This window comes from Halichoerus grypus, chromosome 10, assembly GCF_964656455.1.
Source record: "Halichoerus grypus chromosome 10, mHalGry1.hap1.1, whole genome shotgun sequence".
NCBI classification, from domain to species: Eukaryota; Metazoa; Chordata; class Mammalia; order Carnivora; family Phocidae; genus Halichoerus; species Halichoerus grypus.
This window is the reverse complement of record NC_135721.1, coordinates 111,449,601-111,515,072: the sequence shown is the minus strand read 5'-3', so window position 1 is coordinate 111,515,072 and position 65,472 is coordinate 111,449,601. Positions and strand designations below refer to the sequence as shown.

Below are 65,472 nucleotides of genomic sequence, written 5' to 3'. Positions count from 1 at the left end.
CACTCTCTGTAAAATGAACCCAGGGATGGCTGCTTAACTGAGGTAATTCTCCCAAAACGTTTAGAAGATTAGCCTGACACATAGAAAGTCTTCAATCAGTGGCTAGCTGCTATTAACATAGGTATGATGCATTCAGCAGATTTCTTGTTGCACGCGTACTGTGCCAGGCCAGGGGGATAGAGAAGTGAACAACGCAGGCCCAGTGTCCCTCCTTAGGAGAGCTTATATCAGAGCAGAGCAGTAAGGACTCAAATTTGGGCTTGCATCAGCATCTTCTGGAGGGCTTGGTGTAAGGCAGATGGCTGGGCCCCACCCCCAGAGTATCTGATCCAGAAGGGTCTAGGGTACAGCCTGAGAATTTGCATTTCCAACAAGCTCTTAGGGACCACACTTTGAGAACCTCTGGAGTGGAGTAAACTGACCCCCAGAAGTGCAAGGACTGTGATAGTGGGAGGGAGGGTGGTGCTCAGGTCCATGAAGGGAGTTTATTAGGAGGGTGATGATCACTTTAACCTGAAACACTTTAACCCCTATGCTGTGTTTTCCCAAATACCTCTCACAGCCCGGGGTAACTATTACCCTGATCCCCACTGAACAGATGAGAAAACTGAGAAGTGCTCCCTGGAATCTAGGACGTGATCCCCAAGCCCAAGAGCTTCTTCACCTACCCCCCCCCCCCCCCCCGCCCTCAGCCTTGAGGGTAGGGAGGGGATGCATAGAAACATGGGGTGGGGGACTATGGAAAGGATTGGCTGGCTTTCCCTACCAGGCTTTCTTCTCTACCCTTCACTAAAAATCCCTCTGGAAGGATATGAACAAAATGTCTTTGACCTAGAGGCCAAGTGCCTTCCCTTTAGTGATTATTTCATTCATGCACTCATTCAACAGGTAATAAATCAAGTGTCTACTGGAGAGTGGATACCATGACAGGTGCTAGGACACCACAGTGACAGCCGGATGCAGTGCCTGGCCCTGGAGAAGTCGGGGTTTAGTCAGGATAGCAGACACACACACACGTGTGAAATTCACACGTGTGTGTGTGAAATTATTAACTGATGCCGAGAAGTACAAAGTGCTTTGAAAATGTATGCAGGGCACTTCTCCAAGTCCAAGGTACCCGGAAGAGAGTAAACCTTCAAGTTTACTGACAGTGACTGAACTCAGGCCCACTGACTCACCATCCAGGAATTTTTAATTTAAAATATTTTCAACCTTTTAAAAAAGATCTCTGCTGGGGCATTATATTTATTTATATCTTTAAGTGTTAAATCAACTTTGTTGAGGTATAACTTATATACAATGAGATGCACTCCTTTTAAGTGTGTTTCTTTAATTTATTTTTTTATTAACATATAATGTATTATTTATTTCAGGGGCACAGGTCTGTGATTCATCAGTCTTACACAATTCACAGCACTCACTAGAGCACATACCCTCCCCAATGTCCATCACCCAGCCACCCCATCCCTCCCACCCCCCTCCACTCCAGCCACCCTCAGTTTGTTCCCTGAGATTAAGAGTCTCTTATGGTTTGTCACTCTCCCTGGTTTAGTCTTGTTTCATTTTTCCCTCCCTTCCCCTATGATCCTCTGCCTTGTTTCTCAAATTCCTCATATCAGTGAAATCATATGATACTTGTCTTTCTCTGATTCAGTTATTTCGCTTAGCATAATACCCTATAGTTCCATCCACGTCGTTGCAAATGGCAAGATTTCATTTTTTGATGGCTGCCTAATATTCCATTGTATATATATACACCACATTTTCTTTATCCATTCATCTGTTGATGGACATCTAGGCTCTTTCCATAGTTTGGCTATTGTGGACATTGCTGCTATAAACATCGGGGTGCAGGTGCCCATTTGGATCACTACATTTGTATCTTTGGGGTAAATACCCAGTAGTGCAATTGCTGGGTCGTAGGGTAGGTCTATTTTCAACTTTTTGAGGAACCTCCATACTGTTTTCCAGAGTGGCTGCACCAGCTTGCATTCCCACCAACAGTGTAGGAGGGTTCCCCTTTCTCCGCATCCTCGCCAACATCTGTCGTTTCCTGACTTGTTAATTTTAGCCATTCTGACTGGTGTGAGGTGGTATCTCATTGAGGTTTTGATGTGTTTCTTTAAATCATTTTTTTTAAGATTTTATTTAAAAAAAAAATTCCTTGAGGAAAGCAGTGGATTTCCTTCATTTCTGCTCCCACAGTGACTGGTGCTGAAGCACATAATAAATATTTGTGGAATTAATTAGTCCATGTGACAGAAAAGAGAGAAAGAGAAAGAAATTCACTGGAAGCTGCTGTCCAACACCGTAGTAACACAGTGACTATCTTGCCTTCTAGTTTTCTTCCATGTCACAGGTCCTTGGGGTTTCTGTGATTTGTTTTGTTTTTACATATTCAGGGCTTTCCTCCTTCCCCAACCTATTTAATCTCTGATAGACAGAGTGTGGTCCTTGAAGGACACGGACACCATCTGGGAATTTGTTAGAAATGCAGACTTGTAGCACCCACCCACCCAGACCTGTTGATTCAGGATCTGCATTTTAACAAGATCTCCAGGTGATTCCTGGGCACATTCAAGTTTGAAGTATAAATAATAACAACAATTTTTAGATGCTCACCGTGTGCCAGGCTTTATTTGAAGACCCGAATAGACAGCATGTGTAATGATAATACTTTGCACCATCTACCTATTGTTGCTCATATTATTTCTATTTTAATGTTTATCACATTGTGTTATTGCTGTCATTTGCCCATCTGTCTCCCTCACTTACTAATAATGTTGTCGGGCAAATTACTAAGCTTTTTGTGCCTCCATTTCTTTTTTCATTTGTAAAAATTGAGACAATAATAGAACCTACTTGAAAGGACGATATGAGACAATGCTCGTAAAACACTTAGTCCAGCAACTGGCGCATGGTAAGTGCTCAATAAATGCTTGCTATTATTATTCCAGTTTTTCAATCTTATAGAAAGAATATAGCAATAAGCATCCCTGTACACATTTTTCCCCACATCTGATTATTTCTTTTTGAGAAATTCCTGGAAGTGTCAAGGAATGTTATGTTCAGACTATTTGGGTTCTAAATAGCAAGAGAATGGCCAACTTTCCTAGGTAGGGACCATGACTGATCTCTCAGAGAACAACCAGAAATTAGCATTTCACCCTGAATAGGGGTCTGGTGGCAGGTTCACTTCCCTGGATGAGGCACTTAAGAGCAACTCACTCTCCTTCCCACCCAGCACTCCTCAACCTTGAGGGTAATCCCAAGTCCTCTAAAAGAAACCTCAAAATCTCAGACAACTCCAGTCTTGGCTTCAACTATAAACGCTATGCAAACATGATCATAAGAGCCTGCATACTATTCTACTGAGCCAGAATATAATGCCCATAACTAATCCCCATGGTTGCCTATTTAGGTCTTTACAGTTTTTCAGTTTTATTAAGAACTTGTCAGTTAACGAAAACAATAGGTAAAAAGGTCTTTCCAATGTTTTCCTTCACAGTCCATTCTAGGATGAAGGAAGGAGTGGTGATTATTGTTAATGCGATAACTTTGTCGCAGGAAATGCAGACCTGGGGCCAGGCCTCCTTTCTAGAGAACCCCCGCCCCCAGCAGCTCCCATTTCAGCCTTAATGAGGGACCTTGCTCCCTTCATTCACTTTAAAATGTCCCTGTGGAGGGCAAAAGAGGGCCCCCTCCCCCTCCCCTGCAAGTGAAAGGAGCTCATTAAGAAGTCTTTTCTCAGGCACAAGGATTCCCGCTGGGAATTTCACCAAGGGGCCAAGTTCTTCCCCAGAGAAAGGTTGACTCTTCATGCTCTGAAATGCCAAAAGCATTTTAAAAAATTAAATTTTTGATTTTGAGATAATTGTAGATTCATGTACAGTAGTAAGAAATAATACAGAGAGATCCCTCAATATACAGATCTTATCTTGCAAAGTGAGATACTGACATTGATGAGATACTGAGATTGATGTGAGATGCAGAACGTTTCTATCACCCCTGAGGATCTGGTATGTTGCCCAAGGGCATTATAACAGAAGGGATAGATTCCAGATCCTCCTCCTACCCAACACTGGGAGGGAATATACTATGGACATTTTCGTGTTTCCATTTATTATTATCCTCATCATACCTTCAATACTAGCTCCTTTATGATAAAAGCACATAGACAAATGCAAAATTACAGTTGGCCTACACTTTTCAAAAACACCTATGTTATGGAAGTCATCAACAAAGGAAGGCTGGGGAATTGCTCCAGATTAAAAGAAATTAAAATAGACAAGATAACTAAATGTAATGTGTGGTCTTGGATGGAGGTAAACAATTACCATAAAATATATTATTGGCACAACAACGTGAATATGCTTAACACTACTGAACTGGGGCGCCTGGGTGGCTCAGTCGTTAAGCATCTGCCTTCAGCTCAGGTCATGATCCCAGGGTCCTGGGATCGAGTCCCACATCGGGCTCCCTGCGCGGCGGGAAGCCTGCTTCTCCCTCTCCCACTCCCCCTGCTTGTGTTCCCTCTCTCTCTCTCTGTCAAATAAATAAATAAAATCTTTAAAAAAATAAAAAATAAATAAAAAACTACTGAACTGTATGCTTGGAAAATGGTTAAGACGGTAAATATTATGTGGGTCTTATTTTTTTTTAACCACAATTTTAAAAAAGGACATTATTGGAACAATTTTTTTTTTTCAAAGATTTTATTTATTTATTTGAGACAGAGAGAGAGAGCACATGAGATGGGGGAGGGTCAGAGGGAGAAGCAGGCTCCCTGCCGAGCAGGGAGCCCGATGCGGGACTCGATCCAGGGACTCCAGGATCATGACCTGAGCCGAAGGCAGTCGCTTAACCAACTGAGCCACCCAGGCGCCCTTATTGGAACAATTTTTTTAAAGACTTTAGAGAGAGGGGGCGCCAGGGTGGCTCAGTCGTTAAGTGTCTGACTTCGGCTCTGGTCATGATCCCAGGGTCCTGGGATCCGGCCCCGCATGGGGCTCCCTGCTCAGCAGGAAGCCTGCTTCTCCTTCACCCTCTCCCCCTGCTTGTGTTCCCTCTCTCGCTGTCTCTCTCTCTGTCAAATAAATAAATAAAATCTTAAAAAAAAAAAAAGAAAGAAAAAAGACTTTAGAGAGAGAAGACTCCCCTGACAAGCAGGGAGTCCCCACGCAGGGCTTGATCCCAGGAACCCGGGATCATGGCCTGAGCCAAAGGCAGACGCTCAACCGCCTGAACCACCCAGGCACCCCATTATTGGGACAACTGATGAAATCTGAACATGACTGTAAACTAGATAATGATATTGTATCAGTGTTCACTTTCCTGAATTGGATCATTGTACTTTGCTTATGTAGGAGAATGTCTTTGTTCTTCAGAATTACATGCTGAAAGTATTTAAGGTAAAGGGGGATAAAATGGTTGAAGAAATAAAAATTGAAGAGGAGATAAATAGCACAAACACAGCAAAGGTTAACAATTATTGACTCTGGGTAGAGTATAACGGGTATTCTTGCAACTCTTTCGTAAATTTGAGTTTACTTACAGAATAAATTTTAAAGGGGTCAAAAGAAGTTAAATGATCTTTGTTCCCATCCTGTCACAAGGGAAATAAATTTCTATTTTAATATATCTTTCAGTACTAACTGTAGAAGTGCTGGGCATTTACATGCATTTTCTTCCTTAATCCTCTCAGTAAGCCCCCCAGGAGGTCTTAACTCTTATCCTTGTTTTTTTGTGGGAGGGGGGATGGGGCTGATAGAGGAAAGGTGCTATTCAAGGTCCCAGGACTGAGTGAGATCGGAACTTCCCATATGTGCTCTCAGGATCATTCTGGAATGGCCTACACTTATTTTCTCTGTTATTTTTGCTTCGAACCATGGACTCATATATATATATATACATATATATATATATATATATATATATATATACACTCTTACACTATTTAGCATCTTGCCTTTTCACATACACAGGTATCCATGTATATAGGTATCTTAAGAATGGCATTACTGGATCTTAGAATGGAATTGCTGGGTTGCCACCTTTCGTTTGGGTAGGAGTTGCCAAATTGGCCAAGATTTTAAGTCAACCCTGTGGATATATTTGTCCATTCATGCAACATGTCTTTAGTGAGCATCATGCTGGGTGCTGGGACAGAGCAGTGAACCAGACAAAAACTCCCCTGTTGGAAGACTGTTACTGGCTGAAGAAATGAGCCACTTAAAGTAGGAGGATTAAAAAAAAAAAAAAAAAAAAGGTAAATCAGGACCAGGTAGGGCGCAAACTCACCAACATATGGAGCAGTGGAGAGATTATTGGTTGGTTTTCAAATTGGCTCTGAGCTTGCTGGAAGCCATGGGGAGAGGAGTCAATTCCTCTTTCAGTTTTCTATCCTTGTATCTGCACATTAATGTAAACAGCCCTCTATTGTTGGACTCCTAGGACAATTTCAGTTCTCTTGACTTTTGCATGGGAGGTGGTGAAGAACTTGCTTACCCGTTCAAAAGTCTCCCTTAATCTCAAGATTTTTCTTTGACATAAATTCTACAAGTGGAATTCCTGGGGTAAAGGTTACACCTTTTTAAGATCCTTGGCCTAAGCTTCAATGGACTTTTAAACTGCCTCCCCTAGAAATTTGTTTTTTAAAGGGCCCTTTGGGCAGTTCCTAGTTTTGAGGGTGGGGGTGATAATGCCTCCACCTTTGGGGAATCTCTCGCCCCTTATTTCAAATTCAAGGTAGGAATCTCTTTGCCTGAGAAAATGAGGCCTCGGATCTCTATTGTCTGTTTTGTTTTTCTCCTCAGGACAATTATAAAATGAATGCCTGGCCTAGCCCTGCTTTAGGACTGCAATGCAAATCGCTGCAGGGTGCTGAGAAGAGACCTGGGTGTAACCTGGGAGGGGCTGCCAGGGGAACTTTCTCTTCTAGACCACTTTTATTATCTGAAAGATGGGAAAGTCCCTTTGGTCCTCCGGGCAGCAGATATTTATTGACCACCTTCTGTATGCCAGGCCCTGTGCTAGGTGCTGGGGCCACGCGGTGATCTAGACAGATTACTGCTCTGCCCCCATGCAGCTCACAATCTAACGGGGGAGACACACTGGATTTGAAGAGTCGCTGAAGGGCAGTATGAAGCTAGGAAGGAGGGGCGGTTGGTGAGCAGGTTCGGTGGGGGGGGGGGGCATCTGGTGGGGGTAAGCCAGCTGTGGGTAGACCTGAAAGGTGAATGGAAGTTAAGCAGACTAAGTCGTCCACCTCTGACTGGCCCTGGACATGGGCATCAACATAACAATCAAGGGGAAGCCTGGGGGTCTTGGGCTTGTCACCCTACCTTCTCTCACTACTCCCCAGGTCAGCATGACTCAGTAATCACTTTCCGAAGGCCAGCCTGCCGGCAGGGTTATCTACAAGCTGTGTATAAGGACTTCCTGAAGCTTGGTGGGAGAGGGCCTGCCCAGAGGAGATAAGGACAGGTCTGGACAGGTCTGTTTATCCCAAAACAAAAGAGGAGGCAGAGTCCAGATCCAGAGCAAATCCAAGAAGTAGAATCCTTCTTTTCCAGTCCCTCAACAACGGTTACTATTACTGTATCAGACACTGTGTGAAGCACGTTCCATGGGGCTTTTGTATAACCTTAAGGAAACTTCTGACGCAGGTACTAGAAGGGCCAGGGAACCTCGTGGCAGGTCACTCAGGTGTCAGAAGCCGTGCCCTAAGCCACAGGGCTTCTGTACTGTCAGCCAGGCAACTCTGTAACATGTGTTTCCTGTACCATTTAACTTTTCACAACAATACAATGAGGAAAAGATTGGGAGCTTTTTTTAAGGGAGGAATCCAAGCCTTAGATAGAAAAGATCATCGCTAGAGCTAAGTCCCAAGCCCATGTTCCCTGACTCACCAACAAATATTTACTGAGCACCTATTATGAGCTAGGCCCTAATGTAGGTGCACAGTGAACAAAATATAGCTGCAGTCAAAACAGGTAGATGAGCTGTCCCTCGTGGAACTTACATTCTAGTCAGGTAGACAGGCGGCAATAAGTAAGTAAATACATAGCACATTGGATGATCGTGAGGATGGGGAGTGCTGGGGGAGGAGGGTGGGGGCTTGCTCTTTAATAGGCAGGCTAGGGAAGGCATCTTTAATAAAGTGTTATCTGAGGAAAGACCTGAAGGAAGTGAAGAAATGAGCCATGAAAATGTCTGGGGGGAAGAATTCCAGGTAGAGGGGTAACTGCAGAGGCCCTGAGGTCAGAGTGTGTGTGGTGTGTTCAAGGAAAAGCAGAGGTCACGGGTGAGAACTGAAGACAGTAGAAGGTGGGATTGGGTCGAGGTCATAGGGGCCCTTGTGGGCCATTGGAAAGACTTAGGCTTTTGCCCTGAGTGAGATGGGGAGTCGTGGGAGATCTTTGAACAAAGACCAGTCTGCTCAGGAAGAGGAGACAGGAGTGGGCAAGGTTGGAAGCAGAGAGCCCAGTAAGAGGGGTTGATGCAAGATTCTAGTGGAGTAAGGATGGTAGCTTGTACAAGGCGCTGGCAATAAGGTGGTGAGGGTCAGATTGGGAATCAGAGTTGAAGGAAAACCTTTCAGATGTGCTGACAGATCCTGCGTGAGAGAAGGGAGTGAAAAATGACACCAAGGTTTTTGGCCCCATTCCCACACTGTACCATCTTCCTCACTTGACAGTGTGGGAAGCCAGTGCCCAGACTGGGGAAAATATTTGCACAGGGTCACTCAGTGGGTTGATGGAAGAATGAGATCAGGCTGCTGATCTTCCCTTTACCATCCTACCTCCCTGAGCAGTCAAACCTAAGCTTCCAAAAATAAAGGAAGGCCCACCAGTACTTTATGGTTTGTCTGAAAGTGAGAGAAAGATAGATAATAAGCAAGGGTTTCAAGGGAAGAAACGTTTATTGAGCACTTACTGTGGGGATAAATGTAGTCCCTGCATTCAGGTAGCTCAGAGCCTAAATACATGTGTCCCAGGGAATGAGAAGTTAATTGCTTATTGGAACTCAAAGGAGGAATAGAACTTATCTGGTCAGAAAGAAATACATTCCTTTAGTCACTGGAGAGGAGGTGAGATTTTTGTTTTCCTCCCATTAAAATAAAAGAAGGCAGAAAAAATGTGTACATGGGGAGTGTCCCCCATCCCCCCCCCATTAAAAAATATAAAGATCTAGAACAGGCAGTCAGTGGTGGAAAAAATTAGAACACTAATTATCTTTGTAGTAGTTGGGGCAGAGATTGCCTGGAAGGAACAATAGAACTTTCCAGGGTGATGATGATGTTCTATATCTTGATAGGGGTTTGGGTACACGGGGAGCACACACAGTGTGTGTATGCGTGTATGAATGTTCAGTAAATGTACACTTAAGATTTGTGTCTTTTATGTAAATTTTACACTGAAGACAAAAAAGTATAAACAAATATTAAACTCTAGTTAATGAAATGCATGTTGAAATGTTCAGAAGGAAGTGTACTGATGTCTGCAATTTCCTTTGAAATGCTTCAAAAGATAAGATGGATAGATGGATGGATGGATGGATGGATAAATGGATGGATGGAGAGATGTATAAAATGTCAACGGCAAAATCTGGGTAGGAGGTCTAAGGGGGTTCCCCATAAATTCTTTCAACTTGGCTGAATCTTAGAATATTTTCCATAATAAAATGTTGGAAAATTATACAAGTAATTAATAAATTGTTATATAGTCATCTTGGACAATTGAATGGTAACTGTAAAAACCGGAAATGTACATACATATGAGGAGGAATGTAGAGGAATGCTCTTGGTAACCAGGATTGTAATGGGAAAAACCTGTAAGCCAATGAATTGTCCACTAACAGGATCAACTGTGCAATAAATTGCAGCCCGTTCATACCGTGGGATTCTGTGAAGCAGTTACAAAGAATGGCAGAGTCATACAGGTTGACATGGACATTTTGTTCACGTGGGTCGACCAAGCAAAGGACTAAATGTTACACATATGAACATAACGTGGCCTTAACGTACTCCCCACGTACCTCCAGGGCTTTGGGTTTGGCACTGAGAGTGACCTGTGTGGAGGTTTCAAGCAGAGGGTGGTACTGGAGTAGGGGGACTATGCCTCTATCATCTAAGATCCTTTAGGCATCTGCCTGGGTGTAGCAGACAAGAACTTCGGGTGGGCACCCTAGAACTTGGGAGGTGGGCAAGAGGTTTCCTGGAGGCCCCGAGGATGGGACCAGAATGGGCGCTGGGGCCTAGACATTTAAAAGGTAAACACGGCCTAGTTGCTTGTTGCTGTTGCCATCACTACCACCATCCCAGGTGATGTTTCTTCAGGGAGATCTCTAGACTCAAGTTCGTGCCAGTGTGCATGAGGACAAACATGAGGGTATGCGTCATCCCTTTGGACACTCATCAGACCACATCTGGACAGGCGAGGCTGTTCTACCAGATAGCAAGTGGCTGAAGCAAGACTTATTCAAAGAACTTCCAAAAAGTAGAAACCTATCAAGTATGGATGAATACCTCATTGCATGATCACCACAAAATATGGAGGAGGGGCACCTGGCTGGCTCACTGTCAGAAGAGTGTGTGACTCTTGACCTCAGGTTTAGAGACTACTTAAATAAATAAAAAACTTAAATACATATGGAGGGACATTCAAGAGTAAGGCATGCTGTCTGTTTAAGGCTCAGGATGAGGAAAGCAATCAATAGTTTAGACCTGGGACCCAAGTCAAAAGCCAAAGACAGATCACAGACTATTTTGCAGTGGAGGCTCTTCTCACAAGGGCCACTGTGAGGGCGGGGGACAGTAGTGCTGTGTTCTTTCCTTTCCTTTTTTTTTTTAAAGTTTGTTTATGTAATCTCCACACCCAATGTGGAACTCAAAGTCAAAACTGGAGATCAAGGGGCGTCTGGGTGGCTCAGTTGGTTAAGCCGCTGCCTTCGGCTCAGGTCATGATCCCAGGGTCCTGGGATCGAGCCCCGCATCGGGCTACCTGCTCAGCAAGGAGTCTGCTTCTCCCTCTCCCTCTGCCTGCCACTCTCCTTGCTTGTGCTCTCTCTGTGTCAAATACATAAATAAAATCTTTAAAAAAAAAAAAAAAAGTGGAGATCAAGAGTCCTGTGTTCTTCTGACTGAGCTACCCAGGCGCCCCAGGGCTGTGTTTTCTTTTTTTTTTTTAAGATTTTATTTATTTATTTGACCCAGAGAGACACAGCGAGAGAGGGAACACAAGCAAGGGGAGTGGGAGAGGGAGAAGCAGGATTCCCGCGGAGCAGGGAGCCCGATGGGGGCTCGATCTCAGGACCCTGGGATTACGAACTGAGCCGAAGGCAGACGCTTAATGACTGAGCCACCCAGGCGCCCAGGGCTGTGTTTTCTTAACCATGTCTTTCACCTTTTAAAAATGATCTCCAGGGCACCTGGGTGGCTCAGTTGGTTAAGCCTCTGACTCTTAATTTCAGCTAGGTCATGATCTCAGGATCCTGAGATCTAGCCCTGTGTCTAGCCCTGTGTCTGATCTAGCCCTGAGGGAGCCTGCTTCTCCCTCTCCCCTGCCCCTCCCCGTGCCCATGCATGTACTCTCTCAAATAAATAAATAAATAAATAAATAAATAAATAAATAAATAAATCTTTAAAAAAAATTATCTCCTTAGGCAATTCAGGGGAAGCAAATTAGGAGTACTATTATCACTATGAATAATGATAATAAATAACTTGAGCATTCATTCACTTGATGTCTGGAGAGATTGGGATAAAATGTTATCTATAGATACAGAGACTATCCTAAATGAAGGGAGGGCTTTTTTGCCTTCTACCAGCTACCATTGTGCGAGACACTATGCAAAATGCTTTATTTACATCTGATCACATTAATAACCTGTCTTCTGAAAAGCCTCCAATGACTTCATTTCTTTTTTTTTTTTAAGATTTTATTTATTTATTTGAAAGAGAGAGAATGAGAGAGAGCGCATGAGAGGGGGGAGGGTCAGAGGGAGAAGCAGACTCCCTGCGGAGCAGGGAGCCCGATGCGGGACTCAATCCAGGGACTCCAGGATCATGACCTGAGCCGAAGGCAGTTGCTTAACCAACTGAGCCACCCAGGCGCCCTAATGACTTCATTTCTTAAGGTTTCATGATCTGGCCCCTGCCTTCTTCACCAGATTCTCTCTCTCCCCCTGCATGCTCCAGCCACACGGGCCTCCCCTCAGTTCCCTGTGTTCCAGGACCTTAGCAAGTGCTATTCCCACTGCCTAGAACACATTTCCCTCCACCCTGTAGCCTGCATTCCCTTAGAGCTCTTTCTCAGAGAATATTTCTCAGCCGCACTTCCTCTTACTTACCCTGTGCTTGTCTTCTTAGCATTTAACACAATTGTAATCTCATAATTGTTCATGAGATCAATTCAGTTAATTCGTGTCTGTTTCCCTACTCAGTTGTAAGCTCCAGGAGGGCAGCCCCAGGACTAAGTCCCTTTTTGTTGTCTGCTTTATCCCCAGTCCTTACCATAGCACCTGGCAGGTAGTTCCATAAATTAAATAAATATCCACACCCTCCTCCACCAAGGCATCCTCTTCAGTGACAGCAGCAAGGAAAGAACTGCTTCTGTAGGGGATGGAGAGAGAGGTGCAGGACAAGGAGAAGGGCAGCCCACTTCCTATCCTAACTTCCATGCCCACCCCAGGGCATTTCCCTATTTTGAAGGAGAGAAAGGAGTAGATAGAAGGTGTGAGGAGCAACGCCTCAGGATAGAGTTTCCCTGGCTCAGAGGGTAGGGGGCAGACTCACATTCCCAGGCAAAGGAAGGTCAGTGGGTCTGTGCAGCCAGCAAAGGGCTCTTAGGGAGAAGTAGGATCCATTCCCCTGTTCATCAGTGCCACCTCCTAGGAACCATGCTAAACCTTTTATAGGGTAGCAAGGTGGTTAAGACCAGCTTAGAATTTAATCCCAGCTCTCAGCACACTTCCTGGCAGTATGACTTCGAATAATTACTCTGCCTCTGTGGGCCTCAGTTTCCCCCTGTGTAAAATGGAGATAACACTCCTTTCTACTTCATGAAGCTGCCCCAAGAATCAGTGCGTAATACGTGCAAAACACTCAGCCAAGTGTCTGGCACATCTCTTGATGGCTGCTACTAACATACTTATTTAATAATAACAAATAATACCTGGCCAGACTGTGTACTTGTCTAGGTAGGTATATTTAAAGCAGATCTTTCAATGGCCCATTTTTAGGTTCAAAAAAGGCATAAAAGAAAAAAAAAAGACATAAAAGAATTCTGTGGGTGGACTGGGGTAGAGAGGTCTGGGTGTTTCTGTTGAAAACGAAAGGTGAGGAACCCACTTTGCACATGAACGTGGCCTCAGATGACACTGCAGTTAAGACCAAGTACTTTACAATAGGGCTCTTTCACATACACGGGCTCTGCGGATCCCTGCAGTCACTCCCGGAAGTAGGCATTACTATTATTATTATTCCAATCAGACTGGGAGTTGACTGAGGCTCAAACTCCTTAGCATAGCACACACAGAATGGGGGTGGGGTGGGGGTCCGTGCAGAGTGGGGGTCGAACTGGGAGTCTAGTTGCAGCTCTGCCACCAACCAGTTATGGCTTTCAGGCAAACTGCCTTACCTTGCACAGCCTCAGTTTCCTTGACTGTGAAATGGGGCTCATCACACTAGATGTTGGTTGCAGATCCAGAGGTGAACTGGGCTTGCCTTAAGCAGCAGGGAGCCCAAGGGACAGGGTTCTGTGATGCTGAGGGGGCAGCGGGAGTGTTCCTCTCCGCACCTGCTAAGGGCTGAGACAGCCAGGGGAGCAGGGGAGCATGAATTCACTATTAATAACAATATATTTTTTTAAAAATTTTTATTTAAGTAATCACTATGCCCAACGTGGGGCTCGAACTCAGGACCCCAAGATCAAGAGTCACGACACTGAGATCAAGAGTTGCAGGTTCTTCCAACTGAGCCAGCCAGGCGCCCCAATAACAATGTATTTTTTTTTTTTAATTTAACAAGCACCTTTATGGTTGTTATGGTTCAAAAAGCCCGATATGTATTAACTCATATGATTCTCACAACAATTCTACGAAGTAAGGATTCTTATTACCTCCATTTTATGGATGATGAAATCGAGACAGAGAGATGAAGTCACCTGTTCATAAAAATACCTACCGCATCTGAGGTACTTATTATGCAACAAGCACAGTGCTTAGCTTTTTGCATGTTATTAAAACCTGTAGCTGCTGTGAGAGCTGAAAAAATGGTGGTAGAATTCAACACAAATATAATATTTAACCATGACATGGGTGTAAGTCCATCAATGTGTTGATTAGCACAAAGGCATGAAGGATATATATATTTATGTGTGCTTTTTTTAAAAATTAAGTAATCTCTACACCCTACATGGAGCTTGAACTCATGACCCCGAAAACAAGAGTTGCATGCTCTTCTGATTCAGCCAGCATGGCACCCCACATGTGTGGGGTTTTTGTTTTTTGTTTAAAGAATTTTTTTTCAAGGTTTTATTTTTAAGTAATCTCTACATCCAATATCGGACTCGAACTCACAACTCCGACATCAAGAGTCACATGCTCTACTGAGCCAGGCGGCCCTTGTTTTTTTAGTATTTTAATTAATTAACTAATTAATGGAGCGCAACGCGGGGCTTGAACTCAGGACCCTGAGATGAAGACCTGAGCTAAAATCAAAAGTCGGACACTTAACCAACTGAGCCACCCAGGTGCACCTAAAATTTTATTTTAAGTAGGCTCCATGTCCATGCCCAATGTGGGGCTCGAACTCACAACCCTGAAATTAAGAGGTGCGTGCTCTACCAACTAAGCCCCCCAGGTACCCCTGTGTGGTTTATTTTTTTAACATTAATTTTCAGGGGGCATCTTTTTATTTGATATAATCCCTCATTTAATTTATAGAAGAGTTGTAGGACTAGTAGTAGGAACTCATGAATGAATGTCTTTTTAACCAGATTTTCCTTTTGTTTACATTTTCCTCCATTTGCTTTACATTCTCCCTCTCCCATACATATGCATATTGTTGTTTCTGAACCATTTAAGGGCAAATTGGTGCCAGTGTGCCCCTTTACCTCTAAATACTTTATAGTGTTTATTTCCTAAGAGCAAGGACATTCCCTTATCTATGTTTTTTTTTTTCAGATGACGAAACAAATGACCTTTAATCACAGAATTTTTGTTGTCTTCTTAATAAACATTGATTACCATCATGAGTATAATGATTGTGATCTGTTATGATAAATTTTTTTTACTTACTGTTTATTTTAAATATTTTGTTTTTATTTTATTTTATTATTATTACTATGGCTTTTATTTTTAAATAATCTCTATGCCCAATGTGGGGCTCGAACTCACAACCTGGAGATCAGGAGTCCACCGCTCCACTGACTGAGCCAGACAGGCGCCCCTGTTAAAATAAATTAAAAAAAAAAATTTTTTTTAATTTATTTGACAGAGAGATAGTGAGAGAGAGACTACAAGCAGGCGGAGCGGGAGAGGGAGAAGCAGGCTTCCCGCGGAGCAGGGAGCCCAACGCGGACTGGATCCCAGGACCCTGGGATCATGACCTGGGCTGAAGGCAGACGCTTAACTGACTGAGCCACCCAGGCGCCCCTGAAATAAATTTTTAAAGAAACACCGTTGCACTGGTGTCCAACATGGGAAGACCTGAAATCAATCTGGAAACACAGATTCTCTTTCTAACCTGTGTTCTCCACTGCCTGTGTGTGTGTCTATGTGTGTAGTAACAGCTATATGAATTTTATTTATTTTTTATTTTTATTAAGTAATCTCTAGGCCCATCAACGTGGGGCTTGAACTCAAGACCCCAAGAACAAGAGTTGCACTCTCCACCGACTGAGCCAGAAAGACTCCCTAACTATATGGTTTTTAAAATTTTTTATTATTTATTTATTTTTTAGATTTATTTACTTATTTGACAGAGAGAGACACAGTGGGAGAGGGAACACAAGCAGGGGGAGTGGGAGAGGGAGAAGCAGGCTCCCCGCGGAGCAGGGAGCCCGATGTGGGCTCGATCCCAGGACCCTGGGATCATGACCTGAGCCGAAGGCAGAGGCTTAAGGACTGAGCCGTCCAGGCACCCCTATATGGTTTTTTTAAACATCAAAAAGCAAAATCTTGGGGAGTATGGGGGGAAAAAAGGCAAAATCTTTCATAAAAATTTTTCTTTGGGGGCTGGAGCCTTGTCTGCCCAACTGGGTAATCCAACACCAATGTTTTCATTTAATGGTTCATTCATTGGTCCCAGTGGCAATGAAGTATTCTCTCTCTTTGGCTGAGGAAACTGAGGCTCAAAGAGACCAGGCGATTTATCAGATTCATGCAACCTTAGAGGTAGAATTCAAACCACCATGTCTGATGAAAATCCCCCTTCTAGGACATGGGGTCCGCCCCTCTGAGAATGAGTGCTGGAGGAGGGGGTGTGGTGTGGGAGATATATATGGCATGCCCTACCACCTCGACAGTGAAAGGAGCATTGGACAGAGTCAGGGCACGTGGGTAGCAGCCCAGGTCACAGTGTGAATCCATATTCACGTGGCCATGGCAGACCTGCTGAGCTCCCCTCCAAATCCACATTATGTAAACCTTCCTCATTTAAGTAAATGAACTACCCTTCACCCAGATGCTTAGGCTAAAATTCTAGGGGCCATCCTTGATGCCATCCCTCCCTTTCCCCCTGGGGCCATCAGCACTACTTGGCCCAATCTCCACAATCTATCCCAAATTCAGTCACTTTTCTCCACCTCCTCTGCTCCCACCATGATCCAGGCTACGAACCTCAGTTTTCCAGATCAGGTCTCCTCCCCATCCACCTCGCCACTTGGATCTGATTTAAACATCTAAGTCAGATCACGGCTTAAATGGTGACATTCAAAATCCCTGCCATGGCTTATTGGTCCCACAAGACCTGGCCCCCTATTATTTCTCCCCTCCTCACTCCCTCTGCTCTGGCTACACTGGTGTCTTGGCTTTCCCTACCACATGCCATCCACAAGCTGAATCCTGACCTAGGTCTTGCCCTGGCTGCATCAATCCTGTCTCCATTTTCTCTTCTTCCCAGATTGATCCACACCGGATAGTCTCTTATTTGCTTATTTATGTTCATTTTCTGACACTCCCTACCCAACAGGTAAGCTATGGGCTTTCCTGTCTGAATTCCTAGCCAGCTGCCTGCTATATAGCAGGTGCTCAGTCAAGGTCAGGCTGTCTGGCTGACTCACTTTGCACAAGTCCCTCTCTTCTCTGGGCCTCAGTCCCCTCATCTGAAAAGGCGCCCTGATTCTCCTTGCCCTGACTCCTCGTGGAGCGGCTCTGAGGCTCAAATGAGGTGGTGAATATAACGAATGAACTTTGCAAACTATAAAGTTCTGTGTCTTAGGGAGACATCGTGCCATTTTTCTTCCACCCGTTCTCCTGGCATTCACCCTCCTTTCCAAATGATAGGACTCAGAACACTTGCTCATTGAGACCCTCTCCTTTTTTCTTCCTGAAATTAGGTGGTCTGCTCTTCCCAGAAATGTCTGCCTTGTCCCCAGAAACCCAACCCTTTGGCATCTAAACTAGGCCTCCTAGGTGTTCTCGGTGGTACATCTTTTGCCACGTGGCAGGTCTTGGCTTAGGGATCAGAAAATAGGCCCAGCAGCCCTCCCCACAAGCCCACCAGCTTATATATTTCTTTCCCCTAAAGGCATACCTTAGATGGTGGGGACAAGAGACAGGCCCTCCGGGGGGATCCCCTTCTTCCTACACGGACTGGAACCCAATTTTGGATGTTTGTGCCAGTGGCCAAGAAGTTCCTCCTGCTCATTCACAGGAGGCTCCCCCATCTCACTTTCACATTTCCTTAACCTCCATCCAGGTTCCTAGGTAGGACAAGATCCAATAGGTTTGGAAATGTTTGCAGCTGCCAGAGAATTTGCCATTTAGTTATTTGCAAATACCTGGTAGGAGATGAAGGGAGAAAGCTGTGCTTTTACTTGGAGAGCTGGAGCCCCGGAGGCAGGAAACCTGTGTTCTTTCATTCATTCATTCAACAAACTTGTGTTGAACTCCTCCTGTGGGACTGGAAATACAGCTTGGACCTAGACAGACAGATGTGGTTTCTGCCCTCATGGAGTATGGTTTATAGTGTGTGTCTGTAACAAGAAAAAAACAAGAAAAAGAAAGATGTAAACAAGGAAATATCCAAAACAATTTGAAATAGCTCTGCATGGGGTGCTTGGGTGGCTCAGGTCATGATCTCTAGGGGTCCTAGGATGGAGCCCCAAATCTGGCTCCCTGCTCAGCAGGGAGTCTCCTTCTCCCTCTTCCTCTGCCCCTCCCCCTGCCTCTCCCTCTGCCCCCCTCCCATGCTTGCTCTCTCTCAAATAAATAAATAAAATCCTAAAAAAATTTGAAATAGCTCTGCGAGCTACAAAGGGAATGACATCAGATAGGAGGGATGGAGTGGGGAGGCTGTTAGGTGGGGTGGTCAGGAAAAGCATCTCTAGAAGTTGACCTTTTGGGGAGAGAACAGAAAGGTGAGAGACTGGCCATGCAGAGTCCTCTGGACAAGGAATGTCCAGGAACATGCTTGATGTGTTTGAGGAACAGCCAAGAGGTGAGAAGGTTGAGTGAAGTGGGGCAGGGGGGAGGATAGGAGATGCCTGGAAAGGCAGGCAGGAGCCAGCTCCTATAGGGCCTGTAGGCCATCCTGTCATCATTCATTTTTCTTTCATTCTTTCATTCAACACATATTTATTAGGCATCTCCTGTGTGCTAAGATACACGGAGACCCTGACCTCGCAGTCTAATGTGTGGAGAAACACACAATAAACAGATAAACATATGGATATAAATACCAGGTACAATAAATATTAGGAAGTACAGTTTTCCAATAGTTCAACACCCTTTAAGGGCAGAGGCACTTGAGACCTAAGAGTGGGGCTTCTTCTGCTTGTGAGGCCGGGTGGACCTGAGAACCCAGGCGGCAAAGGACCCGGCCGCCTTCCCTGTCTGCTCTCCTCTCCCTTCCTCTCAAGATGGCTGACAAAGGCCCAGCAGGGTGGGAGGAAGGAAGGACCTGTCCGAGGGTCCAGAGGGGGTGACTGACTGGCTGAGGCACGGCAGCGCCCAGGTGGCATTGCGGCTGGAGGTGGGGGTAGAGGGGAGACTCCGCCGCTGTGTGACTCCAGTGGGGGCACGTCCCTCTCTGGGCCGCGCATCCTGCTCAGGGTGGGGGGCGGGGAAAGGGGGCCCCCGCTGAGTCCCAGTGTGTGTGTGTGTGTGTGTGTGTGTGTGTGTATGTGTCCCAGTGTGTGTGTGTGTGTGTGTGTGTGTGTGTCCCAGTGTGTGTGTGTGTTTGGGGGGTGATGTCGGCTAGGGCCCCATCAGGGTCTGTTAGCCCGATGGGTGATTTAACAGGCGGAGGGGGGACAGGAGGCGGCGCCTGTGGAGGAGGGGCGGAGGGGAGGCTCCGAAGTGATTTCAAATTTCCCTCGTCCCCACCCCCCGTTTCCCCCCCCCCCACCCCCCGCGCCCGGGGCCGGCTCTGAGTGGCTGCGGCGGGGGCGCCCCCGGGCGGGGGCGGGGCGAGCGCCAGGCCGGGGTTACAAGGGGCCTCGGCACCGCCCCCTCCCCACCCACTCTCGCAGCCCGGTCAGGCCTGAGCTGCCTCGGCGCAGCAGCCACCCCCCAGCCCCGCGGCCGCAGCCCGCGTGGACGCTCCGAGCGCCCCCCGACGGACGCAACCGGCCCACTGGCAGGCCGGCGAGCGGGCGGCCGCCGCGCCAGGCCGGCAGCGCGGGGGTTAAGTGGCCCAAGTAAACGTAGTTCGGCGATCGGCGCCGGAGATTCGCGAGCCGAGCGCCCTGCGCGGCCGCCCGCCGGCCTCCCGCCAGCCTGTCCCGACCCGCGGCTCGCCCGCAGAGCGGCGCCCGAGCCAGGTTCTCGGCAGGTGAGCGCCCCGTGGCCCCGGGGAGGCTCGTCAGTCCGGGGGTCCGGGCCTGGTGGGGGAGGGGACAGCGGAGGGGTCCCGGGACTGCCAGGAGGGACCCTCTTCCTGGGACGTCCGGGGGAGGCGGCTCCCATCCGGCTGGAGACCCGGCATGGTAGGGGAGGAGGGGTGGACCACCTGTGGCAAGAAGGAAAAAGGGGGGAAAGGACATGTGACTTGAAGGGATACGAGTGGGATACTCATGCTGTATTCCCAAGACCCCGAGGGAGAGAAGTTCGTCCCCAGGGAGGGAGACGGGGTGGCCTTCTTGGGGTCTAGAGTCGAGGGGAGGACGTGTCCCTCCGGAGAGGAGTGGAGGAAGAAGCTTCGGTCATTGGGAGGGGGTGTCCTTACCTGCCCTCGGCTTCAGAGCGAGCCTCCTTATAGGCGGGGGAAGGAATTCAGCCAGGAAGGTGGGCGTCCGTCCCTCATGACTTAGACCTGTGGGTTTCAGGCGAAGGGGCCGTTTTCTCCCCTCCCAGGGATAGAAGATATAACTAGTGGATGTGCGGGCGAGCAGGTGGGCCAGGGTGTGCGCCAGAGGGGTGGTCTTTCGGGGTCCTCCCTAGATGAGCCACCCCGGCGAGGCACCGCGGGGCTTCGGGGACGCCCTCGGGAGGGGCTGCCCTCTCTCTGTACACACCTGGCGGGGGAGGAGCCGGGTCGGGGTGGCGCCGCCCTGCCCCGGTCACACTGCCTGCCCTGGGGGCTCACTTTCCATTTTTCCCCTTCCGGGATGAAGCTGGTCCCACTTCCCACACTCCACAAACTGAGGTCTCAAAAGCTGTAGCGCCACCTCCCAGAAGAACAGCATCCCTCTTCTGATTGTTGGAGGGTAGGTGATGAGTCCCACTTCGCAGGAGAAAAAGTGCAAGAAGCCAAGAGAGACTGTGGGGTGAACTTAGCAAGTTAGCACCAGGGAGCCGTTCTTGGGCTCAGGCTTTGCTGCTGGATTCACTCACCTGTGGCAAAGAAGGGCAGCCGTCTGGGCTCAGCCCCAGGCCTGTGCTTCGACCTCCAGCTTGCCTTTCCCCCTTATCCCCTGCCCTGAGAGACTGAGCCCTTGTGCTTCCTCATCTCCCCCCACCCCCCCCAAGGTGAGAGGGTGCATGAAGTAAAGACCGTTAAGGACGCTATGAGTTTTGAACCACCTCCTGATTTGTGGGTGCTGTGGGTTTGGACTGGTGGTAATTTTGCTGGGGAGGGATATCCCTTCTGGTGCCCTCAGGTGGAGGGCCCAGGACACAGAGCTACCCCTGCCCTCCTCTCCAACACCTGCTGTGGCTTCTTGAGGCCGCCCCCCGCCCCCCAGTGGGTTTCAAGGTTGCCATGATTTTTCTAGGGTGGAAATGATGATAGGGCTGGTATACAGTAACCATTCAAAGAAAGTCTGCCACTGTTAGCATCCTTGTGAGGTGAGCTGGCTGCCCTCTTTAAGGACATGCATAGGTCTTTGCATGTATTTAAATCTGTCCCACCAAGTCCATTTCCCTCTGTGGTTACAGTTACTACATCTGTGAAATAGGAACAATCTTACTAATAACTCGAGGTTGTATAAGAATGAAATCAGTTTTATGCACGATTTAACCTCTAACCCTCCATATTCCTTAGGTGTCTGATGGGTGTAAATAGCCCCTACCACACTGGGTTTGGTAAGGGCTTGATGGGGTAGTGCTTGGTATAGCATGTGATGAAGGATGACATCTGTATTAGTTAACCGATCGCCCCTATTTTTAGGGTAACCATTAATGAGAACAGGAGTTGAAGGGAGGGACCTCTGCTGGCCCCGCCTATCCTGCCTTCCTCCTAGGTACTCTATTCCTCTCAGCTATGAAAGCTTTTCCAAATCATTGTCCTCAATTTGGGAGTTGGCAGGAAGGAACGCCTTTGTTCCCTTTTGAAAGGAGCCAGGGTTTTCTTTTATGGGTTGGGGCCATTTTACCCCCCCACCAAAAGCTTGAGGCCTACCTTGGAGGCGTAATTGCAGAGCTAAGTGAGGTCCTTTACCTTTCCCTGTTGGGGTGGAGAGGGCCCAGACAAAGGGGTTGGGGCTGGCTGCATCCTGCTCCTTAAAGCCATAGTCCTAGCCACCCCCCTTCAAAGGCTAGAAGGGGAGGGAGAGTATCTGGGAGCCGCAGGGGGTGAAAGGGAGGAGCAAGGGAGGTGGGGGGTGGGGGGAGGCTGCTTCCCTTCCTTTCCTTCCTCCAGCCACGTGGGGCCTGCGACCAAATGGTGCCTGTCACCCCTCATTATTGCAGCCCTGGGGACCTGCTTCCAATTTGGGGTGTGGGCAAGTTCTCCTTTCAGGAAAACTTACCTTAGGATTCCTTTTGTCTGGGACGCCTGGGCGGCTCAGTCAGTTAAGCGTCTGCTTTCTGCTCAGGTCATGATCCCAGGGTCCTGGGATCAAGTCCCACATCAGGCTCCCCGCTCAGCGGGGAGCCTGCTTCTCCTTCTGCCTATTTCTCCTCCTGCTTGTGCTCTTTCTCTGACAAATGAATAAATAAAATCTTAAAAAAAAAAAAAAGGATTCCTTTTTTCTCAGACCAGCTCTCATGCCAGCTGTCCAGCCTTCAGGCTCAGACATCTTTTCCAATTTCATCAGAAATTAACTCCTCCTGGGTCCTGGGTCCTATACCATGACAAGTACCCGCGGGGCCCCCCCACCTCATCATCCAGCCCTTGGTAGGTACAGGGCCTCAGCTCTGGCCAGAATCATTCTTGTGTTAGTGAGATGTTTGTTTTTGTTTTTGTTTTTTGAGATTTTATTTATTTGCAGAGAGAGACAGCCAGAGCAGAAACACAAGCAGGGGGAGTGGGAGGGAGAAGGAGGCTTCCTGCCGGACAGGGAGCCCAACGCAGGGATCATTCCCAGGACCCTGGGACCATGACCTGAGCTGAAGGCAGACGCTTAACGACTGAGCCACCCAGGTGCCCCATGTGTTTTTTTTTTTTTTTAATTGTGAACTCGGGTTGATTTTTCAGTTTCTTGGTGGACCAGAGAAGTGCAGAATTCCTCATTTCATTAGCAGACCATCCTTTTCTTTGTAAAGTGATGGGCAGATTTGTCTCCCTTCTGGGTGGGGGCTGATCTCTTCCTCTTGTAGCTGATGGGACCAAGGTGCTATGCAGCCCGCTTGCTTCCGCACCTTGGTGGTTAGTGCTTTTCAGAACACTGCACATTTGCCGCCATCCCGGGGCAGTGCCTCCCTCCAGAAGAGAACAGCCCACTGCAGGTGCTCCTGTATCTGGCCGTGGCTGGAGGAAGTGGCCTGGTGAATGCAGAGCAAGCCTGCACATGGATCACATTTCTGGAGATCCTCGTTCCAATCTGTGAAGTGGGTAAAAGTCCACATCTACCCGGTGTAGTTATATCATCAGGACTAAATGGAATCCAGATCCTTTTTTTTTTTTTTTTTTTTAAAGATTTTATTTATTTATTTGACAGAGAGAGACACAGTGAGAGAGGGAACACAAGCAGGGGGAGTGGGGCAGAGAGAAGCAGGCTTCCCGCCGAGCAGGGAGCCCGATGCGGGGCTCGATCCCAGGACCCTGGGATCATGACCCGAACCAAAGGCAGACGCTTTAATGACTGAGCCACCGAGGTGCCCCCAGATCCTTTTATTTTAGTTGTTCATTCACAAAATAAAGGGGTGTCCCTAACCTAAGTACAGTTGACCCTTTTAACAATGCAGGGGTTAGGGACACTGCCTTCCTGCCCCCTCCACTTGAAAATCCAGGTTAACTTGACTCCCCCCAAGTTGAATAGCCTACTGTTGACCAGAAACACTACTGATAAGTCTGTTAACACATATTTTTCATGTTACATGTATTCTATAATTCTAAGAATAATACCTAACTTAATTTTTTTAGTATTTTTAGTCTATGCAGTTCATCTGAGTTTTTTCAAATTACTGGAAGTCTCCAAAATTTTCAATTATTTGCTGAAAAAAATCAATATATAAGACACATGTAGTTCAAACCTGTATTGTTCAGCGTCAGCTGTATTATAAAAACCTGTTATCCCCTGGGTTATATTATCCGTCTGAGTCAACAACGGGGTTTGGGCATTAGAATCAAGTCTGGATTCATGTACATACTCCATTTATAAGTCACTGGCTTGATCCTCAATTGCTCCATCTGTAAATTGACCAACAGTGGTTGGCCATTTGCAGGGGATGTTTAAGTCAGTTGAGTTGCTCTAGATTAAAAAATTCAGTAAATGTTGCATGTTATGGGGGCCCCTGGCTGGCTTAGTTGGAAGAACATGTGACTCTTGATCTCCCGTTGTGAGTTCAAGGCCTATATTGGGTGTAGAGATTACTAAAAAATAAAAAATACTGCACGTTATGTAGTAAACACTCAAATATTGGCAAGTGGTTATTATTTACTTCCTGAGGGAAATACCCCAGTTAGCATTCCTGAGTTTTTTCCAGGGAATAAGCAAAGAATGAGGAGGGCCTGCTTTGTGTAGGGAATTGAAATATTTAAAAAAATGACATTCAAGAAATATTTGAGGCAAGTGAAAATCAAATTTACCATCCTCCGATGCCAAGAAGAAACTAGTCATCACCTGTAATTTCACAGTCCGAAAGTAATCAATGTTTTGTTTTCATTTTCGGCCTCTCCATTTCCATGTAGACAGGACCAGGAGGCCTTTCTAAAAGAAGGGACCGGAACCCAAGGAGAGGACAGTGGCAAGGAAAGGTGGCTCAATTGGTGAGGTCCTTAGCACTATGGTCACCATTGGGGCTGCCTTCCCACGCAGCTGGAGGACAGTGTTGGGGGGCAGTGGGAAAAGATTCTCTGGAATCTGCCACCATTGGCTTCTGCTATTGTTTTTTTTTTACCAGCTTGCCTGATCAAAGTTGCCTCTCACTTCCCCCGCAGAGATTTTCATTCATTAAAACCTTGCGATCTATGGGCTCTGCCTTACCGCAAACCCCTGCCTGTCCTCTGCCTTCTCTCTCTCTGCTTTAGTTTTGTGTCTCAGGATCAAACTCTAATTTTCTAGGAAGTTGTCTTTTTTTTTAAATGTATTTATTTATTAAAAGATTTTATTTATTTTGACAGAGAGCACAGGTAAGCAGAAGCAGAGGGAGAGGGAGAAGCAGGCTCTCTGTCAAGCAGGGAGCCCGACATGGGGCTCAGTCCCAAGACCCTGAGATCACAACCCGAGCTGAAGGCAGACTTAACCGACTGAGCCACCCAGGCGCCCCTATTTTTGACTTAAAAAGGTTTTATTAGGGACAGAGGGAGCACAAGGCCGGGGGGAGGGGCATAGAGAGAGAGTCAAGCAGACTCCTCTCTGACTGCAGATCCTGACTCTGGGGCTTGATCCAGGACCCCGAGATCATGACCTGAGCTGAAGTCAGACCCTTACTCGACTGAGCCACCCAGGCACCCCGAAAATTGTCTTTTATAGTCTTTGAAATTTGTGGGAGAGTGGTAGCCATTGAAAGACTAGCAGGAAAAAAAAAAAAAAAAGACTAGCAGGAAATAAATGGATTTCCAAAACTGACAGAATAGATGGGCGAGGGAGAGTTGTCTGCGGCTCAAGGTTCTTAACCAATACATTTCCATTCGAGGACACGTTGATGCTGAGCAGGTGTGGGAGGAGGTCCAGCGGGAGGAGGCCCGACATGGTTGGGCCTGGTGAGGTTGAGAGAATACAACCTGCTGAGGTTGAGAGAATACATTTCTTTTTCTTTTTCTTTTCTTTTTTTTTTTTAAGATTATTTATTTATTTATTTGACAGAGACACAGCCAGAGAGGGAACACAAGTAGGGGGAGTGGGAGAGGGAGAAGCAGGCTCCCCGCTGAGCAGGAAGCCCAATGCGGGGCTCGATCCCAGGACTCCGGGATCACGACCCAAGCCGAAGGCAGACGCCCAATGACTGAGCCACCCAGGCGCCCCTCTTTTCTTTTTTTTTTTAAGATTTTTTTTATTTTTGAGAGGGAGAGCGTTTGTGTGCACCAGTGGGGGAGAGGGACAGAGGGAGAGAATCTTCAAGCAGACTCCCTGCTGAGTGTGGTGCCCTAGGTGGGGATCAATTGCAGCACCCTGAGATCAGGACCTGAGCTGAAACAGTCAGCATCTCTGACTGCACCACCCAGGCACCCCGTCCTCTCATTCTATAGCTCTTATTATCAGGCGTTGAGCTCCTGGCCACTGGAATTTTCTCTGGCCATTCTTCTGTTCTTTCTTCTGACCATTCTCTGCTCAGCGGGGAGCCTGCTCTCTCCCTCTGACCCTACCCCCCACTCATCCCCCCACATACGCTCTCCCAAATAAATAAATAAAATCTTTAAAACATTATTTTAGACAGAACACGCATGAACAAGGGGAGGGGCAGAGGGAGAGAGCAAATCCTCAAGCAGACTCCCCCTGGAGCATGAAACCTGATGCAGGTCCCAATCCCAGGACCCTGAGATCATGACCTGAGCCAAAATCAAGAGTTGGATGCTCAGCTGACTACAGGTGCCATGTTTTTGGTCTTCTAGGTTTTGAGAGCCCTTGTCCCAGAAATTCCATTTGCAGTGGTGTCCTCATCTTGTTTTTTTGGTTACATCTTTTGTCTTCTTGAAGATACTAATTCTGGTGTTTAGTTTTCCGTCCAGTGTTTCTGAGTATTTTTTTACTGTTTTCATTTTTAATATTTAAATTTTGAGCTTGATCTTCATGATTAAGAAGGACCAAAATTGAGAGTTAAACTGGAGCATTGCTTTGTGGGGCAGTGATTTGCACTTACCTTTGGGTCTCCCAAAATGTGAAGGATGTTCTCTGTTGTTGGGTCTGTCGCCTTCCCCAGAGCAGAGGGATCTTCCAGTGCCCTGCCTGAGAGGTGGAGGCCTGGCTGCAGGGAAGGGGTACTGGAGAGTTCTCAGGCTCAAGCAGGTATCCTATGTTTCAGTCTGGCTGGAGGAGTGATGGCCTCTATGGCTTGACTAAGGCATTGGTCTGCCTGAGTCCTGTGGTCTGGAAGCCGGAGGAGACATTGAAGGGTGAGCAGCAGAAGGAAGCCGCTTACCCGGGCTGTGGTGAGAACTGGAGTGTTAACTAGGCTAAATGCCTGAACGGGCAGGTGCCGTGGTAGAGATTTTCTGGGTTGTGTGCGCAACAGCTGGAGGATAGGACTTGGAAAATTCTGAGCAAATGTGCACAGAGGTATGGGCAAAATCTTGTCCTGTTGAGCTTTTGGCAAAAGGGTCTCTATAGTGGAAGAAAGAGCAGTGTAGGTTTTGGGGTGAACCAACCTTGTTTCATCTATCACCTAGCCTTTTCCCTATCATCCTCCTAAGCCAGCTGGAAGCTCCATGAGCACGGGTTGTCTGGCCTTTGCCTGTGATTCTCAGTGCTGAGTATGGCTTCTGAAGCATAGCAGGAACTCTTATCTGATGCATAGGTTAAGAGTGGCCTTTCCCAGTGTCTGGATCTGTCCTAGGATGTTACGTGTTAAGCTGTAAGCAGAGTACAGAGTGATTGCTCAGTATTAAATATGATTGTCACCATTATCTATGGCCACACAGCTAAGCAAGGAGTAGAATGTGGATTTGAAGTGCTGTTAAATCGGAGAAATTTGTCCCCACCTGGCTTGGACCCACAGAAGTGGCAGGATGCACAGATGTGTTGGGTTAAGACCCTCTAGAGGACCTGCTTGTGTCTACTACTTTGTCTACAGGCCTGCTTCATTCATCATCGTGTGGAGATGGGCAGACCCAAAACCCATACCAGGTACTTACAGCTCGTTTTTTTTTTTTTTTTTAAAGCGGCTTATGTGAGATAATGGGCTTTTTTGAAAAGCTAATTTCAGTGTACAATTCCTTTATTTTATAAATCTCACATAGTTAAAATTTATTCCTTGTGATGAGAACTTTTAAGATCTGTCTACAACTTCCAAATGAACAATACTTTAGTCACCATGCTGTACTACATTATCTCCCCAGGACTTGACTTATAACTGGGTGTTTGTACCTTTTGACCATCTTCACCCATTTCTCCTACTTGCTATCCCCTAGTTTTTCTTTGTATTGTGAAAATTTTGTCTTTCTTTTTAATTTAAGTAATCTCTACACCCAATGTGGGGCTCAAACTCAACGACCCTGAGATCAAGAACCACATGTTCTTTTGCCCGAGCCAGCCAGGTGCACCCCCCCCTTTGTCTTTTAAAAAATAATGTACCAGGACTTACTTTCTGATTATAGTAGAGGTGATCTGTAAGTCCTTTCCATGTTGAATCAACTAGGAATGTTGTCTAAATTTATTTGCATGCAGAGTTAGACTCCCTAGAAAAATCTGGGGCTAGAAAAGGGAAACAGAAATGAGAAAATGTATAAACTAAGGGATGTTCGAGACGTATAAGGAGAAAGTTGACGAAACTTTTCAGTAAGGTTGGCAGGCTTGCCCTAGCATATATGATGCTTATTCTAAAGCTGTGATGATTAAAAGGGGTGGCAAGGGTTAAATACCAAAAGGAAAAGTGAGCCCAGAAACATTCTACGTATATAGAGGAACTTTTTAAAAGAAATGGAGTTGGGGGGCGCCTGGGTGGCTCAGTCGTTAAGCGTCTGCCTTCGGCTCAGGTCATGATCCCAGGGTCCTGGGATCGAGCCCCACGTCGGGCTCCCTGCTTGGCGGGAAGCCTGCTTCTCCCTCTCCCACTCCCCCTGCTTGTGTTCCCTCTCTCGCTGTGTCTCTGTCAAATAAATAAATAAAATCTTTAAAAAAAAATTAATAAAATAAAAAAAATAAAAGAAATGGAGTTGGGACATTCACGTCATTACAAGTGTTTGGCTTTCCTTAAAGGGAAAAATGAGATGCCTACCTCCTACCATATACAAGTAACTTTATTAAAAAAATTTTTTTTAAAGATTTTATTCATTTATTTGAGATAGAGCGAGAGTGCGAGTATGAGCAGTGTGAGGGGCAGAGGTAGAAGCAGACTCCCCTTGAGCAGGGTGCCGGATTCAGGGCTTGATCCCAGGACTCCTGGGATCCTGACCTGAGCCAAAGGCAGACACCTAACCGACTGAGCCACCCAGGCGCCCCTACAAGTAACTTTAGATTGACTAATGGCCATTTTCACTGGAAGAAATGTTTCTTGGGCAGCATCTGACTGTAAAAGTAACAAGGGCATATGGTAGTTAACTCATAAGCTACCCTCCCAAGAGATGTGACTTTTTACAGTTCGAAAAAAAAAAAATGCTGGAGGAACATGGCTTAATGCATATGTTAACATTAACAACTGAGATTGTGTTATTATACAGACTTTCACTTGACACAGCTTTATCTGCTAGTTGGTACCTCGTTCACTGTCTCAACTAGCATCACATACGGCTGAATGGGATTTAGCCAGGTGCCTTTGCCAGTCATGTGTTTGCAGCTTTTGCCACGATAAACAGGACAGCAGCGACCATCCTTGCATATAGGTCTTGGTAAGAGTTTTGGGCTGGGTTGATTGCTAGCAGTAGAATCCTATGTGACAGGATATGGACACTTGGCATTTGTTGGTATGCCATCTTAAAGGCTGAATCTCTGTCCCCACTGCCTCTGTATGCAGACAGTTGAGATTTAAGGCATTGGATATAACGACAGGAGTAGCCTACTGTGAGGGGTAGCGCCCAGGCAGTGGCTTTACAGAACATTGGTCTTTTCTTCCCTTAACGCGCGCCCCCCCCTGCAGGGGAGAGGGCAGAGGGCTCTTTGGCTCCAGCTTTGCTCTAAGGGACACATGGCCACAGGGGTGGATATGGCAGCTCTCAGAATCCTCAGCTCTTTATGCTGCCCCACCCATCGCTGCCCCACCCATCATTGTCTGAGTTACCGGTGGTTTCCTCTGCACATTTGCACACCCTTCCAAGAGTTACCCAAAGAACTGTAGGGGAAGGGGGCCGAGTGCATTTGTTTATAGGGCAAAAAGCTTGACTCCAAGCTCTGGTTTAAGTTGCCCTGTCTTTTCAGATCTTTCTGTATATTCCTAGTTTTTCCTTTTCTTTTTTTTCTTCTAAGATTTTATTTTTCAGGAATCTACACTGAAAGTGGGGCTCAAACTCACAACCCCGAGATCGAGTCCACGAGCTGAGCCAGCCAGGCACCTCAGTTTTTTCTTTTTCTGGGAATTAGCTAAAGGGTAATTCCAATCCACTGAGGAACATCTAGGTGTTTTGTTAGTATATTGCTAATAGGAGCAATGCTGCAAGGAACAGCTAGGTTTTTATACTTGTCCAATTTGACCCCTGCGTGGATCAGTTGTTTTGATAATTCTTTTTTTTTTTTTAAAGATTTTATTTATTTATTTGACAGAGAGAGAGAGAGAGAGAGAGAGAGCAGGAACACAAGCAGGGGGAGTGGGAGAGGGAGAACCAGGCTTCCCGCCGAGCTGGGAGCCCGATGTGGGACTCGATCCCAGGACCCTGGGATCATGACCTGAGCCAAAGGCAGACGCTTAACGACTGAGCCACCCAGGCACCCCAGTTGTTTTGATAATTCTGATCAATATACCAAAACCCAGTTTTTACTGTACAACGACAGTGGTGCATGTAGCCATGGCCTAGAGGCACTGAGCAATCCTCCACACTCCTTCTGAATCACCATGATGAAGGGATGCGTCCCTTTGTGAGGCAGAGCTGGGAAGTCTGGCAGGATGGCACATGAAAATGTGGACGCTCCAGCTTCTCAGGGTTGTGTCCTCCACTTTGGGATCCCTAGTGTGAACCACCCAGGGAATTACGGTGGGGTCATTTGATTTCACAAATGCTAAGACTGGGGTTCTAGAAAGACTTGAGGGCTTTTTCATTCCAGCTTGCCTGTGAATCTGGCTATTTTTGGAATTCAGTAAAGATTCCTAAAGATCAGGCAAAGGCCGTGAACTCTGGGACCCTGTTCCCTGCCACCAGCCAGGGGGGCAGCCTCTTTCCAGCCCCCTTACCTTTGTACTTAACTGTTTCCACTGCCTGGGTACCCTCCTTTCTCTCTGCTCACCTGGGTGAGGTGTCCCCAGGCTTCACTTTTATAACTGTACTTAGCATATTAATTTTAAAATGTCTTTTAAGGTCTGGCTCACGGGTTAGGCCTAAATCTCCATCCCTTAGTTGCTGTGCAAGCCTGGGCAAGGAATCTGCCCATCTGCTTCCTTGAGCTTTACTTTACTCATCTGGGAAAGGGGGAATCCTAAGAGTAAGCTCTCTCTTTGGATGAGGTACACAGTAATTGCTCCATCTCAACTATTTTGGAATCTTGGACAATGGGAACAGCTAGGAAAGACTTGAGCAGTCAAGGTGGGGAGGATTCAGTAGTCTAGATTTCCCTCCCACAGGCTGTGGAGAAGGACTTTTTTAAATAGGGTAGGTGGGAATATCTTTCAAGCTCCTTTTTTACTGCACCAAATCTCTAAGCCCTGGGGGACTCAGGGTGGGGCAGGGATGCCCATGTGGCCCCCCCCTTCCACCCACTTCCCTGTCATGCCCACCATCCCCCCTTCCTGTATTGTGCATTTAATTAACGCAATTACCATTTACAGGGTGCTGTGAAATAGGTCTGCTGCTGGTACCGGCCTGGAGGAAATGAATGACATCACTTCTCAGCTTTATAGCTGGGTTGAGGGGGGCAGGTCCCTGGGCCTCCTCCCTGAGTCTAATTGGGGGTGCCACCCATCCTCCTGTCTGCCACATTGCATTTGGACACGTCTGACCTGGTTCAGTTGGGACACAGGCACCCTGCGCTAATGAGGCAGTGCCTTGCAGGGAGAACCTTGCGGGTGAGCCCACCCCACATTGCTGCCCCGCCCTAAATCACATGCCGGACCCCAGCCTCTGGGAAAGGGTCAGAGTTCACCCCGCATCAGGAGGTTAAACCATCACCTCTTGTGAAGGTAAACACTCAGCTGGAGGATCATGTCCCTCTGCCACAAAGTTCCTGTAGCCCCTGGGATGGGTGATGCATTGTTCTTAAAACTAGAATTCACGACTGCCTTGTCTCAGGCACAGCAGTTAAGGCACGTGCCCTGGACTGCCTAGGCATGAGTCTTGGCGCTGCCACCTTGTTGGGTGACTTAATTAATTCATCTGAGCCTGTGGAAAGCAGGTTGATAACAGGACCTGCCTCAGGATCGGGTGGGGGTTAAGGGTGGTTTGTGTACTGCCTTTAGCTTAGGGTAGGGACCCAGGAACTGTTAGAACAGTGGGGTGGCAAGGCACAGTTCTTAAGCCAGCACAATTCTTAAGCCAGCATGGAAAAATCCCTCAGGAAGGTTCCACCTCTTTCAGGGAGGTAACCCAGCCCGTTGATCCTCTAGCACTGGAATGATCACACTAGATAAAGCAGTTGGCTTGTCTTGGGGGCCATATTATTCAGGAAGTGGTGGGAAGAGGTGAGGGTGATTTCTATCTAGCATCACACACCAATTTCTGGTGCTAGTTTCTTCCTGTTGCCAAGAGCATGTAGTTAAGTTTGTGTGTTCTTAACGTTTTCGGGACTTGATTTGAACATTTGAACAACCCACATTGGTCCAGTGTGTATTATGTTGCTTAATCTGTCTGCCTCAATTTGTGCATCTGTGAAACAGGGATCATATGTACCACACTTATTTTTTTTTTTTAAAGATTTTATTTATTTGACAGAGAGACAAAGCAAGAGAAGGAACACAAGCAGGGGTAGCGGGAGAGGGAGAAGCAGGCCTCCCGGTGAGCAAGGGAGCCCGATGCGGGGCTCGATTCCAGGACCCTGGGATCATGACCTGAGTGGAAGGCAGAGGCTTAATGACTGAGCCACCCAGGTGCCCTTGTACCACATTTAAAGATTAAATGAGTTAATACAGGTAAAGCACAGAAGTGTTGCATATATAGTAGTAAATACTGAAAAAATTACTGTATTATTAGGCAAGAGGATTTGTTTACCTATGTGAGGAGGGCCAGATGATGCTTTTTGGAGCAGAAGTGTATTGAGAGAGGGCTTCCTGACTTGACCCATGTGGTTTTGAAGTCTGAGTAACCAGCAGATATGTGGTAGGGATGGGGAGGGCTTCCAGGCGGAGGGGGGCGGCAGCAGCACATGCCTGGAGGCGGGCCTTAGAATGTAGTCAGGGTAGAATGGTCAGAGGGGGAAGAGGAACTGCACGGGGTATCTTTCGGTGGGCACGGGTTCTAGATGCTGGTGTGTGTTGTGGCAGTAAGGTGGCAAGGGAAGGTACTGTCCATGCAAACCCAGGGCGATGAAGACTACGGAGAAGGAATTTTGTATGAAATCACATGATCGAATTATGCAAGCGAAAGGGGATATTTTTGCTGCCCACGTCGCCAAGGACACTTAGAGTTGCTTGGTTTCCTTGCCTGAACCTTCCCCCAGTGCCCATGGGTCTAGTTCCTAGAGGTAGATTTTTTCCTGAATGTCCACATCTGACTTTGGGAAGGTGCACTGCCCCCGTGTCTGTCTGATGGCCTGGCGGTCAGGTTGGCACTGCTGAGGCCCTAGGAGAAGGCCTGAGGTAGTTAATCATTGTCCACTCTGGGCTGCTGACTCCATCTGGGCCTGTTTAGGAGAGGGAGGCTCCTGACTGATACAGTTAAGGGCTGTCTGAGGGAATCCGGGGCCCTGGACGAGTGGGAAGTAATGGCCGTCAGTTTCAGCCTCTGACCTGCTTGCTACCAGCTCCTGAGTAGAAGCCCTGGCTGCCCGTTCCTCCCCTAAGCTTCTGTGGGCCCTTGGTCTCTTGCACCCGCGACCCAGCCTCCCACCCTGGGTTAGGCCACCCAGGTTACTTAGTTCACTGATTTGGCCCTGGGGCAAGACACTGGGAATTAATTATTATTTTGAACCACACTCCAGCAGTTTCCCTGGGATTTTGGCTGCTTGGCCTCACGGGATCTGGCCATAGGTCAGCCAGCTTTTTCTTCCGGGTCAGGGCTTGGCAGTGAAAGAGGCTGAGAAGCAGCTGATGGGGCTAGGTCCAGTATTCCTCTTTTCCCCTGGGGCTGGTGAGCTTCCTTAACACATATTGAGAGAAAACAGACCAGGAAGTGTGAGCCTGCACATCCTGGGCCACGTGGGGTAAATGCCACACTGTGCTGTGGATAAGTATACATTTAGAACCAGAACAGTGCTGTTTTTAACTTGCATATAATCACCCAGGGATCTTTTGAAAATGTTGGTCTTGACTTAGTAGGTCTAGGGCCATGCCTGAGATTTTGTAGCTCTTAGCCATCTCCCAGATGATTCCAGAGTCACTGGTCCCTGGGTCTTATGGGAAATGTAGCAGAGGTCTAGCAGCCCGGCACCCAGGCCTGGGGGAGGGACAGGTGCAGAGGATAAAATGGGGACCCCAGGTGATGTCCCATATCCACCTGGGGGCGCTGCAGTACAATTCAGACAGCCCCGCATCGCCTCCTGGTGGACGTGGTGCCACATCCCCTGCAGTCTGCAACCCAATAGCCCTGACTGATGCTTCTAGAAGGTACCCTGGGAGGCTAGTGTGGGTCATCTGGTACTGTGTGGTGAGTCCCCAAGATGGGGCATAGGGCTGGGAGTGCTCAGTGCTGATAAGCGGCCCTTGGCTGAGAAAGCTTTTTCCAAGAAAGGATCCAGAACAATAGGGTGTGGTGCCAAATAGCTCTGGAGCAGTTTGGGGAAAACCAAGGGATGGGAGTCTGGGGGCCTCACCCTGTACCTAGGCTCCATTTTTACCTTGGCCTCACCTCTTAGATGTGATTTCTGACCTTGGAGCCTAACCCAGTCTGTGTCAGTTTTCCTGTTCTATAAAATGGGCCCATCACATTATTAGGAGGACTAAATGAGAGAAAGGTGCAGGTTCTAGCAGCTAACATATGTTGCAGGCCAGGTCGAGGTCACAGAGCCCTTGAACCCATCAGTGAAGACCTGGCCTGCGCTGGTGGTCTCAGCTGAATAGCCTGGTGATGATGCAGTTACCAGGAGGGGCAGCAGTGGGGAGACAAAGGCCCAGAGGTGGGGCGAGGCTGGAGCAGATGGGGAGCATGCCCCTTGTTAACTGCCCCAGTCCTTTGCCTGTGCTCCTCCATCCTTTCCCTTCTTGGGAACTTGGGACTCTGAGCCCCAGCTGGTGAGGGAGGAGGGGAGTGAGTGACAGGCCAGCAGACCAATGGGCCCCTGAGGTTGGGGTGGGGCGGGGCTTGTGCTGCCATGGAGAGGAGAGAAGCTGTTCTGTGGGGGAGGAGGGGGCGGGTGGGAAGAGGACCTGGAGATTGAGGGGAAGGGAGAGAGCAAACAAAGGGGTCAGGAGGGAAAATAATGCACTGGCTTCCTGAGGCCCTGCGGAGGCTGGGCAGGGAGAGGGGGCCAGGGGCAGAGGGGACCAAGGCTGGCGGCAGGCAGGCCGGGGCAGGCGGGTCCTAAATGGCATTGTTTGAAGTGGCCGGCTAATTGCACAGAACAGCCTAAGCCTCAGACCACAGCCCAGCCCCCTCCTCTGTCCTGGGTGCTGGTATCTGAGCCTTCGGGCCGCCTGGCCACATGGAACCAAGTCCTGAGCCTCCGAGTTTGGTGAGGGGGGCAGGCTATGGGGGGCAGCCTGGGTGGGGTCCTTGGGCAGGAGTATCACCCGGAGAATGTCAAGGGGCCTCTGTTGGCCTGAGGACATAGAGCCATTGGCGGGAGGTTCGGGGTGTGCTGCCCCCTTGTGCCCTTGCTTCCCTGCTACCCTACCCATTCTGGCCCTCCTGCAGGAAACAATGAAGGGAGACACCAGACAACTCAACAGAGAGGAGGACGCCAGCGGGAGGGAAGACTCCATCATCACTAATGGGGGCTGCAGCGACCAGTCTTCTGACTCCAAGGATGCGCCCTCACCCCCTATCCTGGAGGCTATCAGCACCCCGGAGATCAGAGGTGGCCGGGCCAGTGGGGAGGAGGGGTGGGACAGGCACCGCAGACAGCAGCAGCTGGGACCTGAGCCTCGGAGCAGGCTCAAGGCAGGTCGTGGGGAGAGGGTCTGGTCTCTGACAGGCTCTGCCATACCTCTTGGGGAAGGGACGTGGATGTAGGCAGAGCCCAGCCCATTTCTCATCCCTGCCCGCGGGCCCTTGCTCCCCCTACTGCCCCCACCTCAGTTGGGATTCTGAGGAGTTAACCCCAAGGTTATGACACCTGTCCTTTTCCAGCCATGATGGGGTGTGGTTGCAGCATAGGCTGGGGTCTTTGGCCCTTTTGCAGTGGGACCCCTTCTCCCCTTGCAGCTGGCATTGTGATTATGTGGGAAGAAGACACTCAAGTGGGGAGGGTCTGAGGCCCGCTTCCTTTCCCATCCTTCCCTTCCCCACCCCTCTCCTGCGCAGTTCTGGATCATATCACCTGGGGTCCTCCCCACTGAGATTTTCTGACCCAGCTGGTTTGGAAAAACCCTGTATTATCCCACCCTGCTGTTGAAAACCTCTCGAGCTGTGCTGTCTAATAGAACTTTCTGTGAGGGTGAAAGTGTTCTGTTTTCTGCATTGTTCACTATAATAGCCATTAACCACATGTGAGCACTTGAAATGTGGCTGATCCGGCAGGCACTGGATTGTTCATTAGTTGTAGTTTGGTGGCCACAATTCTGGAAGGAATTTGATGCCTTCCCTCATGAGTACCTTCAGTATTGTTTTTGATCCTGTTATGTGCCCAGCTCTGCCCTGTTGCCTTATGAATACATTGACAGGACCACAGATCCTGAGGGGCTAGGAGTTAAACCCTGAGGATGCCAATGGGTTTAGAGAGAGGAGACGCCAGGGACAGCAGGTCAGCAAAGGACGACACGGCTGCTTCCCAGCCCAGAGGGCTGCCCCTTCCTCCAAACAGACCCTGGTTCTTTATTCCAGGCCGTAGATCAAGCTCACGGCTGTCCAAGCGGGAGGTCTCCAGTCTGCTAAGTTATACTCAGGTATGTGCTCTACTGTCCTTTTTTCAGGGTTCCAGGGGAATTCCCTTGAGCTTTCATTAAATGGGGAACTTGAGGCCTCCTCTAAACTGGTACCCAATAAGTACTTGTTGAATGCTGAATTTCAACACTGCTAAGCACGGAGAGGGCTTCAAACAACCTCATGAATGATGGCATTTTTTGTTGTTATGTGCCAAGTCTTAAAATCATAAACATTTATTTTACTAAATTACAAAGTTTTTTACTGAATGCTTATTTATTTATTTATTTTAAAGATTTTATTTATTTGACAGAGAGAGACATAGCGAGAGAGGGAACATAAGCAGAGGGAGTGGGAGAGGGAGAAGCAGGCTTTCCGCAGAGCAGGGAGCCTGATACGGCCTCGATCCCAGGACCCTGGGATCATGACCTGAGCCGAAGGCAGACGCTTAATGACTGAGCCACCCAGACGCCCCACTAAATGCTTATTTAGCATATTTTTTGAAATTGTCTTTTTCTCAGTGGATGATCAATTACATAGATAAATTTCTAATGTAGTAAACTGTCTTTTTTATTCCTGGAGTGAGCCCAGCTTGGTTGTGATATGTTTTGAATTTGATTTACTTTAGCATCTGTTCATGAATAAAATGGATGTATGATTTTATCGGAATATATCTGTGTCCGGTTTTGATATCAGGGTTATGTGGCCTCAAGGAAATTTTTTTTTTCCAAGATGGAAAGAACTTGCCTGGCTTGTTTCAGGAGATTTTAAACAATCATTGCAAGATCTTTGAATACTTGCTGCAAGGTTTCTACTTAATAAGTTTTTTTCCAAGTTACGGTTTTTCATAATTTTTTTTTTTATTCCTGATCTCATTTCTGCCTTCTGTGTTCTTATTAATCATAGTAGAGTTTTTTCACTTGGGTTACTCTTTTGGAGAACCAGTGTCAGGCATGGGGCACAAAGTTCTGGACAAATGAAAGTTCACATTCGCACAGCTTCTGTTCTGCTGGAGAGCAACCCGTGGGCACCCAGATGGCTAGAGTAAGAGCTGTGTGGACATTTGGGACCGTGTGCTCCGGACAGCCGTTTGAGTTCTGATGGACCATTACCAGCAATGGGAATGGAACCTCCTGACTGAGCATTTCCTCTGAGCCTGGCCTTGGGCGAGGCATGCATCATTCATTCTCATTATCACCCTGTTGTGCTACAAGGGAATTACTGTTAAGAGTTTTAAAGAGAGGAATGGACTCACTCAAGGTCACAAGATTGGCAAGTGAAAAATCCAGTTCTTAACACGACAGCTGGGCTTGGGGCTGCTCACTAGCGCTCCACTTTATGTGCCCAGTTCTTTGCGTTTTGCTCTGGGGCATGGGACATGTACTGGGGGTTCTACATGACTTGACACAGAATTGGTGCTGTTTCTTCCTGGTAATGGTGTCAAGAAGCATGTTTCTTGAACCTTTGATTTCTCCCAGACACTCAGTTGTGCAACATGACCAGCTCTCCCTGCTGGGCATAGCCAAATGAGTCTCCCTGTGGTGTACATACGGGAGTCTTGATGATACATATTGAATTCATACCCTATCTTGGGCTTCCTGATTTCACTGGGATTTTATTTTTCTTTCTTTCTTTTTTTTTTTTTTTAAGATTTTATTTATTTACAGAGAGAGAGACAGCAAGAGAGGGAACACAAGCAGGGGGAGTGGGAGAGGGAGAAGCAGGCTTCCTGTGGAGCAGGGAGCCTGATTTGGGGCTTGATCCCAGGACGCTGGGATCATGACCTGAGCTGGAGGCAGACGCTTAACGACTGAGCCACCCAGGCGCCCCTGGGATTTTATTTTTCAATCACGTCTTGAATTTGTGATCCCATGGTAAGCCATTGTGTAAAGTATGTTGAGCAAAATGTGGTAGTTGAAAATATTTTGAGGTCACTTGGGCCAAAATGATTGAATCTTGATTCTTAAACCGTTTTGATTATGTGACCTTTTAATGACCTTTACCGTTCCTAATGCTTCATTTATAAAGGATCTGACGGGTGATGGAGATGGCGAGGGGGAAGATGGAGATGGCTCTGACACCCCAGTGATGCCCAAACTCTTCCGTGAAACCAGGACTCGGTCTGAAAGCCCAGCTGTAAGTCCCCCTCCCCTCAGCCAGGGCCCTTCCAACCACACGTAGGCCTGAATGAAAAAAAACCTGTCTTGGATCTTCCTTTCTCCTTGGAGCTTTGGAGAGCGAGGTGAACAAATGTTTTGAAATTGGAAAATGACAGCAAGGTTCGTGAACTATCGTTGTGAAAGCTTGCTTTCATGTGGCAGGTTTTCAGCTCCTTGGACATTCCTTGCTTTAAGTGCCCAAGAGTGGATAGTTTGTAGGTGGATGGCTCAACTGTCAGTTACCTTTGGGAGTCACTTCTGTGACTTACAGGGTGGGGTCTAGAAATAGGAAGGCAGTCTTCGCTAATGGTCACCCAGCCCGTTAGAGAGCAGGCAAACACTTGATGGCCATTGCAGGGCCAGCTTATAATCTCACCCAGCGTATGATGTATATCATGCCCTTCTTACAGATGAGAGAAGATTTCCAATAACTTACCCAAGCTTAAATAGTAGTTCTTTTTAAAATCTTTTTAATTTTTTTTAAGATTGATTGATTTATTTTAGAGAACGAGCAAACGGGGAGGGGCAGAGGGAGAGAGAATCCTGAAGCAGACTCCCTGTTGAGTGGAAAGCCTGATGTGGGGCTTGATCCCAGGACCCTGAGATCATGACCTGAGCCAAAAAATCCAGGTGGCTGCTCCACCGACTAGGCCATCCAGGTGCCCCATAAACAGTCATTCTTGCGTGCAGGATTTGAATAGAGATGTGCAACACCTAAATTCAAGCCATTTTGAGAAAGGAGCCTAAGGGCTTCTAATCTGTCTTGATGATCGAGTGCCTTCCTAAAGAAGGCAACAATTATTCCATCGCTGTGGGGGGGCGGTAAATGTTTGGTTTGGATTTTAGTTTTCCATTCAATCTGCAGGTGTCAGCCGCCTCGGCCAGGCAGCGTGGGATCTGCTGTGGACTGTTGGCAGGCCTGCTGACACCCTACCCCATTCTCCCACTAACTGGGGAGTTTCGGGGCGGGCGGGGGTCCACGTGACCCATCCAGAGTTCTTCCCTAACTTAACCACCTCGTTCCCTTTCATTGATGTGAGGCGACCTCTCAAGACCAGTCCTCTTGGCCCCCTGTCCGGAACGCCATGCCTGTGGTCACCAAAGGCCTCGTGCTTATCCTCTCTTGCTTCCAGGTCCGAACCCGAAATAACACCAGTGCCTCCAGCCGGGAGAGACCCAGGTCCTCCCCGCGTTCCACCCGAGGCCGGCAGGGCCGCAATCCCGTGGATGAGTCCCCCGTGGAGTTCTCAGCTACCAGGGTTGGTTCCCCGGATACCCCCAGTCTCTTTAAGCGGAAGATCGGTCTCTCTCGCTGTGCCACCCAAAGTGGCTGGTGTGCGACCTACATCCAATCTTCACTCTTATCACCTTTTCAGGGGCTTCCCTTACCTCTCTCTCCTGGTTGCCGGGTAAGCTTCTCTTAAGCCCGATGACTTCTCTCCTGGCCTGATCCTGGATGGAACTCGGGTGGGAATGAGTGAATTCCCTGCTGACTGGGTTCTTGCTCCTCCTCGGAATGAGTTCGAGTACTACTGACTCCAGAACTGTTTTGTCTCCCTGGTATCTTCTTTGACTGTCTTGAGGCAACCCCAGTGCTTTTCTCCACTCCTGTTGCAAGGCTGGGCACACAGTAAGCATTTAAGGAAACCAGCAGCCCTCTCTGAGCTTGGCTCTCAGAGCCTCTCGGCCTCCCTCATTATTCTGCCTTTGTCCTTGATTCTGTCTCTGTTCTGATGGAAGTTGCTTTTTATCCCACCGCTTGAGGGATACTGGTTCCCGGAAAACCGTCCTTGGTGGTCTCTGTTCTCTTCAACTTAACGTCTTCACTGTTTCTGCTTGCTTGGGAAGCAACTGGGGGTTCCACTGGTCTCTGGTCACCTACCTGGTTTGTCGTGGCCCAAGTTCCATGTCCTTCTGTCCACAGTCCCTGAGGCGGCGGACAGTATCCTTGGCAGGCACGCCGTGGCCGTCCCCAGCCAGCCCCTACCTCACCATTGACCTCACGGATGACGATGTGGTGCCCCAGAGCAGCAGTACCCCCTACACCCGCTTGGCCCAGGACAGCCAGCAGGATGGCCTCGAGTCCCCACAGGTGGATGCAGAGGGTAGAGATGCCGACAGCGCCGAGTATCAGGTACCCCAAGAATGGCCTAGATAATAGGGAAGAACAGACGCTTACCCAGCGGGGGCCATTCCTACCTTTTTGTGGGGGCCACTTCTATTGTAATATTTGAATTTCTTTAGCATATAGATTTTCCATATGCAACGTGTCCCTCCTTTATCCTGCTTCTCTGCCAGACATAATTCAAACACCTGATTAATGAATTTCCAAATGTCAAGTATTTGTACCTCCAAATATATGTGCCTCGTTTGTATATGTAATACGAGGTGTGATTCTGTTCATCATATTTTATGTACAGTTGTAGACTAGTTAACTTTATTTGTTGGGAGCTGGAATTGCCTCACGCTCACATCTTTTATCCACTGTCTTATATGATCCAGCTTCTGTATCGTTCATGATTAGCCAGTCGGGCTTGCTTCATTCCAGCACTGCTGCGTACATACGTATGTATGTGTAATTCTGTTGTGTAGACATCTTTTTTTCTATGTATATCAGACTGTACATCTATTTTTTTTTTAAAGATTTTATTTATTTATATGACAGAGAGAGACAAAAAGAGAGAGGGAACACAAGCAGGGGGAGTAGAAGAGGGAGAAGCAGGCTTCCCGCTGAGCAGGGAGCCCGATGTGGGGCTCGATCCCAGGACCCTGGGATCCTGACCTGAGCCAAAGGCAGACGCATAATGACTGAGCCACCCAGGTGCCCCTGTACATCTGTTTGAATAACTTGTTTTTTCATGGGCATTTTACATTTTATGGTAAGCTTTTTGAGGCCCGTGGTGGGAAAACCCAGGTGATTGTCATGAGGTAACTCTGATCTTATTTCCTGTGAGTTTTCAGTTGACATCTTTCATTCCCAGATAGAGGTTAAAGGTTACAGGTGAAATTTTACAAATCTAATAAATCCCATGTTCCTATCAAAAAACGAAACTGACCCCTTATATTCAAGGGGTTCTCACTCACATTTCTTATTTTTTTTAAAGTAATGCCCTAAGTTGTACGCTGGGGCAATGGCCCTTGGGGTTAGTGGGGTGGGCAGGATTTTTCCTTGGCCTAGGTGATCTGTCTCATTGGGATTCCTTCCATGTGTTTTTTTTTTTCCAGGATGGCAAGGAGTTTGGGATAGGGGACCTTGTGTGGGGAAAGATCAAGGGCTTCTCCTGGTGGCCTGCCATGGTGGTGTCATGGAAGGCCACCTCCAAGCGCCAGGCCATGTCCGGCATGCGGTGGGTCCAGTGGTTTGGTGACGGCAAGTTCTCTGAGGTGAGTCCAGGGCTAGGCAGGCTCTCATGGGCCACAGACCCATTTCCTGTGTTTTCTTCACTTCCTTTTATACTTGACTTTTTAATATGAGTGGCCTGTGACTGCTTTCTCCAGATGGGTGAGGCTCTTTGACTCCTTGTGCCTAGGAAGGACAAAAATTTCTTGTTAACTGGCTTAAACAGATATATAGGGTCTTACAGGCCCAGAGCTCAATCTATCTAGTCTTATAGGAGACAAAGAGCTGGAAAGTCCTCTGAAGCCATTTGTGGGCACTTGTGCTCTGTTGGTTTTTATTTCTCGGGGGAGAGTCACTAGGATGGATTCCTGGGCAGACACCCTCAAAGATTTTCCTTGGAGAAGCCAGGAAGAGATAGGAAGGGTGGTCTCTGCTTCTGAGAGGTGTGGGGAGGGGCATGGGAGGAGAGGTGGGCCTAGGGCCACCGCAGAGTACTGATTTCAGGCTTTGTTGGTTATTGGTGTTAACCTTTTTTTTAAAGATTTATTTATTTGAGACGGAGGGTAGGGGGGAAACAGAAGCTGAGTGCAGAGCGGGACACAGGGCTTAATCTCATGACCCTGCGATCATGACCTGAGCTGAAATCAAGAAGTCGGATGCTTAACAGACTACGCCACCCAGGTGTCCCAATCTTTGTGGTTTTTTTTTTTTTTTTTTAATGTTAACCATTTTTAGTTCCTCCTTGATGAGAGTCTGTGGGGTAAGAGCTCTGTTTGTTGGGCATGAATCCTGCAGTTCTGATTCTTAAACCCTGTCAAAGGCACATTCTGAGATCTTGGGTTGTGATGAGAACAGTGCAGGCAGTTCTTTGCCTGTGATGGTCTCTTTTCGAAATGTTAGTCCAGCCTTCACATCCAGAGGTTCGATGAGGAACAACAGCAAGCTGGGTTGGGATGGAGGCAGATGTGGGAATGGAGGACCATTCAGTACATCTGTGGGATTTGGTCTCAAATTGAGGTTCTTTTTTCCCCCCCATGATTTGGGATTTGCTGTAAACACACTGAAATTCCCAGAGGGCAAGATAAATAGGACCTGGAGTCTTCCCTGGAGGTAGAATGCATGTAGAAACTCTCTCTTTGGCCAGCAGAGGGAGCAGGATTACAAATGTGGGCCTTTGCTCTCCCTGAAGCATCTAACTGCAGGGATATGGGCCATGAGTTCTGTGAAATGAAGAAACATGGATTGTTTGTAATTACTTTGGCCCACTGAGACCTATAATGAGCTTTGCAAGACTGGGTCTGATGCTAATAAGATGAAGTGTGGGGCTGTTAGCATAGTAAGGGATTGCAACACAGGTCCTTGTGCTTGTGCTGCACACAGCACGAGAAGAGTTGGTGTTGGGATCAGCACCTGCATTTCTCTGTACAATCACACTGATCCCCAGTTTCTTATAAGTGGTGGCGACAGCCCCTCGTGGGAGGTCAAGATGAGAGGTGTAAAACGGAGGTTGGCATGAGAATGAGCATGCACTGTGTGGGGAAGGAGACGTCCCATGGTTCTCCGGGCTAATCAGAATCCCCGAACACCAGTTTCATCTCATCCCACCGGCAGCCTGATTTGTTCGTGCACGGCCAGGGGACTTGGGTGTGAGACTTGTGGACTGCAGGTATTTAGCCCCAATGTAAGGCACGTAGCAACAAATCACACTCTGTGCCAAGCACTATTCTCTAAACCTGCACATTAAATTAATTCTGTTAATAAAAGGCTGTATCACAGCTGTTTGTCATGGTCGTGAATGAGGGAAGAACATGTGCGAAAGCAGCAATGTTGGAGTATCCACTGTGAATGTCAAGACGGAGACGGGGCCCCCCACCAAGGACAGTGTGGGTCCGTTGTACTTAGAATTTACACAGTTACAGGGTGCATCTGGCTGTATCCATTTGGAGTATCCTACTTTCTCCCATTTGGAGTGTTGTGTTCGCCATGCTTCTGTCGGCAGGGTGTGTCAGAGGCTGTGCTCCCGTTTGTGTTTTCTGCTTTTCTCTTCCCTTCTTTTTAGTCTATAGCTTGATCCCCAGGAATAAGCCTGGGAGAGACACAGGACGCGCCAGACACCAGCGGTAAATGAATGTTGATGATGGCTTTCTCTTCCAGGTGTCTGCAGATAAGCTAGTGGCCCTGGGGCTGTTCAGCCAGCACTTTAACCTGGCGACCTTCAATAAGCTGGTCTCTTACAGGAAGGCCATGTACCATGCGTTGGAGGTAACATGGTAGTGGGTGGTGAGGGCCTGGCCTCGAAAACAGAGGTAAAGCAAGAGACTTCTAGAAGGCCAGCTCAGGCCACAGTGTGCCCAATAGCATGGAGGGGGCAGAGCCACCAGGAAGGAAGTGTATGCAAACATGACAGTAGCCCATTGACTGGGAAAGAAAAGGAGGGATTTGAGATTTCCCATGAGTTCCCAGGACTACCCACAGCTTCCATGCCTACTGACAGAGGGAAGAGGAGCCCTCAGGAGCAGGAGACAATATTCATATCTGTGAATAAGTTTTTGCAGAGCCTCAAAGCCTCTTTCCTTTGAGTGGTGTGGTTTGAGGTCCAGACTGGAGAACACCTGAGGCCAGCTGCCTCCTCTCCTTGTCTGTGGGGGATCCATCAGGCTCTGTCACTGGCCTTGGTCCAGCATTTATGAGCCAGGCTTTGTGCTTAATTAGACATGTAAAACTTCCTGGTGTCTTTGTAATAGGACTTAATACTTCCCCACTTCATTAGGGAAATAAAACAAGAAATCTGAAGCTTCTCAGATGCAGTGAGACATGCTGGCTGATGCTTCTTCTATATCTAAAAGTGACAGAGCTGATCCTCTGCCCTTTGAGAGGGAGCTGAGCACTCAGGTCCCTACAGGGGAGAGATCATATTTGGTATCTGCAGGGAGAGACTTAATTTCCCTCTCCATGGCCTCCTGCCTGTCTCCCTACACAGGCCCCTCCTCCCTGTCACATACCACTGCTCAGGACAGCTGCTGGGCTGTGAAAGGGACCAGTGTGAAAAGGAATGCAGGCCCCAGCGGGGGGAGTCCCTGGGTGTGGCCTGGCTAGCACCCACCCCTCCTGTTGATCATAGCCTCTTTTTCTCCACAGAAAGCCAGGGTGCGGGCTGGCAAAACCTTCCCCAGCAGTCCTGGAGACTCGTTGGAGGACCAGCTGAAGCCCATGTTAGAGTGGGCCCACGGGGGCTTTAAGCCCACTGGGATTGAGGGCCTCAAACCAAACAACAAGCAACCAGGTGGGACTGGGTCCCTGGGCAGCACCCACCGTCCACTGCTGCTGGGGACCCTCTTGGGAGATGTAGTCACCCCCTGCTGCCACCTACCCTACCCTGGCTTCCAGCAAGCTGTCAGGCCTGGAGCTCTGTCACCCTGTGAACCCCCAGGGAAGCTGGAAAAGCAAACAGCCCAGCCTTTTCCAGCCTCCCTAGTCACTTTTCCTGCTGAAGGTCAAGTACAAGTAATTGGAATTGAATCTGTTGTGAAAACTTGAGTAAATAGAAGGCCAAGATGGAATCTTCACTGGTGCCCTTTTTTTAAAGGAAAAAATAATTAAGCTATGCTCACTGGAGAAAACCTGGAAAGTGTTACCCCCCCCCCCGCACCGCCCCCAACCCCATAAGCCACCTCCGTTCAGAAGGAGGTATCTCCCATCCTAAGGGTTTGACCAATACCATAATTCCTCTAAAATAAGTGTTGTTTCCACATTGTCACTCAGGAAATCCCAGATGCCTGAAATCCAGGGTTTGTCTTAAGAATCCATACATTTAACATAGTATTTTCTGTTTTTGTTTTGTTTTCCTCCCCCCACAAATAAGTGGTTAATAAGTCGAAGGTGCGTCGTGCAGGCAGTGGGAACTTAGAATCAAGGAAATACGGTATTCCCTTCCCATATTTTGACTATGCACTATTTTCTCTGCACTTTCTTTCCATTTCTTGCATATACAGGGGTCACTGGGAAAGAATCCAATCTTTTAAAAAGTCAACCTGAGCCCTCACCCACCCCTTCACTCCCAACCCTCACAACCGCCCTCCAGGTTAACGTTGGGTGTGCACATCCTTCCAATTATTTCTGTACACTAGTTGGATTCTTGCTTTCCCTTCACTTCTCAATTATAATAGTGTATGCACTGTCAGATGTAATTTTGTCACCAAAGGGTCCTTATGATTTCTAATGGCTATATAGTTTTCTTTAACCATGTTTCTTATAGATGATATTTACAGATTGAATGAAAATATAACAGGAATTTATAGAAATATATAAACAATGGCCACATAATACAAATTTTTGTCTAGCAGCAACATTGGAAAAAGTACAAAAAAAGGGTGAAAGTAGTGTAAATCCAATATTTCCAGCATTTTACCATTTCTAACAATCTGTATAAAAATTAATGAGAATTTTACATTTTCTTTTAGAGCAGTTTTCAAAATCTATTATTTTGACGTGTCATATGATCTCTCAATTTTTATGCTACGTTGTCATTAGGAACATTAGATTTATATTTTTATAGATGTCCCAAGTTCCAAATGAGACAGTTGATTGGCTCCACTGGCGGCTTTTGAGTGTGCATCCAGATTAAGTGTAAAAAGCAGTCACTCAGTTACACAAGTAACATCTCAAGTGCACAGTCACTGCATGTGGCTATTAGCTCTCGAGGTGGGCATCCGAGACCAAGCTTTGTCTAATTTTCCTTGTGCTGGGTCTATGAGTTCTCTTGCACCCATTGCTGTTTAAACCCCGATAAATACATAGTGAGGGATTTTGAATTCTGTCTTCGTCCAAGTTATCCACAGATGGGCTGTAGGACACCCAGTATGGACCCATGTCATGGCCCAGATGCAGGTGGGCACCCGGGCATTGCATGGTTCTGTCCCAGGCCCCTTTCTCCCCGTATCTTGGCCCCGGCTGCCATCTCCTTACTTTTCACAGAGAACAAGACTCGAAGACGCACAGCTGACGACTCGGCCACCTCGGACTACTGCCCCCCACCCAAGCGCCTGAAGACCAACTGCTATAACAATGGCAAAGACCGAGGAGAGGAGGACCAGAGTCGAGGTGATCATGGGCCAGTGAGGAGGCTGGGGGAGCGATCTCACCCGCTGTCAGCTTTGGACTGTCAGGGGTGGGTGGCAGGAAGGGCCATTCAGCAAGGGACTGTGTCAGAGCTGATTGAGGAAGAGGCTCCCTGACTCCGTGTCACACTTTTCTCTTTTCTCAATAGAACAAATGGCTTTGGATGTTTGCAACAACAAGAGTAACCTGGAAGGTAATGTGCTTTTCCCTGTCTCCCCTTCACGCCCTGGGCAGTGCTCAAGGCCGACCTTAGCCTGCTTGCCTGCCCTGCTGGAATCTGACCCAGAGCCCCTGTGCCTTGGCCTCGGGTTGCGGTGGGCGCATCTTTGTTGCTACATTTAATAGAATGTGTTGCCTGATTTTCATGGAGGCTGATTCTGCCCCTGTGAGTGAGCAAGGAGGGTGGGGTTGGGGCAATTTGGCCCAGAGAACCCCAAACCTGAAACCGCTATCTGTGGCATCTTGAGCCTTCCCCAGACAAGAACTGGAACAGGCTTTGAGGTGCGAGGTGCCAGGTCACTCTCCAGTCAACTGGTCTGTTTATCCTGGCTGGGAATTAGCCAGCCACTGGAATTGAAACTCTGCCCAGAATGTATCTAACAGAATTCAGAATGTGTGAGGACAAATGGATTCTCCCTTGTTTCCTTAGCCTGATGTCCTTTATTTGACAAATATTTATTGAGTGGTTATCTCAATGCTACGTAGGGAAACAGCACAGCTCCTGACCCAGAACACCCTGGGGAAAGCTCAGGTTTGGAGCAATCCCTGTCAGTCCTGGAAACCTTGACCCATAATCCTCCCATTCCTCAAGACTCGGCACCCATCCGTGTTGCCTGGCTGGGGTTGCTTGGTCTCAGGCATTTTTTTTAAAGATTTATTTATTTATTTTAGAGAGACAAGAGCGTGCCAGCGAGTGGGTGGGAGGGGCAAAAGGAGAGGGAATCTCAAGCAGACTCTGCTGAGAGTGGAGCCCAATGCATGGCTCAATCTCATAACCCAGAGATGACTATGTGAAACGAAGAGTCGGATGCTTAACCCGACTACACCACCCTGCCTCCCAGGTCTTAGGCATCTTAATGGCCCTGCCCACATGATAAGTGCTGTGGATCAGTCCCGACTGCTGGTGTGACGGCAAGGCAGGATATCCAAAAGGAAGGTACCCGTGTTCTGAATAGTATCCATGGCTATGTTTAGGGTTGGTGTAGGCAACTCTTAATGAAGACAAAAGCAAATTGGAATCACCATAGATTACCCAAGTTTGTGTTTAAAGAGTCTCAAAGATTTTCATACCAGGCCCACCCAAGCAAGTCCCTGTGCTGGAGTGGACTTTGCTCCCTGTCCTGCCTCAGGTTTTCCTCCTGGGCCAGGCCTTTGCCTGTCTTTGGGACCGCCTGCTTGGGGCTCCCGTTCTGGCCTCTCCCCGTCTTTGGAATGGGGTTGGCAACTTCGAAGCATTGCTGAAAGGAACAAAACATGAGGAGTCCTTGTGATTTTTGCTAGTCTGGAGTAACTATTCAAAAGCCGTTAGACTCAAGGCTTCAGCCCTGGTGTTGTGGCCGTAATTGGTGCAAACTGCATTCCTATCTTATAGATAGCTGTTTGTCCTGTGGTCGGAGAAACCCCGTGTCCTTCCACCCTCTCTTTGAGGGTGGGCTCTGCCAGACGTGCCGGGTAAGTCCTATCCCCACCCTGGGCTTTCCTGCCCCTTCCCGCTACTCCCCTGTACTTCCCCCAGAAAAAAGCACCTGCGTGTCACTATAGGGAAGGCTCTAGCTGTCCCCTCTGAGGGTTGGCTGCTGCAGCAGCGGGGTCATCCTGCGGTGGCATGCAGACCCCAGCTGGTGGCCCTGGAAAGGACGCCAAGCCACCGGTGACCTCTTCTGTGGCTGCCTCCTAGGGCCTCAGCCAGCAAACAGGCGGGGGCCTGGGGGTCCCTGGTCCCTGGTCCCCGATTTCACTGGCGTTTCCGTCTGGCTGCCAGGACCGCTTCCTCGAGCTGTTCTACATGTACGACGACGATGGCTATCAGTCCTACTGCACCGTGTGCTGTGAGGGCCGCGAGCTGCTCCTCTGCAGCAATACGAGCTGCTGCCGGTGAGCGGGGCTGGGGGGGGCGGTGAGCGGGGGCCGGGGGCCGTGAGTGGGGGTGGGGGGGTGGGCCTGGGGGCCGTGAGTGGGGGGGGTGGGTGAGTGGGGGCCGGGGGCCGTAAGCGGGGCTGGGGGGGTGAGCGGGGGCTGTGGGCCGTGAACGGGGGCGGGGGGGTGGCGGCCAGGCCTGCAGCCCTGAGGGAGCCCCGGCAGCGGGCTGGGCCCAGGCCAGGAGGCCACAGGGCCGTGGTCCCCGTGTGCCTGAAGTAGAACTGGGGTGGAGGGATGGGCTTTAAAAAGCTAGGTCCCTGAGGGTAGGGAAGGCCCCCTGGAGATGGGCCGATTCTGGGGATGGGCCGGGGAACTTGGCTGTGCAGCAGCCTGTGGGGACTGAGGGTGCATGCATCGGTCTCCACGGAAGAGGTCCGTGCAGCCCAAATCCTGGCACCGTGCCTTCCAGCACATGGGGAAGAGCAACGGGGGCCCAAGAAGGTTCCAGGCAGCCTGTTGCCATCTCCAGGGGGCCGGTGGGGGGAGGCAGGGGAGCTGCCTGCTGACGAGGCCGTCCTTCTCCGTTGCTGGCGGGCGCAGGTGCTTCTGCGTGGAGTGCCTGGAGGTGCTGGTGGGCACGGGCACCGCAGCAGACGCGAAGCTGCAGGAGCCCTGGAGCTGCTACATGTGCCTCCCGCAGCGCTGTCATGGCGTCCTACGGCGCCGGAAGGACTGGAACGTGCGCCTGCAGGCCTTCTTCACCAGCGACACAGGGCTCGAATACGTAAGCCACAGGCTTCTTCCCCCCCGCTCCCTGCACCACCCACCCCCAGGGCTTCAGGGCTCTGGAGCACTCTGGAAGTCTGTTGGCGAGAGTTAATGGAAAAGATCCATTGTACAGATGAGCATCCGAGAGCCTCAGACGTCGTCCTCTGTACAGTTGTCAGCCTTCTCCAGCGTTCCTCCTCCCCTCCTTCCTGCCCTCTCACTATATGGATTTTCACGGGCCTGCTGAAGAAATGGTTACAGAACTAACCAAGCCTTAGCCTTAGTGGAACTGGAGAGGGAAGGGAGGCCTGTGACTTACTCTTCAATCACGTTGGGAGTGGATTTTCCTGGGCTCCTGCCTGCAGTTGATGGAGGGAGGGGAGGCCCCAGGTCTTCCCGGGGTAGGGAATGTGTTTCTGTGTGTGTGTGCCTCGGTATCAAAGTCGCATCTGTGTTCACGTCTAGGCTAGAGTGGCCGTTCGTGCTAGAGCTCTCCAGGGGATCCCAGCTAGGAAGTTGTAGAGCACAGGGTTTGTGACTCAGAGGAAGGTCAGCCCTCCCCTCCACCAGAGGCTGAGTCCTACCCCCTGCACCGTGACTTCCATGACCTCCTTCTTTAACCTGGCAGGAAGCCCCCAAGTTATACCCTGCGATTCCCGCAGCCCGAAGGCGGCCCATTCGAGTCTTATCCCTGTTTGATGGAATTGCAACAGGTGAGTTTGGAGTTCACCTAGGGACGCTCACCTGCTCCAGGTGTCCTGTCATCAGTGCCAAGAAAGACCGCTGGGATGACCTGTTGGTCACTTGTTCTGAGAAAACCACTGGCTCCTTGTTTCTCTCCTCAAACCTCTCTACCATTTCCCCTGCTGGGCCTTCTTTTGGGGCCTCTTTAAAGGCAGGTATATCTTAGCTGTGTTGGATTCTTTTATTATGTGCAGATATCTTAGAAAATTTTCCCCTTCCATAAGGCTAGATCTGTTGGAGCTGAAGTAGGCAGCCCCTAATACCTCCAGTCTTGGTTCCCTCCCATTTCCCTCCCGTTGCTCAGGTATAGATAGAGTAAGCATAGCCAAGGTGCATGCTGCCTCTGGCCGACGTGTCTGATCTAACTCATTCAGTTCAAAAAACTAGCCCGTGATGTATTACGAACATCTCTGTATTCCCAGAGAACGAAGCAGAGGACGGAGCTGCTATGCACTTTGCATCGTTTGTACTTAATGTGTGTACTTCGGTGTCCAGATTCTGAAATCACTGACAGCTTTTAGTGACACCCGCAGGTCACTACTCGTGCTTTGTTTTCCCCATTCTGTTTGGGTCTTAAAGACCTATTTGTGTTGGCGCAGACCACACCTAGTAGAACTGAGCCCTGGCCATGCCACCAAGCCTTGAGTTTCTCTAAACATGGTTTTGGTGAAGATTTGTGTCCGTGTGTCTGTGTTTGACTGTGCTAGGTGGTAGGTGCTGGGGCCTTGGCTACGTGCCTGTCCGTCCTGGTAGATCGTGCCGGTGGGCTCTACCAGTTACCCATATATTTTCTTCATGAAACTCCGCCATCCAGGGAGCCCGGGGTCACCAGCGTTAGGTTTCTGTGCCATCTGTGTGGGTTCCCTCGAGGTTGACCACGTCCCTGCTGGGTCTGGTCGGAGCTCTGGAGGTGGCTTAGTATCACTGGAGGGAGGGTGTCCTGGGAGGACAACCCTGATGCACTTTCTGTCCCCTGGCCCCCTACAGGGTACTTGGTCCTCAAAGAATTGGGCATCAAAGTGGAGAAGTACGTCGCCTCCGAAGTGTGTGAAGAATCCATCGCTGTTGGAACTGTGAAGCACGAGGGCAACATCAAATACGTGAACGACGTCAGGAACATCACGAAGAGAAATGTGAGGGCAGCCTGCACCCCTTCTGGGCTCTGCCCCACCCCCACTTCCTCCTCCACGCCCTGAGCCCCACACATCCTCATGCCCATGTGGTCCCCTTCCCCGTGCCCAGGGCTGTGGTAGAAGAGCGAACCTGGGGTTGCATCAAGCTGTAGGAAGACCCACAAGTTGGCAGATTATTCAGAAAGATTTAGATCTTAGGGAACCTGGGGCATTGGGTTGTCTTGGGTCAGAAGTGGAGTTGGGAAACTTTAGTGACCAAGTGAGATTCTAGAAGTGAGTTTTCTTTTTTTTTTCTTTAAAGTAGGCCTCACACCCAATATGGGGCTTAAACCCATAACCCTGAGATCAAGAAGTGTGTGCTCCACCAACTGAGCCAGGCAAGCACCCCTAGAAGTGGGTTTTCTTCATAGGTTACCTGGCACCTAGGCTGTATTTGTCCATCCTCACCCCCACGAAGAGTGACTGTTTTTCCCTCACAGATTGAAGAATGGGGCCCCTTCGACTTGGTGATTGGTGGAAGCCCATGCAATGATCTCTCAAATGTGAACCCTGCCAGGAAAGGCCTGTACGGTGAGCATCCCTTCTTTCTGGTGGCCCTAAGAGACCCTCTGTCACCTGAGTGCTCTTGAGGAGGACTGTTTGTTTCTGGCCAGCTTTCCCATTGTACGTCCTGTCCCCAGAGATAGTACTGAATACTGGCCTGCTCGTGCCTGTGTCCTTAGTCATTCCAGAGGAGTGCAGGTGGAAGGCCTGCAGGGTGTGGCTGTAGGCAGGCAGTCACTGGGAACCCACTGGTGTCAGTGTGGAGGGTGGGCTGAGGGGTGTGAACCTGGCTCTGCCATCTTCTTGTGTGGCTCAGAGGGTACAGGCCGGCTCTTCTTTGAGTTCTACCACCTGCTGAATTACACGCGCCCCAAGGAGGGGGATGACCGGCCCTTCTTCTGGATGTTTGAGAATGTGGTAGCCATGAAGGTTGGCGACAAGAGGGACATCTCTCGGTTCCTGGAGGTGAGGGCACCTAGGGTCCTAATTGTCAAGACAACATGGGAGGGAAGGCCCTGTTGGCATTGGGAGGTGGTTGGGAGTGATTTCTGAGTTCTTAGTGGACACGGCTAAATCCAAAACTAACGGAGTCATGTGGGTCGATTCTTTTTTAGTGTGTGGAAAATATTTGATCTCTAACCTCACCCAGAACCCCCTGAAGTCAGATGATGAAATCCTCATCTACTTTTGGGGGCCTCAGAAGATTTGACTAAACTTGGTTTACTCTAGGGAGTTTTTTCTCCTCCCTGTTCTGAGAACTGCAGCTTTAGGGGCTATGGTCGGTTCAGTATGAAGCATTATCATCGAGCACTATAGTAAATGCTTTTCATACATTTCAATCCTTTTCTTCAAAACTTTACCACCTAAGTTTTGCTGGAGATGTTATAGAACTGGCTAGTTCCCTCACACTGTGTGAACCTGGCAGATGGGTGACAGAAGCCATGTTTTGTCAACACTGCATTCCTGCAACCAGGACTCCCAGCTTGGCCGATTTCAATTTTGAGCTGCGTTTCCTACCTGTACAAAGCACATTCTGTAATTATCTGTCAGGTCCGAGGGTGTATCTTCCTTCAGAACCTGCTGGTCCAATCTGGTCTCTCTCGCCACGTTTAGTGTATCAGGGCACTAGCTGTGTCTTCCAGCCAGATTCTTGATGGGGATTGGCCTGTCTTTTTGCTGGCAGGAACCATGCCTCCTCTATAGCAGGCTGAGGGGGGGGGGAGGCGCACCTTGTCACCTACCCAGGTCAAACCCCACTCTGGCTGGCTTCCGCATGAATTCTTACATGGGCTCCCAGCAGCTGTCCCTCTCTCTCTGCAGTGTAACCCGGTGATGATCGATGCCATCAAAGTGTCTGCTGCTCACAGGGCCCGCTACTTCTGGGGCAACCTGCCTGGAATGAACAGGTAACAAAGGGGCTCAAGGTGGGACAGGTAACAGCCAAGTTAAGTATAACTGACGATGGGAGCCCCAACTGTGAACTCTTGTGACTCAGAGACCCATTCATGCCTCCTAGAAAGCGCTGGCTCTGCCGAGAAACGGCCCCACTTAGGATTCAGACCAATCCCTGTTGTCATGTTGGAAGCCTTTTGGGAAGCTAGCCCCGACCTGGGAATCTGAGGCTAGGATTCCTTAGTCTTCTCTGACTTGTTCCCACTCTGCGCACGGGCCAGGTTCTTCAAAGTGCCTCGTGCTGGAACAGAGCAGACTGAGTGCTGATGCTTCCATACCCCACCTCTTCTTCCAGTTACTGTCCCACTGGGAAATGCAAGTAGATTGTTAGATGAAGTGATCCTTGGCCGTGAGACCTGTGGTGACCAGCCCAGTGGCATAGCTGAGATAACCTGTCCCCTTGGATTTTCTTAACCGAGGGCTTTTCCCAACTTTTTTTTTTTTTAAAGATTTTATTTATTTATTTGAGAGAGAGAATGAGATAGAGAGAGCATGAGAGGGGAGATGGTCAGAGGGAGAAGCAGACTCCCCGCTGAGCAGGGAGCCCGATGCGGGACTTGATCCTGGGACTCCAGGATCATGACCTGAGCCGAAGGCAGTCGCCCAACCAACTGAGCCACCCAGGCGCCCCTTTTCCCAACTTTTTATCAATCTTTTCATGTTGAAAGCCACAAAGTAAGTGGCTTTGCTGAGGATTCATTATCTCCTCCATGTGGTTTCCAGGGGAACAACCTGCTAATTAAGATACAAAATATGATGGTAATGTGACATCCCAGACTTGCAAATGAGTTAAGCTTAAAAAAAATTCTCTTTTAGAAGGAAGTGCTAGAAGCATAACTTTCAGGCATTTAGCAAAGTGTGAACAGAGGGGAGAAGTTGCTAGAATAGCTTGTAGGATTTCTGTTGGGTATGTTGCATTTTTATTTGGCTAATCAGCCAGTGAAATGGAGAATGTTCATGTCTGGATGAAGTGGGCTCTTCACTCAACACTCGAGCTCTCACACTGTGCCAGGCATTGTTGTACGTGCTGCTGGCTTAGTGGTGAACACATTAGATGTCAGTCTTGGCTCTTGTGGAGTTGACATGTAATGGGGGATGGGTAGAGAAGACAGTAAATAATTTCACCGTCCTGGCTGGAGGTGGGGGAATTGGAGGAATTGATGGGGAGGCTTCTCATTCCACCAGGGCCTTAAATGAAGGAATGAGGCCATGTAGTTAATTGAGGGAAGAATGAACATTCCAGGCAGAAGGAATAGGGAACGGGGTGATGCTGAACAGCGCATGGGAAGAGCAGCTCAGAGAACAGGGTTCCAGGGGCCAGAATGGCTGGGACAGTACGGCAAAGGACTCAGAAATATGGGCCAAATTATGTGGCATTTGTGAGTCATTGCATGGGAACTCATGAGCCATTCAAGCAGGTGAAAGGTATATCTCAGGTTCATGATAGTTGCTCATAGAGGGATAGACAATAGCAGGATGACGGCAGCAGTGGGGAGACCAGTGAGGGTGGGCATTCAGCGGAGGGCGCCATCCATACATACTCAACACAATGCAAGTGTGGCTCTGGGGGCTTGGCAGCTCAAGAGTTCTGTGGAACTTAACAGGAGGGATCAGATTATAGGTAATGTGAGAGTAGGGCTAACAGGATTTGCTGATGCCTTAGATGTAGGGTATCAGATGAAAGGAGAGAGTCTGCAGAGCCTCCAGAGCTTTCTGTCTGAGTTGTGAGAATAACAGTGTCTACAGCTGGGCCCTGCAAGGGTGGTGACCCAACCATCACCTGGTAGTCACAGACCCAAATCCAGCTGTCCGACCTAACACCTTGGTTATATAGATCTCAGTCCTACAGTCAGCACCAGGTGTGGCCGTAATGTGTCCCCCAACTCCCTTGGGTTCATGGAAGAGTAAAGATTGGGGGTAGGCAGCATTTAGCCCGTAAGGTGAGGTCAAGGAAATCTCTGACAGAATCTAGGGGAATGTTTTGTGTGATTCTGTGGCCTCTCTTGTGGGCATCATTCATTCCTACATCTGATTTCCTTTTGGCCTTGAAGTTCCTTACACAGAGGTTGCTGTGGTGTTCATCAGCTCTGTGCATTCAGACCTTTTGCTGGTTTTCTCCTCTGGAACGCTTAACCACTCCTCAAGTTCTAGCCCTCTGCCTTCTCAGGCATCTCTCTGCCTCTCTGCATTTGCAGGTTTCAGTGGTGAAAGTTACAAGGGTAATTGTTCCTATTGTCAACCATCTCCTGTCCTTCTTACCTGTACCTCCCGTTAGCCCTGAAACCGTCCCGAGTCGTCTTTGGTGTAAGCCACCAAATCATGGGTTTAATGTGCCATGTGCTAGTTGCAGCAGATCCACAAAGACCTAATCTAAGCTCCTGAGGCCCAGAGAGGTGGCCTGACTTGCTCAGGGTCACTCAGTGAGCAGTGGGGCTGGACTGGAGGGGTCTCCTGACTCCTTCCAGTTTGCTTTCCTTCATCCTGCTCTCTCGCAGGAAGGCTCTGATTAATACTAAAATTTGGAAAGGGGGAGCATTTGCTCCTGGACATTGGGCTGCCCCTTCAAGGGGCTAGTCTGTTTCTGGCTTTGGCACATAGTCTTGTGTTCTTGCCAGGCTCATTTTTTTTATCAGCTAATTGTAACAAGTTCACTGCCAGAGCACATTTTGCAGTCTTTGGCCCTCATTCCCACCTTGGGAAGCGCCTAGCCGAGGCCCCTTTATAGTTGGTAGAAAGTAATGGGTTTTGGATGTTCCCAGGCCCGTGATAGCATCAAAGAATGATAAACTCGAACTGCAGGACTGCTTGGAGTTCAATAGGACAGCAAAGGTAAGATGTGCTAACAAATGGTCTCTGGAAACGCACTTGGTGACCTCCAAGCGAGGACTTGACCTTGGTGTTCAGTTTATTCCTGCCCCTCCCTCCCACATGATTCCCTGGTGCTGGACCTCTTTCCCCACTTAATTGTTCTGTCCCATCTTAAAACAAAAGCACAGAGTAGGAGAGGCTCTTGATACACAAATAATCACTATGAGAAAAGGTGACTAGTTTGCGAATGCAAACTCTATAGAGACACAGATAATTTCAGCTCATCTTCCCAGTAGGAAATGAGTAATTTTTGTTTTGTCACAAAAATTGTCTACTGTTAAAATTATATTGAGATCTCCACAAACTTAATGTTTACATCAGGCTAGGTTCCATTCATTCAAAATCCAGTGGGCCATCCTCAAAATCTGGGTGGGTTTTTACTTTTGCTTAATCCTGCTTGATCAATAACTCTGGTGTTTTCTTGGCCCCCATGTGATCTCATTCATGGTCACTTTTTTATCTGTTGTTCTCTGAGGCTGGTCCTTCCTGTTCATTAACTTCTTGGTGTTCGTGGGAAGCACAAAATGTTCTCACCTTCCAACTCTCCTTTTCTCATTCCCTCTGTGAGCCCAACCCTGCCTCCCTCTCTCCCATGCCTGCCCTCCCTCCTCCAACTTCCCGAGGTGATTATGAGCTTTGACTTGACCCAGACCCTTCATCCTGTGCTCACTCCATGATGTCGTTTTGTTCTCCAGTTAAAGAAAGTACAGACAATAACCACCAAGTCGAACTCGATCAGACAGGGGAAAAACCAACTTTTCCCTGTTGTCATGAATGGCAAAGAAGATGTTTTGTGGTGCACTGAGCTAGAAAGGTGAGCAGGGCTGCACGTGAAGAGGGGAATCATGCAGGCAGAGAGAAAGGGGAAGAACATGTGGTCAAGGCAGGCAGCATAAATGGGCAGGTGTTTGCCTTAATTCTTCTGCATGGTCTCACTGACCTATGTTAGTGGGGCTGGGAGTGATGCCTTTTCAGAGTTAGTGCTGATTTTCCTGGTAGAAATGGCAGAAGGGTGGTGGTGGTAAGGAATCTGAAACATGAGGTCATTAGACCACACCATCTCTGTTTCTGCTGTGCTGCCCTGGCATTTAACTGCCCCAGCATGCTGGGCCTCCAGGGCATATGAGGAACCAGCCAAAGAAAACCCCACTGACTTGGCCATTGGTCTTTCTCAGATTCCCTCTGCCAATAAAGCTGGTTCCCACTTAGCCAAAGTCTGTCTTCTCCTTCCATTTATTTGGCTAAGTTGATCATTTAACTGTTTGGATTCAAAGAACCAGCTCTTGGATTTCAATTCTCCTTTTCTGGTTTCTTTTTGTTACTTTTTTTCCCCCTGTTTATTTTGTTCTTATTGTTGTTAGAAATGAAGGAAGGGCTATGAATATTCCTCTTTACATTTTTGGCTGCATCTCAGAGGATTTGATAAGAGTATTTTCATTTCAGATATTTCAGTCCTACAACTGGTTTTATTTCTTTACCAATTGTTTTCTTAGCCTAAAATTAAGTTCTGATTCATAGAAAGAAACTGGCTGGTAACCTTGCCCATTCATCTGTGGGTTATTTTGTATTTTGAGAGCTAAGCCTTACATGCTGAGCTGGCCCTGTGATACTAGATGGATGCAGATGATACTAGGTAGGTGCCTATATACTTGGGTATAGGCACTTATAAAGGCACTATATAGGCCTACAGTGTTACATCTTTGGCACATTGCTTAACACCCATTGGTGTGCTTTTTAGTATTAGATTGTAAACCCAGGAAAGACTGAGGTCTAGTGTATCTGTAGCCTCTTCCCAGGCCTGGTAGAATCTCATAGAGGAAGCTCTTGGTATATTTGGTTGCCATCTGCCATTAAGTCCAGCTTGGCCCTTGATCTAACAACTGGTTTTTTTTTTTAAGAGGGAGAGAAAATGCAGGATACTTCCGTGTACTTATGGTTAATTATCTGAGCATCTGATGATCTATTTCTGCAAGTGTCCTTAATTCTTATTAAGGAAATTTCCCTTTCCTCCTCTTGTGATTTGAAGGCAGATACATGTCTGTTTGCTTGCTGTCTGGCTCTCTTGGCATTCATTCATTCATTCATTCATTAACATGGGAAAGGTCCACTGAGCACCAGCTATGTGCCCGGAGCACAGCGCTAGTGCTTAGGGATGCACGCAACAGGCCTCCTTCTAGAGGAACTGTGCCCTCTGGACCGTTATTTGTGTTCTGTAGAACCGGTTGATCTGGCCTCTGGGGTTCAACGAGGGCTCATGTGAAGGCCCGGTCGGCCTGATGGAAAGGATGGGACAAAGGGCAGAAAGAGCAGTGCCATGCTCTTCGTGTGAGGATCTCCCAGAAGTAGTAAGCATGCTGGAAGGGGCACTTCTGACTCCCTGTCTTTTTATTCTGGTGCCCCCGCCCCCCCCCCCCAGGATCTTCGGCTTTCCTGTACACTACACGGATGTGTCCAACATGGGCCGTGGTGCCCGCCAGAAGCTGCTTGGGAGGTCCTGGAGTGTGCCTGTCATCCGACACCTCTTCGCCCCCCTGAAAGACTACTTTGCCTGTGAATAGCCCTCCCAGGCACCCTGAGCCCAGGAGCACTGGGGCATGTGGGGCAGAGCCAGGACCTAGTAGGTACAGCCCCAGCTCTGCCCTTCCTCTGCCCAGCATTGTGGGGTCATGCCACATAACCTTGGCAGGAGTAGAGCTGAGTGTGACCCACTCCTGGCAGGGGGAGCCCAAGGTGCCACCTCCTTGTGCACAATTCAGACCTGGCCGCTAGAAGCGGCCAAAGACGGTGCTCATTTTGTCTTCTCTGAAAACTTAAAACTTGAAGTAGGTAGTAAGATGGCTTTTTTTTCCCTCCTGGGTTTACTCCTCAGAGAAACAATGGCTAAGATACCAAAACCACAGTGCCGACAGCTCTCTAATACTCAGGTTAAAGCTGAAAAATCACCCAAGACAGTTATTGCAAGACTTTGATTTTTTTTTTTTTTTTTTAACATCTGCAGCCCCTCATTTCCAGGAGCATGCAGTGGTAGACATGTAGCTAAGGGACATTTTAAGAGCCCTGGGTGTTTTTTTTCTCTGGGGCTAGCAGAAGAGGAAAGGATGCCTGTCTTTCTTGAATTTTACCCAGCACGTTCCCCTGGCCTCAGTGTAAAGGGCTGGGACCTGCTGTCGGTGTCCGTGTAGAGTATTTTCCATAACGATGATGATTTCAGCAGGGATGACCTCATCATCACATTCAGGGCTATTCCTCCCCCCCTCCCCAAACAAACCCAAGGGGACAGCTACCCTTAGCTAAATGCCCTCCCAATGACTGCAATAGAACCCTCAGGGGAGCTCAGGAAGGGGTGGGCTGGGTTATCCGCTGCTGGATATTATGCAGACAGGTGTGGTTTCTCTCGGTCTCCCTCTTCCCCATGTCAAGGGAGCAAAGGAGGAGGCTTAGGGAAGGCATCCCCCTCCACCCCCAAAATGCACCCTCCAGACTACTCTGCAGGCACAGGTCCCCACATGAGAGGACACCCCGAATCCTCAGCCTTTTCCTAAACTGAATAGCAGTGACAGCAGGGCAGACGCACATTCCCCGCCCTTTCCCCTCATCTAAGAGATTGCAGGGGGAAAACTGCAATAAAAAGCTCGACCCTCCCTCCAGAGATTTTAAAGTCCTTTTGTATCCCACGAGAAGTTTTTAGGGGGAACGGGAGGTCGGGAAAGCTGCATTTCAGAAATGCTGTCCTAATGGTTTTTAACAACTTTTACTCTTCTTATTGGTGCTATTTTGTAGAATCAGGAACAACATTGACAGGTTTTGTGGGAATTTTTTATACACTTTTTTTTTAATCACAGACTTCTATTTTTATGTTTTAACATTTTCATAAATTTTTTTTTTGTAACTGGAGCCACGTAACAAATATGGGGAAAAATTGTGCCTTGTTTCAACAGTTTTGCTAATTTTTAGGCTGAAAGATGACAGATGCCTAGAGTTTACCTTATGTTGAATTAAAATCAGTATTTCTCTAACAGTCTGGTGTCCCTTTCCTTCTTTGCAGGTCAGATGGGTGGGACTTTGGGAGGGCCTGGTTAAAGCGGAGTGGTGGGAGTTCCAGTTGGTCATTGGTTTATGCAGCAAGCACAGTGCAGGAATACCAGTTGACCCCATGGAGTGGTCTAGAACACTGGTCCCCAAACTCCAGGGTACCAGCCTCCCCTGTGAGGCTCATTAAAGTGGAGATTTCTTGGCGCCAACTTGAGTTTCTGATTGATTCACTGTCTCAAGTAGAGCCCGAGAATTCTATGCTGCTGGTCCGGGGACCACACTGGGCTAGTGAATGAGTTTCTAAACCTTGGTTCTCAAAACAAGGGACTGGAGCCTTTGAGTTCATTTAAAGGCTTGAGGTCTGGAAAAGCCATCTGACATGCTCTTGGGGAGCTGATCAAGGTGATTGACTCAAGAATCCCAGAGCTGCTTCTCCAAGTTGTCCATGCCTTTGTTGGATTCCCTTGCACCTGGTTGCACTGCTCCCAAGTTGTCTGTTTCAGTCCAGTCACTGGACCGGTTGGGAATGGCCCCATGATTCCAACCTAACTGCCTGTGGCCACAGCTCCTGGGGTGGAGCGTGTACCCATTGCTCTGCAGTTTACCTGGGCCAGCTAGCCCGGTGTCCCAATCCCCCAGCCCATCCTGCCATAGTCCCATCACTAGATCTAGCTATTGGTCAGGGAGCAGGAGCCGATGAAGATCTCCGTGCCTCTCCAGAGGTTCATTTTGGTCAGCTGGTGCATGTGGAGGGAAAATGGTGTGGAAAAAGGATGCACATGCAATGGATCAGTTGGAGTTCAATTGGATGTGGCAACTGTATGAGCCTCTCAGTTCCTTCAAATGTTAAGAAAGGCTCTAATCCTGGCCACCTCCATGACTAGAGTTGTATGCCTTATTAAGGTAAATGTTGGAGTGGAGGATGAGAAGTGTTGCCATGGTGAGACTGTTGGCAATTAACAAATGGGCTGGCACTCCTCTGAGGTGTTGGGGCCCCAGGGGCCTCGGCTTCCCTATTAAGCCATCTTGTATACAGTGCTGCACCAAATACCAGGACAGGATGAAGCAAAATAAACAGACCCGGTCTCGAAACCCCAAGGGAGGAGGTGGACTATCCCACCAGGTGAGGGTCTCTTGGGTTGGCCCAGTCTGTGGGGCAGGCTGGGGGTTGGCTTTGGAGGGGCTGTCGGGGCAGCTATTTGTTTAAGCTAAAGATGGGGGTTATGTTTGGATCTCCACGATCCCAGGCACAATGGCAAGGGGAGTATGTGAACATTCTGATCTTGGGGATGAGGTTAGACCTTGTAGGCGTTTTCTGAAGCAATCTTCCAGTTGCCTGGGGCTTTAGCCGGGGAGATTTGCATCTCTAACAGGTAAGGACGATAAATCCTGACTACTTCCTCGGGCTGCTATCAGGGTTCAAGGGCATGATGTGTGCATGCAGAAGCCCTCACACGTCCTGGATGGCATTGTGATAACAAAAGCCATTAGTCAATACAGTGTTAATGCCTGGGGGCTGGTAGTGATGTTGACATACGATATTTATTCATGTTTAATAAAAAAAAAAGGAAGGGCAGGGCAGTGATCTCCCAGGGGTTTCCCAGTAGCTGGGCTGATGATGCGAACTGTAGCAACAATAGTATCTGGTGTGTTCATCACCAGCCCCCACATCATGTTGGGGTCCCCTTGGTCCTTGTTAGGGAGAGCGGATGGGGGTGGCTTTGGCATCTGCCACCCCAGAGGCCTGCGGAAGGGATCTTGCAGGGACCGGTCCATAGCTGTTTGGTGGGGGGGGAGGAGGACAGTGCCAGGTGGACAGGGTCTCTTACCCACCCTCAGTCCCTCTGGTTTTCCAGCCAACTTCTTGAATGATCCTGTGTTCAAGGCCTGCACCTGGTTCTTGATGACTGCAGTGCAACTGGGTGTCTGCCCTGTCTTCACCCACTCCTAACTTGTGACCTTGGGGGTGCTCCATATCCTCTCGGTGCCTCAGTTTGCCCAAGCGTGAAACAGGATAATAATCAACCTTCTAAGGCTGGTTTGTGGATCAAATGATTCAAGGCATGTGAAGCATGTGGGAGAGTGCTTGTGGGTAGCAAGCATTGGGTAAATGGCAGCTGCTTCGTTGTTCCTGTTGGAGAAGCTTCCTAGCAACCCCAAAGTGAGGCCCTGATTACCACGATTACCCGGAAGGGAACTAAGACTCAGAGGTCCCATAACTGACCCAAGGCCACATAGCCAGAGGCAAAGGAGTTTTGAGTTGGAATCTGTTCTGTGAAGCCAAAGTAGTCTGCTATCTCTTCTTGGTCCCACCTGCACCTGTTTATTTTTGGTGTGTGTGTTTGTCTGTGTTTTGTTTGTTTGTTGTTCTGCTGGAGCTTGAAATTATCTGCTGCCCTTTGCAGCCTGGAGTACAATTTTCCTGCCTTCCTTGTTTCTTTCCCTAATTACCTTCTTCCAGCCTACCCCCTCTATCCCTTTCTTCCCTCCTTTCTGCCTTCTCTCCTTTCTTCCTTCTGTTTAGCTTTATTGATTTCTTAAAATTTTTATGTAAAATTTCAGATATACAGAAAAGTTGCAAGAATAGTACAAAGAATTCCTAAATACCTACCACTCAGATTCCTCAAATGCTAACATTTTGCCATGTGTTTTGTCATCCTCTCTCTACATTGTTTTTTTCTGAATCATTCGAGAGTAAGTTACAGAGATGATGTCTCTTTACCCTTAAATCTTTCAGTGTGTATTTCCTAAGAACATTTTCTTAACATAACTACAGTACATCATAATAATAATCAGGAAATGAACATTCGTTTACTTCCTTATCTAATCTATAGACCTTATTTAGATTTTGCCAGTTGCTGCAAAATGTCTTTATCGAGGAAGATAAATAAACATATATTTTCTGGTCTGGTATCCATTCCAGAACCACGCATTGCACTTGGTTATTTTTTATTTTTAAAACTTAACTGTGAAATATACCAAGAGGGCTGTGCATAAATCCTGGTATTTCAGGCCTTATAACCTACCTGTGCTCTATGAGCTTTGGTTCATCCTGAGGTCTCAGCATTGCAGAAAGGGTATAGAGGCTGGCATTACTGGAGCTGATGATTGCTTACTCTTGAGTCTTTGCACATGCTGTTCTCCGCCTGGAACAGCCTCCTTCTTTCCAGACTCGTCCTCCAGTTCTCACCTCTTCCAGAAAGGCTTCTTTGCCTCTACTCTAGGCAGGATTAGGAGCCATTCCCTAATCTGAGTCCCCCTTCCCTGTGGATATAGAATCTATCTCAGCACAAAACACTCCGTATTAGAATTTATTTTTGTAGTTGTCTCCCCCTTGCGCTGGTCAGGTCCCTAAGGCAGCTGAGACCTCCCAACACCGTTTTTCCGTCCCGTAAACTTGTCATACATGTGGAAAACTTAGGCCTTGACGTCATAGTTTTTTGTTATGTTTTGTTTTTGGAGAGGGGATTCACAATTTCTACCTGTGATAATGAGATCACCTCCATGTTAAAACAGTTGCTTAAAGACACATATTAAAGTCTCCACAGCTATTTCTCCTTATGGGTAGAAACCGTTTTTCTTATTACTCTCCAGCCTTTTGCAGTCAAGGCTTAATCTGACCCAGATAACCTTGGCTAGCCCTGTCCTGAGGGAGGAAAGTAGACTCTAAGCAGATCACGTGCCCCTTTCCCATCTCTTTGGGAGCAGATCCTGGGAGGGAAATAAGTTTTATTTTGGAGGCTTTTTTTTTTTTTTTTTTTAAGATTTTATTTATTTATTTGACAGAGAAAGACACAGCGAGAGAGGGAACACAAGCAGGGGGAGTGGGAGAGGGAGAAGCAGGCCTCCCGCCGAGCAGGGAGCCCGATGCGGGGCTCGATCCCAGGACCCTGGGATCATGACCTGAGCTGAAGGCAGATGCCTAACGACTGAGCCACCCAGGCGCCCCTATTTTGGAGGCTCTTGCTCAGAAAATTTAGGGGATGCCCTGCGTCCCCAGAATCAGGTCCAAACTCTAGTCTCGCACTTAGGCTCTTCTTGACCTGGCTGTCTACTTGTCTCATCCCCCACACTAATGCCCTCCCCCAACCAAAGTGGCCTTTAGGTAATGCTGACAACTAATTGACATTAATGAAATGTTGACATTAATCAAAAGGGACTCAGAAACCACTAACATTACTGAGCACCTACTATGTGCTAGGAGTGGTCTAAGAGCTTTACACACATGTGATTCTAACTCTTAGCAGGGTTAGGATTTGAACTTTGTTACTTATGAAATTCACTTATCCTGTTGAAAACTTCATGTCCTCGTGTATAAAATGGGGGTGATTTATGTTG

The 65,472-nt window shown here is 48.2% G+C and overlaps 1 protein-coding gene and 1 long non-coding RNA gene across 7 annotated transcripts; one reads left to right on the top strand and one right to left on the bottom strand.

Annotated features, from left to right (window-relative positions):
* Positions 1-14,407: 14,407 nt before the first annotated feature.
* LOC118536467 (uncharacterized) lies at positions 14,408-20,664 on the bottom strand. Its single transcript, XR_013441987.1, has 4 exons — positions 20,393-20,664; positions 18,006-18,200; positions 17,759-17,927; positions 14,408-15,451 (listed from the first exon to the last, which is right to left on the bottom strand). It is a non-coding gene; the product is annotated as an uncharacterized LOC118536467 (long non-coding RNA).
* DNMT3B (DNA methyltransferase 3 beta) lies at positions 19,795-61,120 on the top strand. 6 transcript variants are annotated; one of them, XM_036093256.2, is made up of 23 exons: positions 19,795-19,999; positions 35,732-35,894; positions 36,860-36,921; positions 38,927-39,034; positions 40,191-40,316; positions 40,982-41,191; positions 42,283-42,441; positions 44,552-44,659; positions 45,536-45,680; positions 46,260-46,319; positions 47,372-47,497; positions 47,664-47,708; positions 49,107-49,186; positions 49,497-49,609; positions 50,195-50,378; positions 50,991-51,075; positions 52,094-52,239; positions 52,719-52,809; positions 53,099-53,247; positions 54,103-54,188; positions 56,994-57,063; positions 57,798-57,916; positions 59,519-61,120. In XM_036093256.2, exons 2-23 carry the CDS (start codon positions 35,738-35,740, stop codon positions 59,658-59,660), a joined length of 2,571 nt encoding a protein of 856 aa, XP_035949149.1. In that variant the 5' UTR covers positions 19,795-19,999; positions 35,732-35,737; the 3' UTR covers positions 59,661-61,120. The 6 variants fall into 6 exon arrangements, with proteins under 6 accessions (XP_035949149.1, XP_035949151.1, XP_077913171.1 ...); XM_036093258.2 differs by lacking the exon at positions 46,260-46,319; XM_078057045.1 differs by lacking the exons at positions 40,191-40,316; positions 46,260-46,319.
* The last annotated feature ends 4,352 nt before the right edge of the window (positions 61,121-65,472 follow it).

Coding starts and splice junctions, on each gene's coding strand:
- DNMT3B (XM_036093256.2), top strand. CDS start 35,738: ATGAAGGGAGACACCAGACAACTCAACAGAGAGGAGGACGCCAGCGGG. Junction 47,709..49,106: donor CAACAAGAGTAACCTGGAAG/GTAATGTGCTTT, acceptor CCTATCTTATAG/ATAGCTGTTTGTCCTGTGGT. Junction 52,240..52,718: donor GGAACATCACGAAGAGAAAT/GTGAGGGCAGCC, acceptor TTTCCCTCACAG/ATTGAAGAATGGGGCCCCTT.